A 72,089-nucleotide genomic window follows, 5' to 3' on the forward strand; every position below is an offset into this window, starting at 1 on the left:
CAAATACAGATCATTTACAAAAAAGTTATGTCCCATAGCGAGGTGGCTGGAGATGAGAACACAGGGAACCCGCCATACAGATGGCCAGGGACAGGCATGCGGGTGCTAAAACTCACATGGACAGTCAAGACAGGCGTACATTGGTAATATCAGATAGGAATAAAATGAACATATACCCTGCTATAAGTAAAAAAGTGATAGCAATAATGAACATAAATAGCATAGGTTTCCCACTAAACACAGGTTTTGATTTAAAAAAAAAGCATAAAAGCCATCCCACAAGCGGCAATGTGCACTCAAATAGGGATGGCCCTAACCTCTAGTATTAAAACTTTACCATGCGTCAAAGTGACATCAATGTGAATAAAGGCCGAGCAGTAGCAGGACTGGAAAATGGATACCCAGCAAAGGGGAAGCTTTATGTAAACATAAAGGTACCGTCACACTAGACGATATCGCTAGCGATTCGTGACGTTGCAGCGTCCTGGCTAGCGATATCGTCCAGTGTGACAGGCAGCAGCGATCAGGCCCCTGCTGTGATATCGCTGGTCGGGGAAGAAAGTCCAGAACTTTGTTTCGTCGCTGGATCTCCCGCTGACATCGCTGAATCGACGTGTGTGACACCGATTCAGCGATGTCTTCGCTGGTAACCAGGGTAAACATCGGGTTACTAAGCGCAGGGCCGCGCTTAGTAACCCGATGTTTACCCTGGTTACCATCGTTAAAGTAAAAAAAACAACCACTACATACTTACCTACCGCTGTCTATCCCCGGCGCTGTACTTCTCTGCTCTGGCTGTGAGCACAGCAGCCGGAAAGCAGAGCGGTGACGTCACCGCTCTGCTTTCCGGCTGCCCGGTGCTCACAGCCAGAGCAGAGAAGCAGAGCGCCGGGGACAGACAGCGGTAGGTAAGTATGTAGTGGTTGTTTTTTTTACTTTAACGATGGTAACCAGGGTAAACATCGGGTTACTAAGCGCGGCCCTGCGCTTAGTAACCCGATGTTTACCCTGGTTACCGGGGACCTCGGGATCGTTGGTCGCTGGAGAGCTGTCTGTGTGACAGCTCTCCAGCGACCAAACAGCGACGCTGCAGCGATCCGGATCGTTGTTGGTATCGCTGCAGCATCGCTTAGTGTGACGGTACCTTAATGTCCATCTCAAAGAAAAGAAGGCCACACCCTTATATACTAAGTGGAGAAACCTGAAATTTAACCGATAAAAATTAACTTGTATATAAGTTGGTATGCATGCAAAATATCAGAGCATGTGCACACTGACCATTAAACAGACAAAACCTAAGACAGAAACAAAATGAACATATACCATATTGTTAGTAAATAAGTAAAAGCAGATCATTTACAAAATATATCCTACAGCCATAGCCTATAACGGGATGGCTGAAGGTGAGAACACCTGGATCTCGCCATACAGATTGCCAGGGACAGGCTTGTGGGCGCTAACACTCAAATGAACAGTCAGGATAGGATTACACTAGCAATATACAGCAAATACAGCCAAAAAACACTCACACAAATCAAGCCAAATAAAGTCATCAAGTTTCAGAGCTCCCATAGAAATGAATATAGGTGCACATGCGCAGCCATCTTTTTATTTCTGTCAGTGTGTAATGGGGGCCGTTCTTGAGTTACATGTGGTTCACTCTGCCATCCAATTGACACCTCTGTTATGCAATCTTGGGTAGTTAATGATTGTCTTGTAACCAGAGACCAAATAATGGCCTCTGGGTATGCAAGCTACAGTGACCTGTCAGACCATGCCAGGAGCCACAAGCATGGTCTAATTGACATTTTGTAGGTGCAACATTGAAAGTATAATCCATTGCAGTCCTCCTGTACTGCACTGCATTGTATCAGTTATCAGAGTAATAAAGGTTCAAGTCCCATTAAAAGGTCTAAGTAAAGAAGTAAAAAAAACTGTAAAAATCTAAAAAAAAAAAAAAGCAAAATAAAGAACAGAAAATAAAATTGTATTATGCCAATAATATCTACTATATAAAGCTGAATGTGTGTGTGTGTGTGTGTGTGTGTATGTGTGTATGTCCGGGATTGGCATCTGCACCGTCGCAGCTACAGCCACAAAATTTTGCACAGTCACACGTCTGGATCCCGAGAGCGTCATAGGCTATGTTGTGAGGCGAAATTTTAACCCCGCGCGTTCCAATTCACCAAACAATTTTGCCCCTATCTACATAATGGGGAAAAAGTGAAAGGAAAAGTGTTGGAGGCGTCGCAGCTACAGAAACAAAATTTTGCACAGTCACACGTCTGGACCCTGAGAGCGTCATAGGCTTCGTTGTGAGGTGAAATTTTAACCCCGCGCGTTCCAATTCACCAAACAATTTTGCCCCTATCTACATAATGGGAAAAAATGAAAGGAAAAGTGTAGGAGGCAAATTGACAGCTGCCAGATGTGAACAAGGGGGACTTAAAGAATGAGAGCGATGGCGCCAAAGAGTATATACCGTACAGTTGCTAAGGTGGGGCCTCGACATGGGATACTCACCACACACGGGGATATGAACACACACAAAATGCGCCATACACTACCACGTGCTTGAACACATATACCACCCTCAGCACACATTTCACCACAAATACACCAACCTCGCCACATAAAAGTCAAAACACAAAAGTCGCCACTCAAAACTCGCCACGCGCAGAACTCGCCACATGCAAAAACTAGGCTCTTGCAAAACTCGCCCCAAGTGCAAAATTCTCCTCATGAAAAACTCGCCACATGCAAAACTTGCACACGCGGAAAAATTGCCACATGCACAAAAGTTGCAACACATGCAAAAGTTGCCTCACACAAAACTTGCACATACTCAAAAGGCACCACGCATAATACTCGCAACGCGCAAAACTCGCCATGCGCAAAACTTGCTGCACACAACTTGCTACACTAACCTGTCACATGCAACTCGACACACAAAAAGTTGCTACACGCATGTTGCTACACAAAACTCATCTCACAAAAGTCGCTACATGCATGTCGCCACACGCAACTCAACACACACAACTTGACAAACGAAACTCGCCCTAAAACACACACAAGTCTGGTATTATCCTTCAAAAATAAAAATCTGATTAATAAGCAGACAAACTACAACAATTGCACCATATAGGAAATACGGCAGCTGTCAATCACATGACCTGTCTATTATGTGTATGTGTGAGCTAATATATACTGCCAGGGGGAGGGCTTCCTGTTGGCTGGAGATTTATCAGGCTCCCAATTTATCTTACAAATACTGAGGTAAAAATACTGAGCAAATAACGTGTTAACGAGGTCTAATACAGGAGGAGATGACACACAGGTATATACTATATACAGGGGAGATGACACACAGATATATACTATATACAGGAGAGATGACACACAGGTATATACTATATAGAGGAGGAAATGACATATAGGTACATATATATACAGGAGGAGATGACATACAGGTATATACTATATACAGGAGGAGATGACATACAGGTATATGCTATATATAGAAGATGACATGCAGGTATATACTATATGCAGGAGGAGATGACACTCAGATATATACTATATACAGGGGAGATGACACACAGGTATATACTATATACAGGAGGAGATGACATACAGGTATATGCTATATATAGAAGATGACATGCAGGTATATACTATATGCAGGAGGAGATGACACTCAGATATATACTATATACAGGGGAGATGACACACAGGTATATACTATATACAGGAGATGACATACAGGTATATACTATATATAGAAGAAGATGACATTCAGGTATATACTATATATAGGGGAGATGACACACAGCAGGTATATACTATATACAGGGGAGATGACATACAGGTATATACTATATAAAGGAGATGACATACAGATGTATACTATATATAAGGGAGATGACAAACATGTATATACTGAGGTGATGAGGTGAAAATGAGAGGTGTGAGGTGAAAATGAAAAGGTGTGAGTGCAAAATGAGAGGAGTGAGGAAAAATAGTGGAGTGATCAGAAAATGACAGATGTGAGGTTGAAATGACAAGTGTTAGGGGGGAATGAGAAGAGTGAGGGGGAAAATAAGAGGTGTGAGGGAGAAAATGAGAGATGTGAGGGGGAAAATGAAAGATGTGATTGGGAAAATGAGAGGCGTGATGGGAAAATAAGAGAAGTGAGGTGCTATAACTAACCACAGATATTTACTATGCCCAGGCAACGCCGGGCTCTTCAGCTAGTAATAGTATATTTGTGTAAAAATAAAACAAGTACTCACATTAATTTTTGCCGAGTCCAGAATGACCTGATCTATAAAATGTTCACACTATTGAACCCTAGAGTGAACACTATAAAAAAATAATAAAAAACTCAGTAAAAACTGTTTTTTCATTATACAGCCAAACAAAACGTAAAATACGAGTTCAAAATGTTGTATTTATCGTACACAAAGTCAAAATCGCCACCCCACCCACAGATGAATTCCCAGACGGGTGTAGATTCTTCCAAAAAGGGGTCACTTGAGGGTGTCTCTGCTATTCTGGCACTTAGGGACCCTGCAAATGGAGTCATCAAACTATTCTAAGAAAATCTGCATTGCAAAAGTCAAACAGTGCTCCTTCCCTCCCGAGTCTCGCCATGTGGCCAAACAGTTCTATATAGTCGCATATGGGGTGTAGAAACATGTTCATGAGAAATTGTGAAGCAAATAATAGGACATTTTTTCCTATTTTGCCTTGTAAAATGAAAAGTCTGGAGCTAACAGAACATTTTAGTAGTAAAAATGTACCAATTATTGTTTGGTCACCACCCAATGGTATAAAATTCTGTGACACTCCGGTAGTGTAAATATGCTCACTGGATAACTAGATGTGTTCACTGAGGGGTGCAGTTTGTAAAACTTGTTGGTTTTTTTTTTTGTTTGGCAACAACACCTATAAACCATTCCAGAAAATTCTGCATTTCAATACAGTGCTGGTTCCCTTCTAGGCTTTAAACTTTGCCTGAAAAATAGTTTTCAATCACATAAGCGGTATTGGCGCACTTAGGAGTAATTGTGTAATACATTATTTGATCCATTTTCTCCTGAAAGCCCTTTTGAAATTTAAAAACTTGGGGCTAAAACATTATAGTGCAACATTGCTTCCAAGGTACCGCATATTTTGGTCAAATCTGCAATCAAAATGTCAAACAGCACTCATTTCCTTCCGAACTCTTCCGTGTGCCCAAACAGTAGTTTTCCCCCACACATGGAGTATCCTCAAACTCAGGATCAATTTCTCAACAAATTGGGTGGTCTATTTTCTCCTTTTACTGTTATGAAAATGAAAAATTTGGAGCTAAAGCAAAATTTTAGTGAAAAACAAGTAATTTTTCACTATTTTCTTTCACTTTGATATTATTCTTGTGAAACACCTGAAGGGTTAATAATTTTTAAATATCTTACAAGGTGCTGTTTTTAAAATGTGGTCTTGTTTAAGGGTTTCTAACATATAGGACAATCAGGGTCACTTTAAAAGTGAAGTGGTCCCTAAAAAAAATTAAGATTTGTAAATTTAGTTGGAAAAAAGAAAAATATTGCGCATTTGTAACCCTTCTAACTTGCTAACAGAAAAGAAAAATATTTAAAGAATGATGCTAACATAAAGTAGACACGTGGTTAATGTTATTTGTTAATCATATTGTGTAGAATGGCTTTTTCAGGGCATAAAAATTCAAAGTGTATAAATTTCTAATTTAACTACATTTTTGTCAAATTGTCGATATTTTAATAAAAACACGCTAATCATATTGACCTAAATTTACTACTATCATGAAGTACAATCTGTCATGAAAAAAAACATTCTCAAAACAATTTCAGAGTTTTTACTACATAAAGTCACACACACCAATCAATGGTCTGTGTGGAAAAAAAAACCACAGATTCATCGACTTGATGTAACATAAACAGTGGGCAGTCCTTGCACTCAAAACAATATGCCTAAGGCTTTACTGGCACTTCAGTACTTTTGATCAGTGTTTCATTAGTGTTTTTATGCTAAAACCAGGAGTGTATCCAAAACACAGAACAGGTGTCAATCTTTCAGTTATAGCTTTTCCCAGTAAGCTCCACTCCTAGTTTTAACATACAAACAGTGCTGCAAAATACTGATATGTGAATATATCCTTAGGGGAATTAGATTAGTGGCCAAACTGGAAACATGGTCTTGGGATCTGTAGCAAAACAGCTTGCCCACCAGTGACTGTAGATATTTGGAAAGTGAAGAAAATTCATGTCCTTTTCTGCCACTATCTCAATGTTGCATGCAGTTTTTTCACTATAGTGACATATTGAGGAATTATTTGGGGATTTCACTGTGAGTAATGGAAAACACCATGGTGTTGAGGTACAATACTTAAATGGGGCTACGCTGCAGCTCCCTGCACAGTCAGAAGGTTGGGGCATCTGTACAAGGAAAAACAGTGAAGAGGAGGCAGCGCTACAACAGAGCGATACTCCCATTACTATAAGAAATAGGTGGAGAAACATAAAGTTATGTCGCATACAAAATATATGCTATTATTTTATAAGATTGGAAAACGGGTTTAATTATTGTGGCGCCTTGCTATTTCCCTTAAATTAAGAGGATAATAATGAATTGTTATGCAATAGAGAATATATTAGTAGAATAAAAGTCTTTTGATAACAATTAGACATTTATTTAGAAGGGTTAAAAGATTGCTGAAAACTATACAGATAAGTACAAGAAAACCAAAACAAGAGGAAAAATCACATTAACCCCTTCATGACCGGGGGATTTTTCGTTTTTCCGTGTTCGTTTTTCGCTCCCCTCCTTCCCAGAGCCATAACTTTTTTATTTTTCCGTCAATTTGGCCATGTGAGGGCTTATTTTTTGCGGGACGAGTTGTACTTTTGAACGACATCATTGGTTTTAGCATGTCGTGTACTAGAAAACGGGAAAAAAATTCCAAGTGCGGTGAAATTGCAAAAAAAGTGCAATCCCACATTGGTTTTTTGTTTGGCTTTTTTGCTAGGTTCACTAAATGCTAAAAATGACCTGCCATTATGATTCTCCAGGTCATTACGAGTTCATAGACACCAAACATGACTAGGTTATTTTTTATCTAAGTGGTGAAAAAAAATTCCAAACTTTGCTAAAAAAAAAAAAAAAAAAAAAATTGCGCCATTTTCCGATACTCGTAGCGTCTCCATTTTTCGTGATCTGGGGTCGGTTGAGGGCTTATTTTTTGCGTGCCGAGATGACGTTTTTAATGATAGCATTTCGGTGCAGATACGTTCTTTTGATCGCCCGTTATTGCATTTTAATGCAATGTCGCGGCGACCAAAAAAACGTAATTCTGGCGTTTCGAGTTTTTTTCCCGCTACGCTGTTTAGCGATCAGGTTAATACTTTTTTTATTTGATAGATCGGGCAATTCTGAGCGCGGCGATACCAAATATGCGTAGATTTGATTTTTTTTTATTGATTTATTTTGATTGGGGCGAAAGGGGGGTGATTTAAACTTTTATGTTTTTTTTATTTTTTTCACATTTTTTTAAACTTTTTTTTTTAACTTTTGCCATGTTTCAATAGCCTCCATGGGAGGCTAGAAGCAAGCACAGCACGATCGGCTCTGCTACATAGCAGCGATCTGCTGATCGCTGCTATGTAGCAGAATTGCACGTGTGCTGTGAGCGCCGACCACAGGGTGGCGCTCACAGCGACGGGCAATCAATAACCATAGAGGTCTCAACCATAGAGGTCTCAAGGACCTCTATGGCTACAATGGAGACGCATCGCCGACCCCCGGACATGTGACGGGGGTCGGCGATGACGTCATTTCCGGCCGCCCGGCCGGAAGCGGTAGTTAAATGCCGCTGTCTGCATTTGACAGCGGCATTTAACTAGTTAATAGGTGCGGGCAGATCGCGATTCTGCCCGCGCCTATTAGGGGCACATGTCAGCTGTTCAAAACAGCTGACATGTCCCGGCTTTGGTGCGGGCTCACCGCGGAGCCCTGCATCAAAGCAGGGGAGCCGGCATCGGACGGTATAGTACGTCCGATGCCGGTAAGGGGTTAAGAAAACAATTTTCAGAGAACGATGCCTACGATGATATACGTTTTCCTACACAGACATGATGTGTATTTTATTAAGTATAGAGAGACGTCTGTCATCGCGTCCAGCATTCATGTGCATTGTTGCCAGTGAAAGAAACAAAAATGGAATTTCTTCCTCCTCAGTAATGTAGTGGGCTCTAAAGCTGACAGATTGATTAAAAAGCAGAGTCGAGCTGTCTGCATGTGCTGCACTGTCTCCCAGGTCAAATTCATCTTTACATTATTACTACAAAAATTACAAAAGAGAGTTCACAAAAATAGAAGACATAAAGTATGAGTTCTGTTAGATACCGTTCCTCAGAGTTAACGGAGAACCCAATATACAAGACAGTATGGAAATAGTCAGTTGACAGACTTTGGAGTGGCCTAGTCAAAGTCCAAACCTTAATCCAATTGAGATGCTGTGGCGTGACCTTAAAAATGCCGTTCATGCTCGGAAACCCTCCAATGTGGCTGAATTATAACAATTCTGCAAAGATGAATGTCAAAATTCCTCCAGAGCATTGGAAAAGACTCATTGCCAGTTATCGCAAACACTTGATTTCAGTTGTTGCTGTTAAGGGTGGCCCAACAAGTTATTAGGATTAGGGGGCAATCACTTTTTCACACAGGGCCCTGTAGGTTTGGATTTCTTTCTCCCTTCATTTAAAAACTGCATTTTGTGTTTACTTTTGTTATCTTTGTCTAATATTTCAATTTGTTTGCTTGAAACATTTAAGTGATACAAACATGCAAAAGAATAGAAAATCGGGAAGGGGGTAAACACCTTTTCTCACAACTCTAGGTAAATAGTCCTATATGTGCAGGTAAATAGCATTTGCACAATACCAAGCAAATACTGTGCAATGGCCGAATGCGCTATTACTCCAGACTTCCCCATACATTTAAAATCGTAGATGGCCTAAGAGTTTATATGTTCTCCATTGAGAGAATGGAATAATGCTCTGACACCTTTACCAGTGGGTTATTTAGCTGGAGCACAAAGTATATGATATTAGAATTAAAACTCAAAGATCCTTATGTGTTATGACCTGGTGGTTAGGAGCACCCGGAACAACCTGATGGTTAAACTCACATGGAACAAGCTCTGGGAAGTGGGAGCTCTGCCGACCGCAACCCCTAATCCTATCACACAACTAGAAATAGCCGTGGAGCGTACCTAACACGACCTAGACGCCTCTTCACAGCCTAAGAGCTAACTAGCCCTAAAGATAGAAAATAAAGCCTACCTTGCCTCAGAGAAATTCCCCAAAGGAAAAGGCAGCCCCCCACATATATTGACTGTGAGATAAGATGAAAGTCACAAACACAGAAATGAAACAGGTTTTAGCAAAGGGAGGCCAGACTTACTAAACAGACTGAGGATAGGAAAGGTATCTTTGCGGTCAGCACAAAACCCTACAAAAAGACCACGCAGAGTGTGCAAAAAGACCTCCGCACCGACTCACGGTGCGGAGATGCCACTCTGCATCCCAGAGCTTCCAGCTAGCAGGGCAAGATCATGATAGCCAGCTGGACAAGGAAACAATGAACAAATAAATAACTAGCAGGGACTTAGCTTCTGCTGGAGTGGACAGGGCACCAGAAAAATCCAAGAGCGAACTGAACCAGTACAAGAACATTGACAGCTGGCATGGAGTAACGATCTGAGTGGAGTTAAATAGAGCAGCCAGTCAAAGAATAACCTACGTCACCTGTGGAAGGAACCTCAGAAGCAGCAGCTCCACTCACAGCCACCAGAGGGAGTCCATGGACAGAACTCGCCGAAGTACCATTCATGACCACAGGAGGGAGTTCGATAACAGAATTCACAACAGTACCCCCCCTTGAGGAGGGGTCACCGAACCCTCACCAGAGCCCCCAGGCCGATCAGGACGAGCCAAATGAAAGGCACGAACCAGATCGGCAGCATGAACATCAGAGGCAAAAACCCAGGAATTATCTTCCTGACCATAACCCTTCCACTTGACCAGGTACTGGAGTTTCCGTCTCGAAATACAAGAATCCCAAATCTTCTCCACCACATACTCCAACTCCCCCTCGACCAACACAGGGGCAGGAGGATCAACGGAGGGAACCATAGGCGCCACGTATCTCCGCAATAACGACCTATGGAACACATTATGGATGGCAAAAGAAGCTGGAAGGGCCAAACGAAATGACACAGGATTGAGAACTTCAGAAATCTTATACGGACCAATGAAACGAGGCTTAAACTTAGGAGAGGAAACCTTCATAGAAACATGACGAGATGACAACCAAACCAAATCCCCAACACGAAGTCGGGGACCAACACAGCGCCGGCGGTTAGCGAAACGTTGAGCCTTCTCCTGGGACAATGTCAAATTGTCCACCACATGAGTCCAAATCTGCTGCAATCTGTCCACCATCGTATCCACACCAGGACAGTCCGAAGGCTCAACCTGCCCTGAAGAGAAACGAGGATGGAAACCAGAATTACAGAAAAAAGGCGAAACCAAAGTAGCCGAGCTGGTCCGATTATTAAGGGCGAACTCAGCCAAAGGCAAGAAGGACACCCAATCATCCTGATCAGCAGAAACAAAGCATCTCAGATATGTTTCCAAAGTCTGATTAGTTCGTTCGGTTTGGCCATTTGTCTGAGGATGGAAAGCCGAAGAAAAAGACAAATCAATGCCCATCTTAGCACAAAAGGACCGCCAAAACCTCGAAACAAACTGGGAACCTCTGTCCGAGATGATGTTCTCCGGAATGCCATGCAAACGAACCACATGCTGGAAAAACAATGGCACCAAATCAGAGGAGGAAGGCAATTTAGACAAGGGTACCAAATGGACCATCTTAGAGAAGCGATCACAAACCACCCAAATGACCGACATCCTTTGAGAGACAGGGAGATCTGAAATAAAATCCATGGAAATACGCGTCCAGGGCCTCTTCGGGACCGGCAAGGGCAAAAGCAACCCACTGGCACGAGAACAGCAGGGCTTAGCCCGAGCACAAGTCCCACAGGACTGCACAAAAGAACGCACATCCCGTGACAAAGAAGGCCACCAAAAGGATCTAGCCACCAAATCTCTGGTACCAAAGATTCCAGGATGACCCGCCAACACCGAACAATGAACCTCAGAGATAACTCTACTAGTCCATCTATCAGGGACAAACAGTTTCTCCGCTGGACAGCGGTCAGGTCTATCAGCCTGAAACTTCTGCAGCACGCGCCGCAAATCAGGGGAGATGGCAGACAAAATTACCCCCTCTTTGAGAATACCCGCCGGCTCAGGAACACCCGGAGAGTCAGGCACAAAACTCCTTGACAGGGCATCAGCCTTCACTTTCTTAGAGCCCGGAAGGTACAAAACCACAAAATCAAAACGGGAGAAAAACAGTGACCATCGAGCCTGTCTAGGATTCAACTGTTTGGCAGACTCGAGATAAGTCAAATTCTTGTGATCCGTCAAGACCACCACGCGATGCTTGGCTCCTTCAAGCCAATGTCGCCACTCCTCGAATGCCCACTTCATGGCCAACAACTCTCGATTGCCAACATCATAATTGCGCTCAGCAAGCGAGAATTTTCTAGAAAAGAAGGCACATGGTTTCATCACCGAGCCATCAGAACTTCTCTGCGACAAAACAGCCCCTGCTCCAATCTCAGAAGCATTAACCTCGACCTGAAACGGGAGCGAAACATCTGGCTGGCACAACACAGGGACAGAAGAAAAACGACGCTTCAACTCCTGAAAAGCCTCTACAGCCGCAGAGGACCAATTGACCACATCAGCACCCTTCTTGGTCAAATCAGTCAACGGTTTAGCAACACTAGAAAAATTAGCGATGAAGCGACGGTAAAAATTAGCAAAGCCCAGGAACTTCTGCAGGCTCTTCACAGATGTCGGCTGAGTCCAATCATAAATGGCCTGAACTTTAACAGGGTACATCTCGATAGTAGAAGGGGAAAAAATGAAACCCAAAAATGAAACCTTCTGAACCCCAAAGAGACATTTCGACCTCTTCACAAACAAGGAATTTGCACGAAGGACCTGGAACACCATTCTGACCTGCTTCACATGAGACTCCCAATCATCCGAAAAAACCAAAATATCATCCAAATATACAATCATGAATCTATCCAGGTACTCTCGGAAGATGTCATGCATAAAGGACTGAAACACAGATGGAGCATTAGAAAGCCCGAATGGCATAACCAGGTACTCAAAATGGCCCTCGGGCGTATTAAATGCTGTTTTCCATTTATCGCCCCGTTTAATTCGCACAAGATTATACGCCCCTCGAAGATCTATCTTGGTGAACCAACTAGCCTCCTTAATCCGAGCAAACAAATCAGACAGCAGCGGCAAAGGGTACTGAAATTTGACTGTGATCTTATTAAGAAGGCGGTAATCAATACAAGGTCTCAAAGAGCCATCCTTTTTGGCCACAAAAAAGAACCCTGCTCCCAACGGTGATGACGACGGGTGAATATGACCTTTCTCCAAGGATTCCTTTATATAACTCCGCATAGCGGCGTGCTCTGGCACAGATAAATTAAACAGTCGGCCCTTAGGAAACTTACTACCAGGAATCAAATTAATAGCACAATCGCAATCCCTATGAGGAGGTAAGGCACCGGATTTGGGCTCTTCAAATACATCCCGGTAATCTGACAAAAACTCAGGGACTTCAGAAGGAGTGGAAGGCGAAATTGACAGCAATGGAACATCACCATGTACCCCCTGACAACTCCAGCCGGACACAGACATAGATTTCCAATCCAATACTGGATTATGGACCTGTAGCCATGGCAACCCCAAAACGACCACATCATGCAGATTATGCAACACCAAAAAGCGAATATCCTCCTGATGTGCAGGAGCCATGCACATGGTCAATTGAGTCCAGTACTGAGGCTTATTCTTGGCCAAAGGCGTAGCATCAATTCCTCTCAATGGAATAGGTGTTATGCTAGGCAATTCAGTAACACAATGTACATAGCGATCAGAGCACATACAGTGATCTGACAATAACCCAAAATAATAGAACAAACTCTGAGACGTGGAAACTCTGTAGACCGCAATTCCTGATCCTCTCCAAACACAACTAGAGGCAGCTGTGGATTGCGCCTAAGGCTCCCTATGCAACTCGGCACAGCCTGAGAAACTAACTAGCCTGAAGATAGAAAAATAAGCCTACCTTGCCTCAGAGAAATACCCCAAAGGAAAAGGCAGCCCCCCACATATAATGACTGTGAGTAAGATGAAAAGACAAACGTAGGGATGAAATAGATTCAGCAAAGTGAGGCCCGAAATTCTAGACAGAACGAGGATAGGAAAGATAACTTTGCGGTCTACACAAAACCCTAAAGAAAACCACGCAAAGGGGGCAAAAAGACCCTCCGTACCGAACTAACGGCACGGAGGTACACCCTTTGCGTCCCAGAGCTTCCAGCAAAACAAATAGACAAGCTGGACAGAAAAAATAGCAACAAATAGCAAAGAAGCACTTATCTATGCAGAGCAGCAGGCCACAGGAATGATCCAGAGAAACACAAGTCCAACACTGGAACATTGACAGGAAGCATGGATCAAAGCATCAGGTGGAGTTAAGTAGAGAAACAGCTAACGACCTCACCAAATCACCTGAGGGAGGAAACTCAGAAGCTGCAGTACCACTTTCCTCCACAAACGGAAGCTCCCAGAGAGAATCAGCCGAAGTACCACTTGTGACCACAGGAGTGAACTCTGCCACAGAATTCACAACAGTACCCCCCCCTTGAGGAGGGGTCACCGAACCCTCACCAGAGCCTCCAGGCCGACCAGGATGAGCCACATGAAAGGCACGAACAAGATCGGGAGCATGGACATCAGAGGCAAAAACCCAGGAATTATCTTCCTGAGCATAACCCTTCCATTTAACCAGATACTGGAGTTTCCGTCTTGAAAGACGAGAATCCAAAATCTTCTCCACAATATACTCCAATTCCCCCTCCACCAAAACCGGGGCAGGAGGCTCAACAGATGGGACCATAGGTGCCACGTATCTCCGCAACAATGACCTATGGAATACGTTATGTATGGAAAAAGAATCTGGAAGGGTCAGACGAAAAGACACAGGATTAAGAACCTCAGAAATCCTATACGGACCAATAAAATGAGGTTTAAACTTAGGAGAGGAAACCTTCATAGGAATATGACGAGAAGATAACCAAACCAGATCCCCAACACGAAGTCGGGGACCCACACGGCGTCTGCGATTAGCGAAAAGTTGAGCCTTCTCCTGGGACAAGGTCAAATTGTCCACTACCTGAGTCCAAATCTGCTGCAACCTGTCCACCACAGTATCCACACCAGGACAGTCCGAAGACTCAACCTGTCCTGAAGAGAAACGAGGATGGAACCCAGAATTGCAGAAAAACGGCGAAACCAAGGTAGCCGAGCTGGCCCGATTATTAAGGGCGAACTCAGCCAAAGGCAAAAAGGACACCCAGTCATCCTGATCAGCAGAAACAAAGCATCTCAGATATGCTTCCAAGGTCTGATTGGTTCGTTCGGTCTGGCCATTAGTCTGAGGATGGAAAGCCGAGGAAAAAGACAAGTCAATGCCCATCCTACCACAAAAGGCTCGCCAAAACCTCGAAACAAACTGGGAACCTCTGTCAGAAACAATATTCTCTGGAATGCCATGCAAACGAACCACATGCTGGAAGAACAAAGGCACCAAATCAGAAGAGGAAGGCAATTTAGATAAGGGTACCAGATGGACCATCTTAGAAAAGCGATCACAGACCACCCAAATGACTGACATCTTTTGAGAAACGGGAAGGTCAGAAATAAAATCCATAGAGATATGTGTCCAAGGCCTCTTCGGGACCAGCAAGGGCAAAAGCAACCCACTGGCACGAGAACAGCAAGGCTTAGCCCGAGCACAAATCCCACAGGACTGCACAAAAGTACGCACATCCCGCGACAGAGAGGGCCACCAAAAGGATCTAGCCACTAACTCTCTGGTACCAAAGATTCCAGGATGACCAGCCAACACCGAACAATGAAGTTCAGAGATAACTCTATTCGTCCACCTATCAGGGACAAACAGTCTCTCCGCTGGGCAACGATCAGGTTTATTAGCCTGAAATTTTTGCAGCACCCGCCGCAAATCAGGGGAGATGGCAGACACAATTACTCCTTCCTTGAGGATACCCGCCGGCTCAGATAAACCCGGAGAGTCGGGCACAAAACTCCTAGACAGAGCATCCGCCTTCACATTTTTAGAGCCCGGAAGGTACGAAATCACAAAGTCAAAACGGGCAAAAAACAATGACCAACGAGCTTGTCTAGGATTCAAGCGCTTGGCAGACTCGAGATAAGTCAAGTTCTTATGATCAGTCAATACCACCACGCGATGCTTAGCTCCTTCAAGCCAATGACGCCACTCCTCGAATGCCCACTTCATGGCCAGCAACTCTCGGTTGCCCACATCATAATTTCGCTCAGCAGGCGAAAACTTCCTGGAAAAGAAAGCGCATGGTTTCATCACTGAGCAACCAGAACCTCTCTGTGACAAAACAGCCCCTGCTCCAATCTCAGAAGCATCAACCTCGACCTGGAACGGAAGAGAAACATCTGGTTGACACAACACAGGGACAGAAGAAAAACGACGCTTCAACTCTTGAAAAGCTTCCACAGCAGCAGAAGACCAATTGACCAAATCAGCACCCTTCTTGGTCAAATCGGTCAATGGTTTGGCAACACTAGAAAAATTGCAGATGAAGCGACGATAAAAATTAGCAAAGCCCAGAAACTTTTGCAGACTTTTCAGAGATGTCGGCTGAGTCCAATCATGGATGGCTTGGACCTTAACCGGATCCATCTCGATAGTAGAAGGGGAAAAGATGAACCCCAAAAATGAAACCTTCTGCACACCAAAGAGACACTTTGATCCCTTCACAAACAAAGAATTAGCACGCAGGACCTGAAAAACCGTTCTGACCTGCTTCACATGAGACTCCCAATCATCGGAGAAGATCAAAATGTCATCCAAGTACACAATCAGGAATTTATCCAGGTACTCACGGAAGATGTCATGCATAAAGGATTGAAACACTGATGGAGCATTGGCAAGTCCGAACGGCATCACTAGATACTCAAAATGACACTCGGGCGTATTAAATGCAGTTTTCCATTCATCGCCTTGCCTGATTCTCACCAGATTATACGCACCACGAAGATCTATCTTAGTGAACCAACTAGCCCCCTTAATCCGAGCAAAAAAATCAGATAACAATGGCAAGGGGTACTGAAATTTAACAGTGATCTTATTAAGAAGGCGGTAATCTATACACGGTCTCAGCGAACCATCCTTCTTGGCCACAAAAAAGAACCCTGCTCCCAATGGCGACGACGACGGGCGAATATGCCCCTTCTCCAGGGATTCCTTCACATAACTGCGCATAGCGGTGTGCTCAGGCACGGATAAATTAAACAGTCGACCTTTTGGGAATTTACTACCAGGAATCAAATTGATAGCACAATCACAATCCCTATGCGGAGGCAGGGCATCGGACTTGGGCTCATCAAATACATCCCGGTAATCAGACAAGAACTCTGGAACCTCAGAAGGGGTGGATGACGAAATTGACATAAATGGAACATCACCATGTACCCCCTGACAACCCCAGCTGGACACCAACATGGAATTCCAATCCAATACTGGATTATGGGCTTGTAGCCATGGCAACCCCAACACGACCACATCATGCAGATTATGCAACACCAGAAAGCGAATATCCTCCTGATGTGCAGGAGCCATGCACATGGTCAGCTGGGTCCAGTACTGAGGCTTATTCTTGGCCAAAGGTGTAGCATCAATTCCTCTCAATGGAATAGGACACTGCAAGGGCTCCAATAAAAACCCACAACGTTTAGCATAATCCACGTCCATCAAATTCAGGGCAGCGCCTGAATCCACAAACGCCATGACAGAATACGACGACAAGGAGCATATCAAGGTAACGGACAGAAGAAATTTTGACTGTACAGTACCAATGGCGGCAGACCTAGCGAACCGCTTAGTGCGCTTAGGACAATCAGAGATAGCATGAGCGGAATCACCACAGTAGAAACACAGCCCATTCAGACGTCTCTGTTCTTGCCGTTCAACTCTGGTCATAGTCCTATCGCACTGCATAGGCTCAGGTTTAATCTCAGGTAATACCGCCAAATGGTACACAGATTTACGCTCACGCAAGCGTCGACCGATCTGAATGGCCAAAGACATAGACTCATTCAAACTAGCGGGCATAGGAAATCCCACCATGACATCCTTAATGGCTTCAGAGAGACCCTTTCTGAAAATGGCTGCAAGCGCAGATTCATTCCATTGAGTGAGCACGGACCATTTTCTAAATTTCTGGCAATATAGCTCTATCTCATCCTGAGCCTGACAAAGAGCCAGCAAATTTTTTTCTGCCTGATCTACTGAATTAGGCTCATCGTACAGCAATCCAAGCGCCAGGAAAAACGCATTGATATCACTCAATGCAGGATCTCCTGACGCAAGAGAAAATGCCCAGTCCTGAGGGTCGCCACGCAAAAAAGAAATGACGATCCTAACCTGTTGCGCTGGGTCACCTGAGGAACGAGGTTTCAAAGCCAGAAACAGTTTACAATTATTCTTGAAACTCAGAAATTTAGTTCTATCTCCAAAAAACAAATCTGGAATAGGAATTCTCGGTTCTAACAAAGAATTCTGAACCACAAAATTTTGAATATCTTGAACTCTTGCCGTGAGCTGATCTACACATGAAGACAGACCTTTAATGTCCATTGTAACACCTGTGTCCTGAACCACCCAAATGTCTAGGGGAAAAAAAAGACAAATCACAGTGCAAAGGACAAAAAATGGTCTCAGAACTTCTTTTTTCCCTCTATTGAGAATCATTAGTACTTTTGGCTTCCTGTACTGTTATGCTAGGCAATTGAGTAACACAATGTACATAGCGATCAGAGCACATACAGTGATCTGACAATAACCCAAAATAATAGAACGAACTCTGAGACGTGGAAACTCTGTAGACCGCAATTCCTGATCCTCTCCAAACACAACTAGAGGCAGCTGTGGATTGCGCCTAAGGCTCCCTATGCAACTCGGCACAGCCTGAGAAACTAACTAGCCTGAAGATAGAAAAATAAGCCTACCTTGCCTCAGAGAAATACCCCAAAGGAAAAGGCAGCCCCCCACATATAATGACTGTGAGTAAGATGAAGAGACAAACGTAGGGATGAAATAGATTCAGCAAAGTGAGGCCTGAAATTCTAGACAGAACAAGGATAGGAAAGATAACTTTGCGGTCTACACAAAACCCTAAAGAAAACCACGCAAAGGGGGCAAAAAGACCCTCCGTACCGAACTAACGGCACGGAGGTACACCCTTTGCGTCCCAGAGCTTCCAGCAAAACAAATAGACAAGCTGGACAGAAAAAATAGCAACAAATAGCAAAGAAGCACTTATCTATGCAGAGCAGCAGGCCACAGGAATGATCCAGAGAAACACAAGTCCAACACTGGAACATTGACAGGAAGCATGGATCACAGCATCAGGTGGAGTTAAGTAGAGAAGCAGCTAACGACCTCACCAGATCACCTGAGGGAGGAAACTCAGAAGCTGCAGTACCACTTTCCTCCACAAACGGAAGCTCCCAGAGAGAATCAGCCGAAGTACCACTTGTGACCACAGGAGTGAACTCTGCCACAGAATTCACAACAAATAGGATACTGCAAGGGCTCCAAGAAAAAACCACAGCGCCAGGCAAACTCTAAGTCCATCAAATTCAGGGCAGCGCCTGAATCCACAAATGCCATAACAGAATAGGACGACAGAGAGCAAATCAGAGTGACGGACAAAAGAAATTTAGACTGTACCGTACTAATGATGGCAGACCTAGCGAACCGCTTAGTGCGCTTAGGACAATCGGAGATCGCATGAGTGGAATCACCACAGTAAAAACACAGCCCATTCCGACGTCTGTGTTCTTGCTGTTCAGCTCTAGTCAAAGTCCTATCACACTGCATAGGCTCAGGCCTATGCTCAGAGAATACCGCCAAATGGTGCACAGCTTTGCGCTCACGCAAGCGCCGATCGATCTGAATGGCCAAGGACATAGACTCATTCAGACCAGCAGGCGTGGGAAATCCCACCATGACATCCTTAAGGGCTTCAGAAAGACCCTTTCTGAAAATTGCCGCCAGGGCACACTCATTCCACCGAGTAAGCACAGACCACTTTCTAAACTTCTGACAGCACACCTGACCCTGACACAAAGCCAGCAAGATTTTCTCTGCCTGATCCACTGAATTTGGTTCATCATAAAGCAATCCAAGCGCCAGAAAAAACGCATCTACATCACGCAATGCAGGATCTCCTGGCGCAAGAGAAAATGCCCAGTCTTGAGGGTCACCACGCAACAAAGAAATAGTGATTTTTACTTGTTGAACGGGGTCACCAGAGGAGCGGGGTTTCAAAGCTAGAAACAGTTTACAATTATTTTTGAAATTCAGGAACTTAGATCTATCCCCAGAAAACAAATCAGGAATTGGAATTCTAGGCTCTAACATCGGATTCTGAACCACAAAATCTTAAATGTTTTGTACCCTTGCAGTGAGATGATCCACACAAGAGGACAGACCTTGAATGTCCATATCTACACCTGTGTCCTGAACCACCCAGAGGCTTAGGGGAAAAGAAAGACAAAAAACACTGCAGAGAAAAAAAAATGGTCTCAGAACTTCTCTTATCCCTCCATTGAGATGCATTAATACTTTGGGCCAGCTGTACTGTTATGACCTGGTGGTTAGGAGCACCCGGAACAACCTGATGGTTAAACTCACACGGAACAAGCTCTGGGAAGTGGGAGCTCTGCCGACCGCAACCCCTAATCCTATCACACAACTAGAAATAGCCGTGGAGCGTACCTAACACGACCTAGACGCCTCTTCACAGCCTAAGAGCTAACTAGCCCTAAAGATAGAAAATAAAGCCTACTTTGCCTCAGAAAAATTCCCCAAAGGAAAAGGCAGCCCCCCACATATATTGACTGTGAGATAAGATGAAAGTCACAAACACAGAAATGAAACAGGTTTTAGCAAAGGGAGGCCAGACTTACTAAACAGACTGAGGATAGGAAAGGTATCTTTGCGGTCAGCACAAAACCCTACAAAAAGACCACGCAGAGTGTGCAAAAAGACCTCCGCACCGACTCACGGTGCGGAGGTGCCACTCTGCATCCCAGAGCTTCCAGCTAGCAGGGCAAGATCATGATAGCCAGCTGGACAAGGAAACAATGAACACATAAATAACTAGCAGGGACTTAGCTTCTGCTGGAGTAGACAGGTCACCAGAAAAATCCAAGAGCGAACTGAACCAGTACAAGAACATTGACAGCTGGCATGGAGTAACGATCTGAGTGGAGTTAAATAGAGCAGCCAGCCAAAGAATAACCTACGTCACCTGTGGAAGGAACCTCAGAAGCAGCAGCTCCACTCACAGCCACCAGAGGGAGTCCATGGACAGAACTCGCCGAAGTACCATTCATGACCACAGGAGGGAGTTCGATAACAGAATTCGCAACACTTATGTCTCCTTGATCCTTATCTCTTCCTGATCCTTATCTTTCCATGACAACATCTGTTAAAGCCCCCGTCACACTAAGCAAGATCGCTAGCGAGATCGCTGCTGAGTCACAAATTTTGTGACGCAACAGCGACCTCAGTAGCGATATCGCTATGTATGAATCGTAGCAGCGACCAGGCCCCTGCTGTGAGATCGCTGGTCGTGTCAGAATGGCCTGGACCTTTTTTTGATCGTTGAGGTCCGGCTGGGTAGCACACATCGCTGTGTTTGACACCGTACCAACGACCTTGTTGACGACTCAGACACCAACACATGGGCGTGCATTTGCGTTGCCTTTTCCGCACCCCTCCGCTCCGATTGGTGGTCGCTACTGCGTTCTGATTGGTGGAGATGCCTTCAATAGAAGGCGACACAGTAGCGCTTCCATCCTTTGTTCCTGACCGCGTGGTGGTTTGCAGATCGTTGTAGAGTTCTCCGGCCTGCAACTCCTCTTCGATATATCTATTATCAACGGTTCTTCCGACACCTATATTTTGTGCATGGTAGGTATCGTTTGGGGTCTCAAATGCGTTTTCATTTTTCCTTAATTTTTAGGGCACCTACTAATTATCTGCTATCATTGCTATGGAGGGAGGGAGGGTTTGGCTGCTATCTGTGTACATATACTTTTGCACGGGCTGCCATTTTAGGGGGTCTTGTGCGTGCACACCCATACAGCATGTTTTCTGTCATGTACGCTAACAAAAGGGAGTGCATTTATTTTTTTATTTTTTTTTTTAATAACTTTCTTATCTTTTTATTTTATTTGTTTCAGTTTGCAGCATCATGAACAATGCGCAGTGTGCTGTTGTGTTTGCTGCATTGCTGGTTGAGGAAGCTCGGCTTAAAGATGAGGCACGGATGCTAGAGAGGCATTCCAAACGAAAGCGTCGCATGTGGACCAGAGAGTGGCTGCAGAAGAGGTCTGATTTGTCCCACATGCAACTTGTGAGAGAGCTTCAGGAGAAGAATCCTCATGATTTCCGCAACTATCTGCGGATGTCAGAGGAATCCTTCAAACATTTACTGGAAATAATTACTCCAATGATTCAACGGAAGGATACAGCGATGCGTGCTGCCATCCCGGCAGATAAAAGATTGGCAGTCACGCTGCGATTCCTGGCCACCGGGCGCTCGCTGCAAGACTTGCATTTTTCTTCAGCCATTTCAAGGACTCTGCTCAGTGTTCTAATTCCAGAGACATGTAATGCGATTTTCCACAGTCTACGTAGCTACATGCAGTTTCCCAACACGGAGGAGGAATGGAAAAAGATTGCCTCCGATTTTGAGCAGCTTTGGCAGTTCCCTAACTGTGGTGGGGCTTTGGACGGGAAACATGTCCAGATCACTCAACCACCGAACAGCGGAACCTATTTCTTTAATTATAAGGGCTATTTCAGCATCATCCTGATGGCCCTTGTTAACGCGAATTACGAATTTATAAATGTAGATGTTGGCATGAACGGAAGGGTTTCAGATGGTGGCGTTTTAGAGCACATACTCTTTGGAGAGCGTTTGAACAACTGTGACCTTCACTTGACTCCCAACTCTGAGACCAGAGGCAACCTTAATTTTGTTTTTGTTGGAGATGAGGCCTTCCCGCTTCATCCCAATCTTATCAAACCGTTCCCCCAAAAAAGTCTAACAGAGGAAAGAAGAATTTTCAATTACCGCTTGTCAAGGGCACGTCGGGTTGTAGAAAATGCCTTCGGTATCATGGCCAATCGCTTCAGAGTTTTCCACACGCCTATTAACATGAAGCTTGAATCGATAGACTCCGTAGTTTTGGCTTGTTGCGTGCTTCACAACTTCCTTCGCCGTCGCGATGCATTGGCGTACAGTCCACCTGGCTTCATGGACTCTGTGGGCCTAGTAAATGGGGAAGTGCAGCTCGGTGAATGGCGCACAAATGATCCCGCAATTGCAGGCCTTCAACCATTGTTACCTGGCAGAAACACCCACGATGCGAAGACCTGCCGAGACAACTACTGCCAATATTTTAACGGTCCTGGTGCTGTTACTTGGCAGCATCAGAACTTATAGTGGGCTACTACTGACATTTATACACTGTTTTAGTTATTGTAATGATTTGTCTAATAAACTGTGTGTTTTACTTTGCAAAAGCTTTGTTTCTCATTCTTTCAGTAGTAAGGGCCGTATATACATACGTGTACTCATATGTATACAGATACATCCATATACACATACATAGAAATCTACACAGATATACAGATACCTACATATACACATACATACTCACAGACATACCAATATAAATACCTATCTTAAAATAATTATATATCCAGACATAAAACCACCAACACTCCAGTCTTCCTGTGCAACCGGAGACGCTGTATTGATAATGCGTCACTGTTCAAATGCAGCAGCGTCTTCGGTCAGACCTGGAGATTAGAATTCAGCCCGCTACCTTCACGCATGCAGTAGCGTCCTGTAATAAACCGCTGGAGACGTTGATGCGTCGTAGGCGTGGTTTACGTCATTGATGCGTTGTGGGCGGGTTTAACGACATTGATGTGGCCTTGCTTGTTACAAGAGGCGGCAAAATCGCGGCCAGGAGACGAGCAACACCATGGGGCGACGCAGAAGTGCGCTACTTAGTTGCAGAGGTGGATGCTAGGGATTATGAGTGTCATGAGTGCTCTGAATATCCAGTCCTCCACAAGCAGGCTGTGCTGCGGAGGATCAGTCGGGGCCTAGCCCAGAGATTTGGGGTGCAGCGCTCCAGTACACAGATCCGGAAGAAGCTGGCGGATCTGCGGTACAGGTCCAGTGACCGGATTGCCAACACAGAGCCTGCCCCATCGTGGTGAGTGGCGTTAAGATAGGTTAGCAAGAGACAATAAAAAAACAATAACCTGACATATTCCAATGATAATGAGGGCTCCTGGCTACGGCGTAAATGCAGTTTTCTGGCTCCGCTCAGTGCGCCTCGTACACACCCGGCTCCGCTCAGTGCGCCTCGTACACACCCGGCTCCGCTCAGTGCGCCTCGTACACACCCGGCTCCGCTCCGCGCGCCTCGTACACACCCGGCTCCGCTCCGCGCGCCTCGTACACACCCGGCTCCGCTCCGCGCGCCTCGTACACATGCGGCTCCACTCAGTGCGCCTCATACACACCCGGCTCCGCTCAGTGCGCCTCGTACACACCCGGCTCTGCTCAGTGCGCCTCGTACACACCCGGCTCTGCTGCGCGCACCTCGTACACATGCGGCTCCGCTCAGTGCACCTCGTACACACCCGGCTCTGCGCGCCTCGTACACACCCGGCTCCGCGCGCCTCGTACACACCCGGCTCCGCTCCGCGCGCCTCGTACACACCCGGCTTCGCTCAGTGCGCCTCGTACACACCCGGCTCCGCTCAGTGCGCCTCGTACACACCCGGCTCCGCTCCGCGCTTCGTACACATGCGGCTCTGCTCCATCCACACTGTAAACCCCTCCTTACCACCCACACATAAACTTTACCCTCATCCATCACCATGACAACCAGCACAGCACAGGCCTGCATACAATGAGGCCCCTGATCATATGACCCCAATTACGGCCCTGTATATAGCGGCACATTAGTTACAACAGTAATTACAGTGCAGCACCTCAGGTATGTAATAATTTATTTTTTCTCCAGCACCTGCAGACCCGGAGCCTCAGCCGGAGTCACCTACAGGCTCGCCAGCATCACTCCGTGATATGGGTGCAGCCCTGTCTCCCGGTAATTCTTGCACATAAAAAAGGTCCATACAACTTGTAAGGATAGGGCTGTCGTGTACTATCAAGTGTTGTATCTTTCCCTAGCCGGTGATGCCAGAGGATCCGAGTGGTCCCTTAGCTCGTCATCACCCGAGCAAACCGGAAACCGTAAGTGTTAAATTACAAACACGTACCTGATAGTTAGATGCATGTACAAAATAAGTTAAGTTTTAAAATTCCCTCCATAGAAATCCCTACATTAGAGGACCTCCTGGCTTCACACAGAAGGATGATGGCGGCACAGCGGACACTGACTGATGCAGTCAAACAGCTGGAGTGATGCTGGCAAGTTTTGTGGCTGCCCAACAGCAGAGCGGCAGCCACTAATTTTTTTGTTGTTGTTGTTATATTTCAGTTTTTTGTTGGTGTTATCTTTATTTTCGTTATAAAACTAAATTAGAGTCTATATCCCCTGATGTGTACGCTTTGTTAAAAACAACAAACATGTTTCATCACTCACACTCATTATATGTATGCATCTGTATACATGCACCCAGCCCATTACCCCGCCTACTAGACCTGCAAATAACTATATGCTGAATTCAGTAAAGCAGGCTGCAAGTTTGAATCAAAAAACATTTTTATATGTAACAAATTTTAAAATTAATAAACATTTTAAATTAACTCTTTCATTAACAATAACTTAACTATTTAACTATTAAACTTAAACCCTAAAAGTAAAATGGCACTAAAGTTCTTCATACTGGTTTTCTGCATGCAAAAATCCTTGGCTGGGCGGAGAAGATAATTGGGCAAGGAAAGAATGTGAAAACCTGGGATATTGTGGTGGAGGGGCAAGCGGCAGGTTTTGATGTGGTATAATTCGATGCACTGGTGTGCTACGCATTGCCTCTGGCATTTGGGTCATTGACTACCGTGAACAACGATCACGTTCCATCCAACTGTGTACAGTTGACGTTTCATCCAGTTGACCGGCTGCCGCTTTACTTAAAGTCTCAAAAATGACCCTTTCGGCGTGGATCCTCTGTGTGTCCTCCAGCTTCCCAAGACGATCAGCGGCGAAGTTGGCAAAGCTGTCCACGCTTGTGTTGCTCTGCTGGCTTAACATTTGCTTTGCCAAACAGACTAAAGGTACCGTCACACTTAGCGACGCTGCAGCGATACCGACAACGATCCGGATCGCTGCAGCGTCGCTGTTTGGTCGCTGGAGAGCTGTCACACAGACAGCTCTCCAGCGACCAACGATGCTGGTAACCAGGGTAAACATCGGGTAACTAAGCGCAGGGCAGCGCTTAGTAACCCGATGTTTACCCTGGTTACCATCCTAAAAGTAAAAAAAAACAAACGCTACATACTTACCTACAGCGGTCTGTCCTCCAGCGCTGTGCTCTGCTCTCCTCCTGTACTGTCTGTGAGCACAGCGGCCGGAAAGCAGAGCGGTGACGTCACCGCTCTGCTTTCCGGCTGACTGACGCTCACAGTCAGTACAGGAGGAGAGCAGAGCACAGCGCTGGAGGACAGACCGCTGTAGGTAAGTATGTAGCGTTTGTTTTTTTTTACTTTTAGGATGGTAACCAGGGTAAACATCGGGTTACTAAGCGCGGCCCTGCGCTTAGTTACCCGATGTTTACCCTGGTTACCAGTGAAGACATCGCTGAATCGGTGTCACACACGCCGATTCAGCGATGTCTGCGGGGAGTCCAGCGACCAAATAAAGTTCTGGACTTTCTTCCCCGACCAGCGACAGCACAGCAGGGGCCTGATCGCTGCTGCCTGTCACACTGGACGATATCGCGAGGACGCTGCAACGTCACGGATCACTAGCGATATCGTCTAGTGTGACGGTACCTTAACTCTGTCGATGGCAACAAGGTGTCCTTTCTTCTGCGTACATTGTTTATTCGCCGTGGTACAGAAGCTGAGTTGGGGGTTGAGGGTGCAGGGTCTTCACTCGACCCCTCAGTAGCCTCCGCCATGCTCGGTTCATCACCCAGCATGTCGTCACTGGTTGCGGATGACAGATCATGCCGATCTTGCTGCAGGAACAGAAAATTAGAATTAAGGGGAGGAACTAGTAGTACAGGATAGGAATTGTCATTCAACGGTATGAGCACTGTGTGGGGCAAAAATAGTAAAGGATTGTACTTATCTGAAGTGGAAGGGATAACTTTTATAAACTGCAGAATAAAGCATGTAAAAACCTAGTTACTATTTTTTATTCTACTATGGCATGAGAGACCAAGTTTTAATGCTTTTTACAGGGAATCAAGCAAAGAAGGTACTTACATCTCCAACAGGGGTGTCAGTCGGGATCACAGGGTCTTGATCCAGGGTCTGCTGCATCGAAGATACCATTGTGCGCGGCAGCTCCTGGCAGGGGTGGATTAAGGGTAGCCAGGGCCCCGCGCTGTTCAGACACTGTGGGCCCCCCGGGTCATGTGACGGGGGTCATGTGACGGGGGTCATGTGACGGGGGTCATGTGCCTTACCCGAGCCAGATTATTCCAGAAAAATGGCCGGGCCCTACTCTACTGTAACATATTAAATATTTGTTAAAATCTGCAATACAATTTAGGTATATTTTGACCAATAATATCACATACAAGGAACAAATACCACCGCACCATGACCAGACCACAAATTACAACCACAGTGATCGAATAATATCACATACAAGGAACAAATACCACCGCACCATGACCAGACCACAAATTACAACCACAGTGATCGAATAATATCACATACAAGGAACAAATACCACCGCACCATGTCAAGACCACATATTACCATTTGGTGACCAAATAGCACATACAAGGGACAAATACCACAACACCATTTCCAGACCACATATTACCACCACATAGTGACTGAATACTACAATACTGATCAGTAATAAAAAAGAAAACAAAAAACAAACAAACACAATACTATAACACTATAAGTGCCAGTATTCACAGGAGATCTGTACTTAGTATGCAGTGTCTGTGTAGAGGTAATACAGTGATCACTGGTGACATAGTACACAGGAGCTCTGTACATAGTATACAGTGTATAGTGTCAGTGTATAGGTAACACTGACTCACCAGTGACGTCTCTAGGTGAAGTCCTTCATCTTTCATCCAGCAAAGACCGCCATCATTTTTTCTAGCCAGGACTCGTTTCTGCAGGAAATAACACAGTTATCTCGAGCTCCGCTTGCAGAACACATTACTTAATTTTTCACAACTTCTACATTACAACACGAAGAAAAAAAGGCGACAGTGTCACTCTGCACAGTAACAGGACCGCCCCCCCATTTAAAACAGTATATTCAAAAAAATAAAATAAATACATCACTGCAGTAATAATATCCCTTAATTAGCCCCTATGGTAATAATATTCCCCACCCTGGCCCCGTGTGTCTCATTCCTGGCTCCAGCCATATGTTCTCCCATCCTGCACTCATGACTATCCATTCTACACCATATGATCTCCCCATCCTGCCCCATCTGTCTCCATCGTATCCATCCTGCCCCATGATCCAATCCTGCCCCGTGTCTCCAATCATGCCACGTGTCTACATTCTGCCCATGCCTCCAGTCCTGCCCCCAGTGTGTCCAGCAATCTGCCCCAGTGTGTCCAGCATATTACCCCCAGTGTGTCCAGCAATCTGCCCCAGTATGTCCAGCATATTGCTCCAGTGTGTCCAGCATTGCCCCCAGTGTGTCCAGCAATCTGTCCCAGTGTCTCCAGTATTGCCCCCAGTGTGTCCAGCAATCTGCCACAGTATGTCCAGCATTGCCCCCAGACAGCGTCCAGCAATCTGCCCCAGTGTATCCAGCATATTACCCCCAGTGTGTCCAGCATATTACCCCCAGTGTGTCCAGCATATTACCCCCAGTGTGTCCAGCATATTACCCCCAGTGTGTCCAGCAATCTGCCCCAGTGTGTCCAGCATATTACCCCCAGTGTGTCCAGCAATTTGCCCCAGTATGTCCAGCATATTGCCCCAGTGTGTCCAGCATTGCCCCCAGTGTGTCCAGCAATCTGCCCCAGTGTCCAGCATTGCCCCCAGACAGTGTGTCCAGCAATCTGCCCCAGTGTGTCCAGCAATCTGCCCCAGTGTGTCCAGCAATCTGTCCCAGTGTCTGACTCCAGCATATTGCCCCCAGTGTGTCCAGCAATGTGCCCCAGTGTCCAGCATTGCCCCCAGACAGTGTCCAGCAATCTGCCCCAGTGTGTCCAGCAATCTGCCCCAGTGTGTCCAGCATATTACCCCGTGTGTCCAGCATATTACCCCCAGTGTGTCCAGCATATTACCCCCAGTGTGTCCAGCATATTACCCCCAGTGTGTCCAGCATATTACCCCCAGTGTGTCCAGCAATCTGCCACAGTATGTCCAGCATTGCCCCAGACAGTGTCCAGCAATCTGCCCCAGTGTGTTCAGCATATTACCCCCGTGTGCTCAGCATATTACCCCCAGTGTGTCCAGCATATTACCCCCAGTGTGTCCAGCATATTATCCCCAGTGTGTCCAGCATATTGCCCCCAGTGTGTCCAGCATATTGCCCCAGTGTGTCCAGCATTGCCCCCAGAAAGTGTGTCCAGCAATCTGCCCCAGTGTCTCCAGTATTGCCCCAGTGTCTCCAGCAATCTGCCCCAGTGTCTCCAGTATTGCCCCCAGTGTGTCCTCCAGCAATCTGCCCCAGTGTCTCCAGTATTGCCCCCAGTGTGTCCTCCAGCAATCTGCCCCAGTGTCTCCAGTATTGCCCCCAGTGTGTCCTCCAGCAATCTGCCCCAGTGTCTCCAGTATTGCCCCCAGTGTGTCCTCCAGCATTGCCCCAGTGTGTCCTCCAGCATTGCCCCAGTGTGTCCTCCAGCATTGCCCCCCAGTGTGTCCACCGTAACCGTTAGCTTATCAAAAAAAAAAAAACAGTCTCCTCACCTGTCCGCGCTCCAGGCGGCGAGCTCCTTCCAGCAGCGCACACTCGCCGGCGACTGACAATGACGTCAGATGCCGGCGACGTGTGCGCTGCGGCCGACATCAGCTGCCAGCCTCCAATTGGCTGGCGGCTGTTGTTGTTAACTATTGATGTGCGGGCGCGCGCCTGCAGATCAATAGGAAACCGCCGCAGCGCCGGAAGGGGCCCGGTGAGCAGAGGAGAAGGGGCCCAATGCGGGCCCCCTCTCTCTGCCCACCGGATCCGGGGGCACATACATGCCGGCCCGGCGGTGGGCATTCAATCACAGACGATTAGTGGAGGGTCAATCTGTGCGGCAGCCCAGGGCCCCCCCAGACCACTGGGCCCTGGGCTACCGCCCATATTGACCCTCTGATAATCCGCCCCTGGCTCCTGGTCACGGGTGAAGCCAAGCAAGTCATAGTACCATAACGAGGGCACATAAACCTCATCTGTGGCGGCACCAGACTTTATTGACTTCACCACCTTGTTCAGCTCTTTTTTATACACTGTGCGTAGGCCCTGGATCTTTTTCCGAACAACGCTCTCATCCACCTTCTCGCAGGGGTTATGCTGCTTAAAAAGAGCAACAAGTTTTCCATATGCCTCCCTTTTTTATTTCTGTTACTGTACCCAGCATATTTAATCTGCCAAAGGCAGGGCAGGGACCGATACATCTCAATCAATTCACGGACAAATTCCTGGCTATTGTAAGACATCTGAAAGAAAGAATAGCATACAGTGAGCATATACGGAACATTTTAAAAAGAGTTATTAAGTTTGAACCACACTACCGTGTGCACACGAGACCGCCTAAAATGGGTCCGTGTGCGAAAGTATATGTACACAGATAGCAGCCAAGCCCTCCCTCCCTCCAGAGCAATGATAGCAGATAATTAGTAGGTGCCCTATAAATTAAGGAAAAATGAAAACGCATTTGAGACCCCAAACGATACCTACCGTGCACAAAATATAGGTGTCAGAAGAACCGTTGATAATAGATATATCGAAGAGGAGTCGCAGGCCGGAGAACTCTACAACGATCTGCAAACCACCACGCGATCAGGAACAAAGGACGGAAGGGCTAATGTGTCGCCTCATAAGGCAAGGCCGCCAACCAATCAGAACGCAGTAGCGACCACCAATCGGAACTGAATGGGCGCGGAAAAGGCAACGCAAATGCACGCCTGTGTGACTACAACGTCACACAGGACGTCCCTCATCGAGGTCTGAATCGTCATAATAGCTGCCATGTGACAGGGTCACAACGTCGTTGGGAAGATCTCACTGTTTGACATCTCACCAGCGACCACATAGCGACGCAGTAACGATCCCGGACAGGTCGTATCGTTGTCGGGATCGCTTTAGCGTCGCTTAGTGTGACGGGGCCTTAAGAGTTGTGAGGCCTCCATACACACAAGATTGCTAGTCAATTTTAAGTCAGAATCTTGGAAACTCAGAGAAAAATAAGACAACAACGCTTTTAAAATCAAAACTCCTATTTTTAATGTTAAAGACTAATTTTAATGGTAAAAGAAACAGATTACTAAATTTGGTCACGTGAAGGTCCGATAATGAGAAAGCAATTAGTACTATACCTTGCCCAAGTGTACTGCAAGTTAAAGGGAATCTGTCAGCAGGTTTTTACCACCTATACCAAGAGTAGAAAAATATGGAGACGGTGACCCTGACTCCAGTGATGTGTTACTGGGCTGCTTGCTGAAGTTTTGAAAAAATCACAGTTTTATCAGAAGGAGATTATCACTAGAGGACTATTGAACCTTCTGCATAATCATGAGCTATGTATAACCCTGCCCCCACCACTGATTGGCAGCTTTCTGCCTATGCACCGTGTACATACACAGAAAGTTTGTGCTTGGCATTATGCCAAGCTCAGCATTCAGAAAATTGCAACAAACAACACATTGTTGGAATTACCGTCTCTTTTCTTACATCATGCTGTTCTCAGATGGGGTAGCAAAAATCGGGATTCCCTATACTGAAGTCTGCCTTGTTACTTTACTCACTACCTTTAATACTCTCTGGCTTTAGATACTTGACAGTTTTTATTAGAACATATTTTACAGCTCTCAGGAATATGCTGTAATCTTAACTATACAACATAATGAACAATCCTGAGCCAGCGGCAAACCTACCGACATGCTTATATATAGCAACTCTCTGTTTAGCAATATGGTTTTCATGAATTTACAGAATAAGATTTTCCAATAGCACAGTTACATGTATTGTTCTTGCCTAGCACTAACAGAAAGCTGGAAAATAGAGTATGGCAGTGATAGGGCATTTTGATAAGCTCCTCTTCACTCTACTGACTGTTATATGAATGGAGGGACATTCATCGCTGCTACAGTAATAGGTCAGTAGACAAAGGAGCAGGACATCTAACTTTTCCTGCCACACCATCTGCTAGGAGGAGAACAGAAAACTGACTGGAACTGTAGGGAACAATACCATCTGTTTCTGTCAACAAAGGGCCACGTGTATCTGCACTAGGGACTGCCATGGCTGCTAAACTTACAGCAGGGGAAGGCTATTACATATTCCAAAATAGAAGGCTACTGAAAATAGCAATACACTTCTATAAAGTAGCAATAGATGTTTAAATGGTTCCCCAGAAGAGCGCATGGATACTGAATGCTAGGACATGCCCCGGTAAGTCTACGTTCACATTAGCGTCATGTCGCCGTTGCGTCGGCGACGCAGCGGTGACGCACGGAAAAACGCGCGCATTTTGCGACGCGTGCGTCGTTTTTGACGAAAATCGGATGCACAGAAAATGCTACATGTAGCGTTTTCTTGCGTCCGACGCTAGCGTCGGAAACGACGCACGTGGCGAAAAACGCCACCAAAACAACGCACGCGTCCCCTATGTTAAACATAGGGGCGCGTCGCCGCTGCGTCGCCGACGCAACAGCGGCGCAACGCTAATGTGAACGTAGCCTAATAGTTCTTTATACAAAGGGGCAGATAAATTCTCCATATCCCGCATCACGTCGTTTTCTGTCTATGGTGTACAGGTTACACATGATCATAGCAATTAACATTAAAAGGGAAATTATGTCATTCAATAAGGAGTCTAAAGCATTACCTAATAAGCATTGTATTGTCACTATTAGCTAAATAATACTATTTGCAGCCAGTTTTAGGGGCAAGTAGAATTTTTTGTTTTTGTCTTCCAGCCAAAGCCTTTTTGTTACATCTACATAAACATGTTACTTATTTTGTAATGTGCAATATTACCAAGTACGTTTGAAGTTTGCAGCTTTATAGTTTCTTTTTTTTTTCTGCAGTCTCAGCAGCAGTCTTTAACGTTAATACTTTTAAAGTATTTTTTCACCCCTGACTGACCAAATTTTTTTCCAAATCTGACCAGTGTCACTTTATGGCCGGGGTCACATTTGCGAGTGCAATGTGAGAAACTCGCGCATCAATTCCCAGCACTGCCCCGGCACTCGGGACTGGAGTGTGCGGTTGCATGTATTTCTATGCAGCTGAACGCTCCGGTCTCAAGTGCTGGTAGCAGTGACAGGTAGTGATGAGTGAATATATTCGCTACTTGAGATTCCTCCAGCATGCTCGGGGGTCCTCCGAGTATTTTTTAGTGCTCGGAGATTTAGTTTTTCTTGCTGCAGCTGAATGATTTACATCTGCTAGCCAGCTTGATTACATGTGGGGATTCCCTAGCAACCAGGCAACCCCCACATGTACTTATGCTGGCTAACAGATGTAAATCATTCAGCTGCGGCAAGAAAAACTAAATCTCTGAGCATGCCCAAAATACTCGGAGGACCCCCTAGCATGCTCTGAAATTTCGAGTAACGAGCATACTCGCTCATCACTATTCGTGACACTTTATACTTTATGTTAATAGTAAATTTAAGTTGATATCTTTGCATTTACTTATAAAAAGATCAGATATTTGACAAAAATGTAAAAAAAAATTAACAATTTTCCAACTTTAAATGTTTATACCTTTAGAGGGAGTCTGTCACCTCTTTTTTTCATTTGAGTTAAAAATATGGTTCAGTTGTGCATGAGCTCTGCATTACAGCAGTACCTTTCATTTCCCCCGATTCCCCACCTTTGCTGAGAAAATACCTTTGTAATCTCTCTGTTTTCCTATGTAAATTACCCCGGTCCGGTCCGATGGGCGGGGCCTATTTGCCGTCTCTCCCCCTTCCTCAGTGTTCTCGACGTAACGAGATCTGTGAATAGCACAGATCCCGAACAGTTTCCGCGCGTGCGCATTGAATTGGCCTCTAGCGCCTGCACAGTATGCTTTGCCCAACTGTGGGCAAAGCATAAAATCACTATTGCGCATGCACCTGCATTTTTCATTACGTTCTATGCCCTCTTGCCTGGCAAGACTTCCGGGGCACAGAACGCAATGTAAACTGCCGGCGCATGCGCAATAATGATTTTTATGCTTTGCCCACTGTTGGGCAAAACATACTGTGCACGCACGAGAGGCCACTTCAATGCACTGGAGCAGGAAAACAACGCCAATGCAGGAAAGAAAAATTAATGCGTAGAGCAAGGCAGGAGGTGGGGAGAACCGGCGAATAGGCCCCACCCATCGGACCGGACCGGGGTAATTTACATAGGAGAGAGATTACAAAGGTATTTTCTCAGCAAAGGTGGGGAATCGGGGGATATGAAAGGTACTGCTGTAATGCAGAGCTCATGCACAATTAAACCATATTTTTATCTCAAATCAAAAAAAGGGGTGACAGACTTCCTTTAATTCAGACAGTCAAACCACGCAAAATAGTTAATAGTGAACCTTTACCCCATGGCTGCTTTACATCAGCACCATCTGTAAAAAAAAATTTTTATTCTGTTAGGATGTTAGAAGGTTAAAAACGGTAGCAGCAATGTTTCATTTTTTTTTTCAAGGAAACTTACAAAACTTATTTTTTTAGGGACCTAATCAATTTTGAAGTGACTTTGGGGGGACTTATATATTGAAAAAAACAATATATCAACATATTCAAAACTGCTGTCAGGTGGTTTATTGAATTAATGCAAAAAGGAATGACAGAAATGAAAAAATATATTTTTACCATCAAAATGTCGCTAACTTCTGAACAGGAACAGGTCACAATAGCGGATGGACTCTTAAGCCAATATTTGGCCGTGAATTGCCAAGGTAAACATCAGAACCACACGATCATGATCTGAAGGTACCGATTAAGTTAAAGATGGAGCCCCCCACACTCTGTTGACCAACTAGATGCCGTAGTCACTTTTGACAGCAGCATCTAAGCAGTTAAATGGCCATGGTTATTGCCAACATCGATCGATCATTGCAATGCTGATGCAACAAGGAGTTAGCTATTGTGTACAGCTCAGAGCCATGGCATCTTAACCCATCGAGGGCTGTTACTCTCTTATACATTAGGTCAGTAAAAAATGTATTTGTGATCACTAAAACGTTAAAGGAGTTGTTCAATGAAAAACAGTTATCACTTATCCAAGGTACAGGTGAGAACTTATTGATCAGTGGGGGACTGACGGCTGAGACCTGCACCATTGACAGAACAGGGAATTTTTATCTCAGCAGGGACATTTTTATCCTCATTACAAAATGGTTCAGTAGGTTGGATGATTGACTTTGTCTCTATTCATTCCCTAGGAGGATGCCTAAAAAAGCTGGGTGCATCGCTAGGCAGCCCCATAGCGAGATGTATGGAGCAGCAGCAGAACAAGCTCACCGCCACTCCATTCTAATGGAGGTAAGAAAATCCCTGCTCTGACGATTGGTGAGGGTCCCAGCAATTGGACCCTCATCGATTAACAAGTTATCACCAATCCTGTACATAGGTGATAACTTGTTTTCATTAGACAACCCCTCTTTTTACAGAAATAGACTAGCATATCTCTGTGTGACAGTATAACATGGGGAAAGTTTATTATTACTGTCCTAAACATAGTGAAAAATGTTCTTTACATGTACTGATGCAAACTCTAAAAAAACAGTAAAATTCCAAGTGGTGAGGTAGCAAAACTCAAAAAAATGCCAAAGGGGCGGTGAACACTTTTGCAAAACACTGTAAGCAATATATATAGTCTGATACATTTTAAATGTGACTGCAAAGTTTTACACATAATATAATAACATTAATATTTTATCACATATATTTGTACTCATAAATGATGCATCGTTTCTAGGACCGCTTGATAAATTTACAATGCCACTCGACCTAAGGTTCAAGGCTCAGTAATGTGTTTATTAGTTTAAGTATTATTGCTATGCCATGTAATGTGTATGTAAGCAAAGGAGGACAAGAAGCAACGCATTGGAAAATGCAAAACAGGATTAAGTATGAAAGCGCCAGATTTCTCCTATCTCTTTCGTTTTAGTTTTGTATTATGTCATTAGATCAGAACACACTGCCTTGCTTTGTGTCTTTTCAGCCATGTTTATGGAGGGAGGGGTACAAAAGTAACCCTGGTTCACTCTTTCTCCCCATCTCCCCCAATGCGCCACCTGACCAAAAGCATTCTCTAGAATGGAGCTTCATTACAAAGATCGCTTGTACTAAGTGTGCGTCTGGGCAATATACATGCCAGTAATCCCCATCCTTTTCAATGCTTTTATACTTTTTTACAATGGAGCACAGTGCATTTCTACAATATTATCATTGACTGCCTTGGGGCATATGACATACATCTATCAAAAGAGTGTTTGTGTGACTCTAAGGATGGGTGCTGTATTTAACATATCACTGAGTGAAATATAAACCCGCAATGTCTGCTGTCCTGAGAATGTTCAAGAGTTCAGTGATGAAGTCGGTGCATCATGAACAGCTCCCTTGTTAAGTGTTTTGCCTTAGAGCTAATGAGACTTAACACAGATTACAAGTTGATCGCTAAAAGGTTTACATTGTGTCAAGAAAAAGAACAGTGAATTTACATAAGGATATATACTTTTTACAATGTCCTAATACCAACATCAATTAAAGCTGGGGTTGAGATGCATATCCCTTCAGACACATATTCCGAAAATTCACTATTGAAACTAGTTTTTTCAGTTCCCCATCAATAGGGGCTACCAGCCTCAAATCTAAAAGGACTAATGTCGAGGGAAGTAAGGTTCAGGAAGCCTTGGAGGTGTCCAACAGTAATACATCTCTAACCTTTCACAACATTAAAATGTGCATCTTCGAACACGATAATTGGGTATTAGCATTATAGGTTAAACGATTACGTGCCCAACAATTATTGTATGTCTTCCTTTGGCACACAGGATTCCAGTTCTCTTTTAATTGTTACCCTCTTAAAAACAGTAGGGATGATCTTATACTACCTAAAATGCTCACTACATCCCTAGATGAATTTCGCAAGAAGTGTAGTTTCCAAAATGGAGTCACTTGTGGGGGTTTCTGCTGTTTTTCCATCTCAGTGGCTCTTCAAATGTGACATAGCATCCACAATCTGTTCCAGCCAAAATTGAGTTCCAGAATTCAGTTGACGCTCCTTCCCTTCCAAACCCTGCCGTGTGCCCAAGCAGTAGTTTTCCATTATATATTCACATATGGGCTATCGGCATACTAAGGAGAAATGGCACAACTGATTTTTGGGTCCATTTTCTTCTGTTACCCTTGTGCAGAGGAAAAATGTGTAGCTCAACATTATAAAATTCTGTAAAGCACCTTGGGGGTTCAAGATACTCACCACACCTCTAGATATGTTCCTTGAGGGGTGTAACTTTGGAAATGGGGCCAAACAATAGTTTTGCACCAAATATGGGGTATCGTTATACTCAGGAGAAATAAATTGTGTGGTCCATTTTGAACATGCAAAATTTGGGACTAAATCCATATTTTTGTGGGAAACAGTAAAGTTTTAATTTTTTTCCTTCCACATTGCTTTAATTCCCGTGAAGCCCCTAAAGGGCTAATAAACTTCTTAAATGTGGGTTTGAGGGGTGCAGTGTTAAGAATTGTGTCACTTTGGGTATTTTCTGCCACATAGGCCCCTCAAACTCACTTCAAATGGAATGGGGTCGTTAAAAAAATTGGCTTTATAAATGTTGTTGGAAAAACGAGAAATTGCTGATAAACTTTACACCCTTCTAACTTCCTAATAAAAAAATTACGTTTAAAAAATGATGCTGACGTACAGTGGGTATGTAAAGTATTCAGACCCCTTTACATTTTTCACTCTTTCTTTCATTGCAGCCATTTGGTAAATTCAAAAAAGTTCATGTACACTCTGCTCCCCATCTTGACTGAAAAAAACAGAAATGTAGAAATGTTTGCAAATTTATTAAAATAGAAAAACTGAAATATCACATGGTCATAAGTATTCAGACCCTTTGCTCAGTGTTGAATAGAAGCACCCTTTTGAGCTAGTACAGCCATCAGTCTTCTTGGGAATGATGCAACAAGTTTTTCACACCTGGATTTGGGAATCCTCTGCCATTCTTTCTTGCAGATCCTCTCCAGTTCCGTCAGGTTGGATGGTGAACGTTGGTGGACAGTCATTTTCAGGTCTCTCCAGAGATGGTCAATTGGGTTTAGGTCAGAGCTCTGGCTGGGCCAGTCAAGAATGGTCACAGAGTCAAGAATGCATCCCCCCATGGTCCATACAGTATAATGCATCCCCTCTGGTCCTCACAGCATAATGCATCCTCACATGGTTTATACAGCATAGTGCATCCCCCTTGGTCCATACAGTATAATGCATCTCCCTGGTCCTTACAGCATAATGCATCCCCACATGGTTCATACAGCATAGTGCATCCCCATTGGTCCATACAGTATAATGTATCCCCTCTGGTTCTCAAAGCATAATGCATCCACTCATCCACTCATGGTCCATACAGTATAATGCATCCCCCATGGCCTGTACAGTATGATACATCCCTCCCATGGTCCTCAATGCAGATTTATCACCACACAACTTGCCTTTTGAAAAGTCGCACATCTTGGTGTACAGAACGCCATTTAGTGATATATGTTTGGGGAGGAAGCTTCAGCTGATGCTCCTTCCTCTAGCTTGCTTTCATCTGTATCAGCACTCGGCAGATGCCGATACAGTTGAACTTGCTGGAGGAGCCCTGTGTCAGCACTTGAACCCCCCCCCCCCCCCGACTCACGAGCCCCATAGCAGCAGAGCAGGGAGATCGTCGATACAGTTAAAAGTAGCATAGCTCCGGGTGGGCCCCCTCAGAGTGGGGGAGCCCGGGGTGGCTGCACCCTCTGCCCCCAGTAGCTACACTATTGGGTTAGGGATAACTGTAGATCTCATGGCTTGCACACAAGCTCTATTCAGATGCCAAAGAAAGGTCATAGCTACAATGCAAAGAATTTTCCTTGTAATGTTCCCGCTATGATAGATATTAGCAAAAAAGTAGCAAGTCAGTCTCTGTGGAAGTTTCAGCAAGGTTTTAAAGTTTGTCCAAGAAGATGAAGACATTCCTTACATTAATTTTTTGCTTGTGGAACATCAACATAGGATTTGCCAGACCATACACAATATCAGCTATTGTGGTCAGATTAGATTTTACATTATCATTCCAGTTTTCCCCACTGACACTTATTGCCAAATGGTGCCCGAGGTATCTGTAAGTGAGGACTAATTGTCAACTGACATTCATCCTTCACTTGTATTTTTTACAGAAACATGTTTGTCAGTACAAGTTCTCTGGGAGGAGAGTTTTGTGCACATCACTTTTTTGAGTAGTACAAAACAAAAATGCTTTAAAGTTGACACAAGGATAATATACTTTATTGACATCTACTCCCAAATCATGTATTTCAGAGATTTACATGAAAACCTCAGTGTAAGCGCTCAGCGTAGTATGTATGATAAATGTGAGCCAAGCCTTACTACAATGTTTGGGAGGCAGAATAAACAAATCAACAGCAGGTGAAGAATTGGTTTTATTTATTTTTAAGCTGTTTCTCATGGGATATAAGTAATTAGACCAATTTATTCATCGGGTTGGTGCGATTACAGCAATACCAGATTTATATAGTTTTCTTATGCTTGGGTGCTGTCATACAAACTAAAAATTTTTTTTATTGCATTGCCATATTTGAGAGCTATAATATTTTTTGCCAACAGAGTCATGTGAGGGTTTGTTTTTGTCTGACGAGTTGACATATTTATCGGTACCATTTTTGGGCACATAGCATTTTTTATTGCTTTCTATTCTGATTTTTAGAAGGTAGAATGAACAAAAACCAGAAAATCAGGAATCATTTTTTTTATTTTTTTCTGCCATTCATCATATGGTCAAAGTGATAACACAGCTTTATTCTTCAGGTCAATACAATTCAAGCGATACCAGATTTATAATTTATGTTTTTGCGCTTTACACAAAAATTTTTTTTTATAGAAAAAAATTGTTTTTTACATTGCTGCATTCTGTGAGCTATTTTTTATTTCTCCACTGATGGAGCTTTATGGCAGCTTATTTTTTGTGGGACAAGACAATATTTTCAGCAATACCATTTTTATTTCTACTTGATTGCGTTTTATTCCACTTTTTGTTCAGCAGTATAATGAAAAAGCATAGGTTTCACCAAATTTTTTACAGTGTTCACAGAAGGGGTTAACTAGCGTGATAGTTTTATCAATAGGGTTGCTTCAGATGCGGCGATACCAAATATGTGTACTTTTTTTTCTCATTATTTTATATTATTAAAAATATTTTTACAATTTTTTTTACTTAGTCAATCTATGGAACTTTAACTTTTATAACTCTAATCACTGGTAAAATTTGAGGGCGTGCATCGAAAGGGATGGCCTCCCAAATGTTGTGATCGATATCAATCGCGGTATTTAGAGGGTTAAACATCCAGTGAAGTGCAAGAAAGGATCCTGGCAGAGACAGCTGGAGCTCGGCTATCACTTAAGCCAAGATCCCTGTGGCATAGCGCCTATGCGACGCTTGATCGCCATGACATGCCCATACATCAAGGGTAGGAAGCCCCTACCCGATCATGATGTATGGGTACATCAAAGGTTGTGTAGTGGTTAAAGGGATGTCACCAAATGCTATTAACCTGAGGATATTGGGTTAATCTGCAGGTTAATAGTGATCTAAAGCTGTTTGGCTACCGTACAGAATGCACGACTACCATGATGAAATTAATTATACTCCTCCCAGCAGCCTCCCACTTTCAGAAAGGGCTCAAGCATGAGACAGAATAAATCAGACAAGTGCTAACCATAGTTTTGACAGATGGAACTCATACCAGTGTTATTCTATGGGACTGTGTACATGTCCGAGTGGTCTGAAGACCAAAACTGCAGTATGCAGTATTTGCCATAGAGAACTGGATGACACTCGCCCATTCATGTCTATGGGTATATGAGAAAAATTGGACCACAGAATGGAGAACAGAAAGAGAAGATGAGAACTGATGAGGATTTGGGAACAAAATTGTTGAATAATATCAACAATCTCAAGGCTAAAAGTCTATCAACAAAGCAGTATAGTCCGGATGGTGGATAAGCAGCCACAATCAAGTTCCAAAGAAATTCAAACTGTACTGAAGACTCAGGGTGAATCAGTGTGAGCGCAAACTATCCATCATCATTTCAATGAAATTAATCGCTATGACAGAAGACCCAGGAGGACCTCTACTGACAAAGAAACATAAAAAAGCTAAACTGCAGTTTGCTAACGTGAGTATGCCAAAATCCTCTGGGAAAGCGTCTTGTGGACAGATAAACCAAACTACAACTTTTTGGTAAAGCACATCATTCTACTGTTTTCCGTAAACAGAATGAGGCCTACAAAAAAAAGAACACAGTACCCACAGTCAAATATGTTGGAGGCTCAAAGATGTTTTGGGGTTGTTTTGCTGCCTCTGACACTGGGTGCCTTGAAAGTATGCAAGGCATCATGAAATCTGAACATTACCAAAGGATTTTGGGTCGCAATGTAGTGCTCAGTGTCAGAAAGGTGAGTTTGCGTTCTAGATGGGTCATCTAGCAGGACAGTGACCCCAAACATACTTCAAGAAGCACCCAGAAATCGATGAAAGCAAAGTTGGATCTAACTCCCATGGGACACCTGAGGAGAGATCTTACAATTTCTGTTGGGAGAAGGCACCCTTCAAATATGAGAGACCTGGAGCAGTTTGCAAAAGAAATGTGATCCAAAATTCCAGTTGAGAGTTGTAAGCTTGTTGATGGTTATAATAAGTGACTGATTGCAGTTATTTATTCCAAGGGGTTTGCAACCAAATATTAAGTTGAGGGGGTCAACAATTTTTTTCGGTCATTTTTTGTGGTTTTGTGTGAAATTATGTCCAATTTGCATTTTTGTCAATTTATTGTGTTGTTCCAATACACAAAAAGGAAATAAACCTGTGTATAACAAAACATGCTCACCGAGCCCCACTCCATACAGCCAACCAATTCCAGCCCTGTGCTGATGAGGGCCTAAAGCCCGAAACACGTGTCCACAGGTAGGAATTGGTTGGCTGTGTAAATTTAGAAACTAATCCGCAGCATTGCACGCTTGGCGGTTCCAAGCGCTGTGGATTAGACAGGGGTGGAAAGAGATGATTTGCATAGCTCCGCCTACTGCAAAGGATTCTGGGTAAACCTGCTATTCTTTGTATTATGCTGCTTGCAAGTACTTTCCGTTTCAGGAAAGCATCCACCATGTATAACAAAACATGTGTAATTGCAATTATTTTCTGGAAGAAATACCTCATTTTCTGGAACTATTTCAAGGATGCCACCACTTTCAACCATGACTATAGATTCTACAGTCTACAGGTGTATGTCGGCCTCCCAGCTCATTATCTATCAATTCTAATATGTATGGGGGCTTTTATGTAGGTGCTTATTTCTTTGGAACACAATCTTTGAGCATCTTTGTTAAATGCTTATTTGCCACATCCATAGATTTTCAGGGAGTGTCTGGTCAACAAACATTAGATCCGACAGATTCATTTAGCTTTAGATTAAACCTAATTATATTTAAGTCTAGATTTTCCAGAGGGGGGTGGCTACATAACAAAATGCCTGGAGTTAGCAGAAGAATATGAAGTTCTTTACACAATGGGGCACATTTATCCATGGGTTGAGACATTATTTAGATAAATCTCTTGTGTGTTTTTGCATCTGTGATAAAAAGGCATATTATTTCTTTTATGAAAGTATTGCAGAGTTTTGCATAATGACTACGCAATTTTGTAATTTACTCATAATTCCTCCCTGTCTTCAAGATCTCTGATTGTAATCATTGAATGGGAACCTTCCTGATTTCCAAGTCACGATATGCTCCCACATGTTCAGCTCAGATATAGACCAGTTCTCAGAGATCTCTCTGATAAGAGATTATGCACTTTCATGATCATTACATGACTATAAACGATTTTCCTTTTAGGGGCGTAAGCAATGAAGGTTCCCATTCCCTAACAGAAAGCTGTGATCTTGAATCCGTGAGAAATGCGTCAATTTATATTAGATAAAACTGCAACATTTTTATTGTATAGTTAATAAACTTTATTTGGAGAAAAGGGAATAGCTCTTTAGAGACCCAGTGATAGATCTTTGGTAATGTGTAAGCAAGCCACAAGTATGAGCAACTTCCTGTAGTTGGAGCTGCGACAGCTGTAGATGCATCCTCTGTTGACAGAATATCTAGGGGAAAAAAACAACTTATACACTACATCAGAGACGTAAGAGTCACATATATTCCATTTTAGAATGCAGTAACGGAACTGCACGCAGAAGAAAAAATAAACCAGCGCAATTCTCCTTCTGACAAGACAGGTTCCGTAAAGTAGCTAGCCAACGCTCTCTCCTGTACCGTGAGAGGCAGCTGTGACATCCTCAGGCTTGTGTCCATGTGGCTTTCTCTGACCCACCCCAGGTCAGGATTAATGACTTCCCTGCTCTCTGGCCTGACACTAGGTGAATGTGTGGCTTCTCTGGCAATGTGCCCTGATCTGGGAGGTCAGCCTCAGGTAACCAACAATGGGATCTGGCACTATGTAACAAGTGGTCAGACAACACTGGCTTTGTCTTCCTGGGAAACATAGGACTGTTGTTACATGTCAGCCACCGCACTGAGTTATAAGTGACTGGACATGATACAAGAATAGAGAATATCATTATTCTGTAGATTGTCTGAAGTCACACAAAAATCAATGGATCTCCCTGCAATGTTTATCCTATCAGCAGTGGTAATGGTGTCGTCTAGCTATGCCTGACAAATCCCAACTTGCTGATAGCATGACCCATCTCTACACCATAGCAAACCATTTCCCCTGCGACCTTGCATTTATATGCACAAAGACATGAATACATCCCATCCCCCGCCAGTAGACACCCTCTATGCAGCACCCACTCTTTCTATGATACACCTCCCAGCAGACAGCCCACACAGGAGTGGGGAGGAGGGGAGACATTGCTGTACTCTCAAAACAGCTTTCCTCTCCTTTCTACCCAGCAACACAAAACCAAGACTATCCTTACTCCTCCATGTTGCTTGAGGGCTGCGCCCTATTGTCCTCCTCATTTTCCCCTTAACCTACCATCCCTCCTCCTCTGCCCCTCCTTTTCTATTCCCTCCCTTCACACCCCAGCTCCATCTGCTCTCCCCCCCCTTCTTTCGGTGTCAGAAAAAAAAATGCACACATTTGGAATCTTTGCCCCGCTGTTGCCATGGAAACGAGCCCAGCATACAGACTTGTGAAAAAAAGAGGAGAGATGGGCACCTCTGAGAGTCTACGTCCTAGCTCTCCGCCCAGAGGACGTGTAATAATAGAGCTCTTCTCACTTTGTAAATAGGAACTAGACGCGGCAAGAAATGGACGATTCCATCTATATATTCTGTATCCATACAGTCCACTCTCAGCGCTCCAATAGTAGACGTGGCGGGTAAGGCTTACGCTGTGCGCTTATCACATGCAGCAGTTAGAGGCACCAGGTGAAGGACCAGTGACCAGTCAGTCTGATTATTGTCACTACATTCACACGCAGCAGATTTGTAGACATTTCTGTGACTCAATCACTTCCATTCCTTGGATTTCTGCAAGTCTATTCAGATTAAGGCAGTCGTATATGACTATACTCTAAGGCTAAGCATACAGAACGCGTGGAATCTGGCAGAAAATCCATGACGATTGTGCAGCATTTCTTACATACAGACACACTGAAGAGGTGAGACCTACGTGGGAATCGGGGCATTTCTGCTACATCATGGGAGACATTTATAAAACTAATGCTTTGTTGCCCATAGAAACCAAATCACAGCTTTCATTTCTTATTGTAAAAAATAAAAGCTGCACTGTGATTGGTTGTCATGGGCAACAAAGACAATTTTCATAAATCTGCCCCAATGAACATCCTGCAGACTTTAAGGCAGTGGTCCCCAACTCCAGGCCTCGAGGGCCGCCAACAGTGCAGGTTTTCAGGATTTCCTTAGTATTATAACATAGTAACATAGTTAGCAAGGCCGAAAAAAGACATTTGTCCATCCAGTTCAGCCTATATTCCATCATAATAAATCCCCAGATCTACGTCCTTCTACAGAACCTAATAATTGTATGATACAATATTGTTCTGCTCCACCAGGAAGACATCCAGGCCTCTCTTGAACCCCTCGACTGAGTTCGCCATCACCACCTCCTCAGGCAAGCAATTCCAGATTCTCACCGCACTAACAGTAAAGAATCCTCTTCTATGTCGGTGGAAAAACCTTCTCTCCTCCAGACGCAAAGAATGCCCCCTTGTGCCCGTCACCTTCCTTGGTATAAACAGATCCTCAGCGAGATATTTGTATTGTCCCCTTAATTGCACAGGGGTTGGAATCATCACCTGTGCAGATGATCACATTACTACCGATGCAATACTAAAGAAATCCTGAAAACCTGCACTGTTGGCGGCCCTCGAGGCCTGGAGTTGGGGACCCCTGCTTTAAGGGTATGTTCACAATGGGCGTTTTTGCTGCTTTTTTATGCTAATTTTCATCTGTTTTTTACCAGCAAAGCCTATGAGATTTCAGAAATCCCATGCACACACATTGGGTTTTTTGTCATCAGGATTTTGTGCTTTGCAGCGATTTTTTAACATAAAGCATGTCACTTCTTTCCGCGTTTTCCACCCATTGACTTGAATGGATGGTGAAAAAGCGCTGCAAATATGCAGGTTGACTTTTTTGCAGCGTATTTGCTGTAGAAAAGTCAAGGATAGCAGGACATGACATCACACTCGACTCTGCTACATCTAGATGGCAGGCTGCATGATGCGTCTATACAGCCTGTCACCCAGCACAGCGGACCCGAACCCCTTTCACTTGAATGGGGGGCCCTACAACACAATGTTTGACACGCTGTCATATGCTTCTGATCGGCAGTGAAATCATCAGAGAGCCACAGTTCCCATGCTATCAAAAGACAGCGTGAGCGCTTAGCTGTGATTGGAGGTATAAAGTTTGGTGTCAGCTGATGGGACAACTTCTCCCATCATCCGACACCTGCTGCTAACAGTGAGAGCAGGAGCGGATGATTGGAGTATTCATCTGCCGCTCCTGCGCTGTAAATAATTAAAAAACCTGCATGGGTTATCCCCTATTTTTTATAACAAGCCAGGCAAAACTCACAGCTGGGGGCGCTGCAACCCTCAGCAAGGCTAGTTATCAAGAATAGAGGGGTCCCCACACAGTATTTTTTAATTATTTAAATAATTTTAACCCCTTTCTGCCATCAGACGTACTATTGCGTCCATGGGGGGTGGGCCCTACTTCCCAAGGACGCAATAGTACGTCATATGCGATCGGCAGCGCTCACGGGGGGAGCGGCGCCGATCGCGGCCGGGTGTCAGCTGCCTATCGCAGCTGACATCCGGCACTATGTGCCAGGAGCGGTCACGGACCGCCCCCGGCACATTAACCCCCGGCACACCGCGATCAAAGATGATCGCGATGTGCCGGCGGTGCAGGGAAGCACCGCGCAGGGAGGGGGCTCCCTGCGGGCTTCCCTGAGACCCCCGCAGCAACGCGATGTAATCGCGTTGCTGCGAGGGTCTTGCCGCCCTCCCTCCCTGCTCCAGGTCCCGGATCCAAGATGGCCGCGGATCCGGGTCCTGCAGGGAGGGAGGTGGCTTCACAAAGCCTGCTCAGAGCAGGCACTGTGAAGCCTGCACTGCTGCATGTCAGATCAGTGATCTGACAGAGTGCTGTGCACACTGTCAGATCACTGATCTGTGATGTCCCCCCCTGGGACAAAGTAAAAAAGTAAAAAAAAAAAATTCCAAATGTGTAAAAAAAATTAAAAAAAAATATTCCTAAATAATGAAAAAAAAAAAAAAATATTCCCATAAATACATTTCTTCATCTAAATAAAAAAAAAAAAAACAATAAAAGTACACATATTTAGTATCGCCGCGTCCGTATCGACTCGCCCTATAAAACTGGCACACTAGTTAACCCCTTCAGTAAACACCGTAAGAAAAAAAAAAAAAAAACGAGGCAAAAAACGACGCTTTATTATCATACCGCCGAACAAAAAGTGGAATAACACGTGATCAAAAAGACAGATATAAATAACCATGGTACCGCTGAAAGCGTCATCTTGTCCCGCAAAAAACGAGCCACCATACAGCATCATCAGCAAAAAAATGAAAAAGTTATAGTCCTGAGAATAAAGCGATGCCAAAATAATTATTTTTTCTATAAAATAGTTTTTATCGTATAAAAGCGCCAAAACATAAAAAAATGATATAAATGAGGTGTCGCTGTAATCGTACTGACCCGAAGAATAAAACTGCTTTATCAATTTTACCAAACGCGGAACGGTATAAACGCCTCCCCCAAAAGAAATTCATGAATAGCTGGTTTTTGGTCATTCTGTCTCACAAAAATCGGAATAAAAAGCGATCAAAAAATGTCACGTGCCCGAAAATGTTACCAATAAAAACGTCAACTCGTCGCGCAAAAAACAAGACCTCACATGACTGTGTGGACCAAAATATGGAAAAATTATAGCTCTCAAAATGTGGTAACGCAAAAAATATTTTTTGCAATAAAAAGCGTCTTTCAGTGTGTGACGGCTGCCAATCATAAAAATCCGCTAAAAAACCCGCTATAAAAGTAAATCAAAAAAAAAATGTATTTATTTCCATTTTCCCATTAGGGCTAGGGTTAGGGCTAGGGTTAGGGCTAGTGTTAGGGTTAGGGCTAGGGTTAGGGTTAGGGCTAGGGTTAGGGCTAGGGTTAGGGTTAGGGCTAGGGTTAGGGTTAGGGCTAGGGTTAGGGCTAGGGTTAGGGCTAGGGTTAGGGCTAGGGTTAGGGCTAGGGCTAGGGTTAGGGTTGGGGCTAGGGTTAGGGCTAGGGTTAGGGCTACAGTTAGGGTTGGGGCTAAAGTTACAGTTAGGGTTTAGATTACATCTACAGTTGGGAATAGGGTTGGGATTAGGGTTAGGGGTGTGTCAGGGTTAGAGGTGTGGTTAGGGTTACCGTTGGAATTAGGGTTAGGGGAGTGTTTGGATTAGGGTTTCAGTTATAATTGGGGGGTTTCCACTGTTTAGGCACATCAGGGGCTCTCCAAAAGCGACATGGCGTCCGATCTCAATTCCAGCCAATTCTGCGTTGAAAAAGTAAAACAGTGCTTCTTTCCTTCCGAGCTCACCCGTGTGCCCAAACAGGGGTTTAACCCAACATATGGGGTATCAGCGTACTCAGGACAAATAGGACAACAACTGTTGGGGTCCAATTTCTCCTGTTACCCTTGGGAAAATACAAAACTGGGGGCTAAAAAATAATTTTTGTGGGAAAAAAAAGATTTTTTATTTTTACGGCTCTGCGTTATAAACTGTAGTGAAACACTTGGGGTTCAAAGTTCTCACAACACATCTAGATAAGTTCCCGGGGGGGTCTAGTTTCCAATATGGGGTCACTTGTGGGGGGTTTCTACTGTTTAGGTACATTAGGGGCTCTGCAAACGCAATGTGACGCCTGCAGACCATTCCATCTAAGTCTGCATTCAAATGGCACTCCTTCCCTTCCGAGCCCTCCCATGCGCCCAAACAGTGGTTTCCCCCCACATATGGGGTATCAGCGCACTCAGGACAAATTGGACAACACATTTTTGGGTCCAATTTCTCCTGTTACCCTCGGGAAAATACAAAACTGGGGGCTAAAAAATAATTTTTGTGGGAAAAAATTTTTGTTTTATTTTTACGGCTCTCCATTATAAACCTCTGTGAAGCCCTTGGTGGGTCAAAGCGCTCACCACACATCTAGATAAGTTCCTTAGGGGGTCTACTTTCCAAAATGGTGTCACTTGTGGGGGGTTTCTACTGTTTAGGTACATTAGGGGCTCTGCAAACGCAATGTGACGCCTGCAGACCATTCCATCTAAGTCTGCATTCAAATGGCACTCCTTCCCTTCCGAGCCCTCCCATGCGCCCAAACAGTGGTTTCCCCCCACATATGGGGTATCAGCGCACTCAGGACAAATTGGACAACACATTTTTGGGTCCAATTTCTCCTGTTACCCTCGGGAAAATACAAAACTGGGGGCTAAAAAATAATTTTTGTGGGAAAAAATTTTTGTTTTATTTTTACGGCTCTCCATTATAAACCTCTGTGAAGCCCTTGGTGGGTCAAAGCGCTCACCACACATCTAGATAAGTTCCTTAGGGGGTCTACTTTCCAAAATGGTGTCACTTGTGGGGGGTTTCTACTGTTTAGGTACATTAGGGGCTCTGCAAACGCAATGTGACGCCTGCAGACCATTCCATCTAAGTCTGCATTCAAATGGCACTCCTTCCCTTCCGAGCCCTCCCATGCGCCCAAACAGTGGTTTCCCCCCACATATGGGGTATCAGCGCACTCAGGACAAATTGGACAACACATTTTTGGGTCCAATTTCTCCTGTTACCCTCGGGAAAATACAAAACTGGGGGCTAAAAAATAATTTTTGTGGGAAAAAATTTTTGTTTTATTTTTACGGCTCTCCATTATAAACCTCTGTGAAGCCCTTGGTGGGTCAAAGCGCTCACCACACATCTAGATAAGTTCCTTAGGGGGTCTACTTTCCAAAATGGTGTCACTTGTGAGTGGTTTCTACTATTTAGGTACATTAGGGGCTCTGCAAACGCAACATGGCGTCTCATCTCAATTCCTGTCAATTTTGCATTGAAAAGTCAAACGGCGCTCCTTCCTTTCCGAGCTCTCCCATCCGCCCAAACAGTGGTTTACCCCCACATATGGGGTATCAGCGCACTCAGGACAAATTGTACAACAACTTTTGGGGTCCAATTTCTTCTCTTACCCTTGGAAAAATAAAAAATTGGGGGCGAAAAGATAATTTTTGTGAAAAAATATGATTTTTTTATTTTTACGGTTCTGCATTATAAACTTCTGTGAAGCACTGGGTGGGTCAAAGTGCTCACCACACCTCTAGATAAGTTCCTTAGGGGGTCTACTTTCCAAAATGGTGTCACTTGTGGGGGGTTTCAATGTTTAGGCACATCAGTGGCTTTCCAAACGCAACATGGCATCCCATCTCAATTCCTGTCAATTTTGCATTGAAAAGTCAAACGGCGCTCCTTCCCTTCCGAGCTCTCCCATCCGCCCAAACAGTGGTTTACCCCCACATATGGGATATCAGCTTACTCAGGACAAATTGTACAACAACTATTGGGGTCCAATTTCTTCTCTTACCCTTGGAAAAATAAAAAATTGGGGGCGAAAAGATAATTTTTGTGAAAAAATATGATTTTTTATTTTTACGGTTCTACATTATAAACTTCTGTGAAGCACTTGGTGGGTGAAAGAGCTCACCACACCTCTAGATAAGTTCCTTAGGGGGTCTACTTTCCAAAATGGTGTCACTTGTGGGGGGTTTCAATGTTTAGGCACATCAGGGGCTCTCCAAACGAAACATGGCGTCCCATCTCAATTCCAGTCAATTTTGCATTGAAAAGTCAAATGGCGCTCCTTCGCTTCCGAGCTGTGCCATGCGCCCAAACAGTGGTTTAACCCCACATGTGGGGTATTGGCGTACTCAGGACAAATTGTACAACAATGATTGCGGTCCATTTTCTCCTGTTACCCTTGGTAAAATAAAACAAATTGGAGCTGAATTAAATTTTTTGTGAAAAAAAGTTAAATGTTCATTTTTATTTAAACATTCAAAAAATTCCTGTGAAGCACCAGAAGGGTTAATAAACTTCTTGAATGTGGTTTTAAGCACCTTGAGGGGTGTAGTTTTTAGAATGGTGTCACACTTGGGTATTTTCTATCATATAGACCCCTCAAAATGACTTCAAATGAGATGTGGTCCCTAAAAAAAAATGGTGTTGTAGAAATGAGAAATTGCTGGTCAACTTTTCACCCTTATAACTCCCTAACAAAAAAAAATTTTGGTTCCAAAATTGTGCTGATGTAAAGTAGACATGTGGGAAATGTTACTTATTAAGTATTTTGTGTGACATATCTCTGTGATTTAATTGCATAAAAATTCAAAGTTGGAAAATTGCGAAATTTTCATAATTTTCGCCAAATTTCCGTTTTTTTCACAAATAAACGCAGGTACTATCAAAGAATTTTTACCATTGTCATGAAGTACAATATGTCACGAGAAAACAATGTCAGATTCACTGGGATCCGTTGAAGCGTTCCAGAGTTATAACCTCATAAAGGGACAGTGGTCAGAATTGTAAAAATTGGCCCGGTCATTAACGTGCAAACCACCCTTGGGGGTAAAGGGGTTAAAAAATGGTGTGGGGTCCCCTCCATTTTTACAATGAGCCTGGAGGCTGATATCTTCAGTCTGGTAAGGGGCCATGGATATTGCCCCCCTCAGCCTAAAAATAGCAGCCCGCAGCTGCCCAGAGAAGGGACATCTATTAGATGCGCCAATTCTGGCACTATGCCTGGCTCTTCCCACTTTAGATGTGGCAAGTGAGGTGATAGTTGGGGGGGAGGGGTTGATGTCACCTTAGTATTGTCTGGTGACATCAAGCCCTGAGGTTAGTAATGGAGAGGCGTCAATAAGACTCCCCACATTACTAACCCCATAGTCACATTTTAAGAAAACCCAGAATAAAGCCCTTTAATTGAAAAAAAGACACAGACTCCCTTAATAATCTCAATTAAACCATACTTACGACCTCGCCTAAGCCCTCGATCTCCTGTAATAAACCAAAAATAATAAAACAACAATATCCCTCACCTATCCATCGTTCTGTCCCATGCCGTGACTCTGGGAATATGCTGCAAGAGCGATGTGCTGTCAACAAGGAAACCAAAAGATCATCCCCCCGAAGAACGCGTATTTGGCTCAATCGTCAGGTGATCAGCAGTCTGTGTACACTGACCTATACCTAGGAATGCTCATTCGTGTTATCATAAAGTGTAAATGCACCTTGGGTCTCATGAAAAAATGGTACTGGTGTTATCAATGTTTTGCATCAGTGTGTCATCAGTGTGTCCATTTTTACCATCCATGTGTCATCAATAAATAAATATAAAAGCTTCACCTATCCTTTGGAATGTTAAATGCATACAGCACATGTACAGCACAGTGATGCCATCCGTGTGCTGTATGGTCTTTTCACAGACCCATAGACTGGTATTGGCCCTTGTCATCCGTGCTGCCAGAAATGTATCAGTGTGTAAAACCACGAACACGTGAATACCCCAATAGAATATAATGAGTACTTGTATCCATGAATAAATGCATAGAACTAGTATATGCAACACAGATGTCTGAATGAGGCCTTAAAGGGACTCTGTCACCTGAATTTGGCGGGACTGGTTTTGGGTCATATGGGCGGAGTTTTCGGGTGTTTGATTCACCCTTTCCTTACCCGCTGGCTGCAATATTGGATTGAAGTTCATTCTCTGTCCTCCATAGTACACGCCTGCGCAAAGCAATCTTGCCTTGTGCAGGCATGTACTACGGAGGACAGAGAATGAACTTCAATCCAATATTGCAGCCAGCATGCAGACAGCGGGTAAGGAAAGGGTGAATCAAACACCCGAAAACTCCGCCCATATGACCCAAAACCTGTCCCGCCAAATTCAGGTGACAGGTTCCCTTTAAATATACATCTGTGGAGCCAGATCTATGGTATCAGGCAGAAGTGCTGTCAGGATTGAAACATGGTAGATTTTTGGCCAGATATATCTAAAGTGCATGGTGTTAGGTGAAATGGGAATCATGCAACAGAATTATTATACACCTACGTACACATTTCTATCTTATAACCTATGTTAAGCCCACCATACACATTTGTTGGTTGTCGGATAAATCATTCAGTTGGAAGCCATCTTGGCTGGCTCTCACATACCAAGGAGTTGAGCACTCCTGTGCTCTCGATGAGAGCCATCACCAGACATGTCTGCAGGAGAAAGCTTATCTCCAGCTCAAAATCGGACATACTGGATTAATATGCAAGAAAAGAAGCTGCGGAGACACCATCACGTGTTTCTCGACGCAAGCAGTGAATAGCCAGGCCTTTCCCCGGGAAGGAACAACCACGGGAAGGGCAGCATCCTAAGAAGGAAAGCCACCTATGCCAAGCATGGTATCCATCCACAGACAGCTGTTTCGGGGTTTTTGCCCCTCATCAGTGTGGAGTAGGAATCTGGCTATTAGGAGCAGTGCCTAGTAAAAAGGCTATAAAGGCACAGATGATTAGCCTCGGGGAGACCAAAACATCCAACACCGCGGAGACACCATCACGTGTTTCTCAACGCAGTGATTCCAGAACACTGCCCCCATCCCTTATGGGAAATATGCAGATGCAAGAAAAGAAGCTGCGGAGACACCATCACGTGTTTCTCGACGCAAGCAGTGAATAGCCAGGCCTTTCCCCGGGAAGGAACAACCACGGGAAGGGCAGCATCCTAAGAAGGAAAGCCACCTATGCCAAGCATGGTATCCATCCACAGACAGCTGTTTCGGGGTTTTTGCCCCTCATCAGTGTGGAGTAGGAATCTGGCTATTAGGAGCAGTGCCTAGTTCTTTTCTTGCATCTGCATGCCTTTATATACTGGATTAATATGTCCACCGACAATACATTTTCCAAAGCTTCCATACACATTAGTGTCAGGCCATGTGCACACATTCAGTATTTGTTGAGTTTTATTCCTCAGTATTTGTAAGCCAAAACGAGAAGTGGAAAAATCAGAGGAAAAGTCCACTACTCAAAAAAATACAGGGAACACTACAATACCACAGATATCACTGAATTAAATATTCCACTTGAAAATGTATGCATTACATAGTGAAATGCATTGAAAACAATAAAACATAAAAATTATTCAATGTATATCAAAATGAATATCCCATGGAGGTCTGGATTTGGAATGATATTCAAAGTCAAAGTGGAAAATCAAAATTACAGGCTGATCCAACTTCAGTGGAAATGCCTCAAGACAAGGAAATAACGTGCAGCAGTGTGTTTGGCCTTTGCATTATTATATGACTGGATTGGCCGCTGTGGATTCGCAGCAGTTTTCCAACAGTACCATGTAAACCTATGGAAAACAAAATCCGCAGTGTACATGCAGTGGAAAATTCCATGCGGAAACGCTGCAGTTTATTTTCCGCAGCATGTCAATTGTTTGTGTGGATTCCACAACGGTTTACACCTGCTTCTCAATAGGAATATGCAGGTGTAAAACCGCAGGTGGAATCCGCACAAAAAACGCTATAAAAAGGAACAGAAACATCCGCACAGAAATCCGAAACGTGGGCACATAGCCTAAAGCATTAGACAACTCCTGTACAGCCTGTGGCGTAACGTGGCGTTGGAGGATGGAATGAGACATGAACTCCCAGATATGCTCAATCGGATTCAGGTCTGGGGAACGGGTGGGCCAGTCCATAGCTTCAATGCCTTCATCTTGCAGGAACTGCTGACACACTCCAGCCACATGAGGCCTAGCATAGCCATGCATCATAAGGAACCCAGGGCCCACTGCACCTGAATATGGTCTCACAAGGGGCCTGAGGATCTCATCCCGGTACCTAATGGCAGTCAGGGTACCTCTGGCGAGCACATGGAGGGCTGTGCGGCCCTCCGAAAAAATGCCTACCCACACACTGACTCACAGCCAAACCGGTAATGCTGGATGATGTTGTAGGCAGCAGAACGTTCTCCATGGTGTCTCCAGACTCTATCACGTCTGTCACATGTGCTCAGTGTGAACCTGCTCTAATCCGTGAAGAGCACAGGGGGCCAATGTTGAATCTGCCAGTTTTGGTGTTCTCTGGCAAATGCCAATCGCCCTGCACGGTGTGGGGCTGTCAGCATATCGCTCACTTGTGAACATTGGGCCCTCATACCTCCCTCATGGAGTGTTTCTGACAGTTTGAGCAAACACATGGATATTAGTGACCTGCTGGAGGTCATTTTGTTGGGCTCTAGCGCTGCTCCTCCTTGCACAATTGACGAGATAGCGGTCCTGCTGCTGGGTTGTTTCCCTCCTACAGCTCCGTGGAGCCGCATATTCATTACTGTAAATGAGCGGCCCCACGTGACCGCTCATACAGTAGAAGGTGCGGCCAGGACAGGAAGCAGCGCCAGCCAGCGAGGGAGCCGGGTGAGTATTTTAACAACAGCGGGGGGGGGGGGGGGTGGGGGGGGGGGGGGGGGGAGGGGGGGGGGAAGGGAAGTAAGCACATGGAGCTTTATTTTAAACACGATTATTCGTATCTTCTCTACAGCAAACGCTGCTGCAGGGAAGATATGAATTGCGGCTTCAGCACCAGATGCTGGTGCGTGTGGTACCCAGCACGGTGCGTGTGGTACCCAGTGGGCACACGGGCGGCACACGTGTGCCGCACGTGTGCCACACTGATGTGCCACAGAAACGCACCAGCACACGGATAATTCCGGTACTGATTTTTCCGATACCGGAATTATCTGGACGTGTGAGACTGCCCTTAGAAAGGTTTGTAGGATGTTTTTAAATGCTGATGCAATTAACGTGCACTTTTTAAAAAATGTGTACCGTCACGACACTAATAAATGGTGGGACTCTGACTGCTTTTTGTTCTAGATAGAGAAATTACACCAATAGTCACTAGAGAAAAACCTAATGATTAAGTGTGTAATTAGCATTCACTATTTTTTAATTGGTACATGCAAATAATTTTTTGTGGATTTTAGGCTCAGTTCTGACTAGGAGGCTGCCCCTCTCTTTTCACATAGGCGCCATGTCTGACATATGTTAGATGGACAACTATTAAATATTATTGACTAGGGCTTGTTCGCATGTCCAATTTTCTCGTACGAGTGCCATCTGCGGTTTTCCCCGATAGAACTCGTGCCTATGATATTCTGCGGTGCTGATTACATGTCCGATTATTTTTCTCGGTCCAAGTGATCCTCATATTAAAGTATTGATTGTACTCGGGAGAAAAATTGATAGTACTCGGGAGGAAAAACTGATAGTACTCTGGAAAAAAACTGATAGTACTCGGGAGGAAAACTGATAGTACTAGGGAATAAAACTGATAGTACTCGGGAGTAAAATTGATAGTACTTGGGAGAAAAACGGATAGCACGCAGGAGAAAAAATGATAGTACTTGGGAGAAAAACTGATAGTACTCAGGAATAAAATTGATAGTACTCGGGAGAAAAACTGATAGTACTCGGGAATAAAATGGATAGTACTTGGGAGAAAAATTGATAGTACTTGAGAGAAAAATTAATAGTACTCAGAAGAAAAACTGATAGTACTCGGGAAGAAAGCTGATAGTACTCGGGAGGAAAATTGATAGTACTTGGGAGAAAAACTGATAGCACGCAGAAGAAAAAATGATAGTACTCGGGAATAAAACTGATAGTACACGGGAATAAAACTGATGGTACTCGAGAATAAAATTTATAGTATTCGGGAGGAAAAACTGATAATACTCTGGAAAAAAACTCATAGTATGCAGGAGAAAAATTGATAGTACTCGGGAGGAAAACTGATAGTACTCGAAAATAAAATTGATAGTACTCGGGAGGAAAACTGATAGTACTCAGGAGAAAAACTGATAGTACTTGGGAGAAAAACAGATAGTACTCGGGAGGAAAACTGATAGTACTCAGGAATAAAATTGATAGTACTCGGGAGGAAAACTGATAGTACTCGGGAATAAAATTGATAATAGTTGGGAGGAAAACTGATAGTACTCGGGAATAAAATTGATAATAGTCGGGAGGAAAACTGATAGTACTCGGGAATAAAATTGATAGTACTCAGGAGGAAAACTGATAGTACTCGGGAATAAAATTGATAATAGTCGGGAGGAAAACTGATAGTACTCGGGAATAAAATGGATAATAGTCGGGAGCAAAACTGATAGTACTTGGGAATAAAACTGATAGTACTTGGGAGAAAAACGGAGGTCCAATGTGTTTTTCAGCATTTTAAGGCTAGGTTCACATAGCGAGTTTATTCTTTTTTCCTCAAAAACCACTGCAAATATTCTTTTAATAAAGTTCCTATTCTATATCCTATTCACATAAGGATTTTTTATCTTTTTTTCTGACAAGGTTTTTTTTTTTTTTAAAAAAAACGCCCTACGATACAAAAGAAGTGTGCGCAAAATTTTTAAAGGTACTCTGATTGTAAAAGCTGACTGACCAAATAATGATGGAAATCTGATGCAAAACGCTGACAAAATTGATTTGTTTCTTGGACACATTACAATTCATTAAAGGGGTCTTCTGATAAAAGTCTGCAGACTTCTGAATCATGAGACGCTGTCAGGATAAACAGATAGGAGAAAACGGTTGTCCACAAGTGACCACAAGTACATGATGTGCACATGTCACATTCGGGCTAGACTCGACTTCCCTCAATACCAGTGAATTGACAGAAGCTGAGAATGCATCTAGTCGGCACATGACCGTAAGTGTGCAAATCGTATACTTCCGTTCACCAGCAATACTGGTGAATTCTGACAGCGTGAGAATCAAACGCTGTCAGGATTCAGAAGCCTGCCATCACATAAAGTCACTGCAGACTTTTATCAGACACCCGGACCAATTAGGCTACTTTCACACATCAGACTTCTTGTTTCAGGCAATTTTTTTTTTTTTTTTTAAGCCGGATCCGTTTTTTCCCCATGCAGTTGTATTAGCGCCGGATGGTGCCTGATGGCCAGACATTTCATCCGTTTTTTTTACGGATCCGTCCAAATAGTCATTTCCGGCGGACGGAGAAAACGTCCACTGCAACTTTTTTTGTCATCCGGTTTTCAGAGCATTTTCCATGCAAATCACGCAGATTTTACGTTTTTTCCGTTCTGGTGTCTCAATCTCTCTCGAACTGGGAAGTCAAAAAATCCATGCGCATTACAGAAGACTGGATCCAGCTAAAAAATGGATCCGGCGCATCAGTTTTTCACAATTTACGTCGGATCCGTTTTTTTTAAATTAGCCGGATTTAGCCTGAAAACAAAAAACTGATGTGTGAAACTAGCCTTATAAGACTGCCGTCACACTAGCAGTATTTGGTCAGTACCAAAACCAGGAGTGGGTGATAAATCCAGAAGTGGTGCAGATGTTTCTATTATACTTTTCCTCTATTTGTTCCACTCCTGGTTTTGGCTACAAATACTGAGGTAAAATACTGACCAAATACTGATAGTGTGACGGCAGCCTAATACATAAGCAGGTTATTCGATGCGCTCCAGGATTTCTAACATATTGCATGTGTGAAACTTATTTGCTATACAGTCTATGTGGAAACTCATATGTTTTTATCAGGAAAAAATGGCGAGTTAATCAGGAGGAAATCGCTTCAGGAAATGATGGTCAACTCACTGCGCTTGCTAGTTTTGGAAACCTGAAGTGGTTAAAAGATGCTGAACGCATGAACACGGTGGTGTATACTAGAGAAATAAATAAGGAGTTTTCCGAGTGTCTTATGAGCCTGTTTTCCGAACCGTCTGAAGGAAATGTGTGCCCATACTGTACTGCTGCTTATTATCAGCCATCTTGGGGCAGTGAGGGGATATTGATTGTGACCTATCTTCTCCATCTACAGGAGCTGTATTCCCTCCACACATCCATCTACAGACAGCTTTCCTTGTTCTGTGTACTATCCCCGCCATTGGTGATATTTGTGGGGGATATCTGCAGTCAGACCCTCAGTCAGTGGCAGTGAGTGTTACACGGTGAGTGTTACACGGTGTCAGTCAGCTGCTGGATGGCGGGAAAGCTCCGTGCAGCTGCCTCATTGCCTTCACACGACTGTGTCAGGGAGAAGATGGCTCAGTCCACATGGCAGCCGTGGACCGTGTCACAACGTCTACTTCTCCATAGAACATGTCAAACGTGAAGGATGAGATTGCTTTCCACGGCACGCCCACAGTTCACCACTTCTGTGTCTGGACCCTTCCCACCCCCCACCGTGGGGTCTAAACAAAGAGCAAACAATGGGCACTCACACTGCCATTATTATTCCGGGCACCCCTCCCCCAGCGATATCTGTGACTGCACAAACACGTCTCCCCCCTCAGGAAAAAGCGACATGGCCCCGGAGAGCTGCAGCAGGGAGAGAGTTAAGAGCGACCACCATAATGAGGACCAGACGAGGACAGCTCTTGGGTCACATCTGATCCTCACACATACACGGTCCCTGTTAACCCCTGCATCGCTGCCAGGCAGGAAAGCACGCACAACCTCCGGTGGGTGGCTTAATTGGACAACGGCATTTCATTCCACCCGGAGGATGCCGGCCATAAATAACGATAACTGAGCACACATGTGGCCGGCACACCGAGTGCGAGCCTTCACAATCACCAATTAAAGGGGAAGGCGAGAGAGGCGGCAGCTGCCCTCAGGTATAAATGGCTGCGGCCGACAGTGTGGGGCGCTGGAGCAGTGGCGGGCCCGACAGGCGGAGAGCAGCAGTGAGTATGAGGGCTGCTGGCAGTTGCCCCCCATTTCAGCAAGGAGTGAGGGGGCAGCAGTAAGTATAGGGGCTACTGGTAGTCTCCCCCCCACAGTTCAGCAGTGGGTATGGGAGCTACTGGCAGCCCCCCACTTCAGCAGCAGTGAGTTGGGGGGCTGCAGGCAGTGGGTGTCTGGGCTACTGGCTTGGGGTAAGGGGCAGTGGGTATGGGGCTGTAGGCAGTTGCCCCCCATTTTAGCAATGAGTGTGGGGGCAGCAGTAAGTATAGGGGCTACTGGTAGTTTCCCTCACACTTCAGCAGTAGTGAGTTGGGGGGGAGGGGGTGCTGGCTGTATGGTGGATGGGGGGCTACTGGCAGTGGGTATGGGGTGCTGGCAGTATGGTGGATGGGGGGCTACTGGCAGTATGGGGGGCTGCAGGGAGGGGGTATGGGGTGCTGGCAGTATGGAGGGCTACTGGCAGTGGGTATGGGGGTGCTGGCAGTATAGGGTGCTGGCAGTATGGTGGATGGGGGGCTACTGGCAGTGGGTATGGGGGGGCTGCAGGGAGGGGGTATGGGGTGCTGGCAGTATGGTGGATGGGGGGCTACTGACAGTGGGTATGGGGTGCTGGCAGTATGGTGGATGGGGGGCTACTGGCAGTGGGTATGGGGGGCTGCAGGGAGGGGGTATGGGGTGCTGGCAGTATGGTGGATGGGGGGCTACTGACAGTGGGTATGGGGGTGCTGGCAGTATGGTGTATGGGGGGCTGCAGGGAGGGGGTATGGGGGGCTGCAGTATGGTGGATGAGGGGCTACTGGCAGTGGGTATGGGGGCTGGCAGTATAGGGTGCTGGCAGTATGGTGGATGGGGGGGCTACTGGCAGTGGGTATGGGGGTGCTGGCAGGATGGGGGGCTGCTGGCAGTGGGTATGGGGGTGCTGGCAGTATAGGGTGCTGGCAGTATGGTGGGTATGGGTGTGCTGGCAGTGCCCCCACTGCAGAGCTCTGCTGTGTCTCAGAGCCCGGTTTCGGCTGCCTGCCTTGCGCTGCTGGCTGCATTGTTCTGCCCCGCTCCCAGGCCCCGCCCCGGCCTTTGTGCGGGCGCGCTGTGATTGGCGGGCGCGGGGCTGGGCTGCCGTCATGCCTTGGGAAGCCCATTCATCTGAGCACTTGGGCGTTGGACTCCGCATCTTATTAGCGGCGGGGAGATTTCTCCATTTTCCTGTTGTACCGAGCATTGGATCCAGCCTGGGCTTGTGCCGGGGAGCGCACCGGCCACTCTCCTTGGGCACCCCGCTATCTGCCTGCTCTCTCCTCCCTCCTGTTGCACAGGAGCGCCGCTGTCTGTCTCTGTGGCCGGGAGCCCGCATCTCTTTGTCTGTGCTCGCAGCCTGTCTCTGCCGGTGACCGCTACCTTTCTTGTTGGATACAGACAGCCATGGGAGGCCAGATCTCTAAGTCCGGAGCCAAAGGCGAAGCCGCCACCGTGGAGAAGCCCGGGGAGCCGGTGGCCGCCTCTCCTTCCAAGACGAACGGCCAGGTGAGAGGCAGCATCATGGAGGGGAGACTAGGCAGCGATCGTGCTCCCCCGTACCGGGGGCTCTCCCATACCGGGGGCTCGTGTATGATGGATGCCGCCCGGGCTGTGTGACCGTCCAGATGACATTTAACTGGGATGCATGGGAGGGGTCTGCAGACGCCATTGTGTGGATGGAGGGTTAGAGTAAGCCCCCTCCTTTCAGCACCGCTTTTTTCCTCTCCCCTCTTGTATGAGAGGGAAAGCTCCGGCTTTGTCTCCTTGCTGGAGCTGCTGCTAGGAGGAAGGCGTGATCTGGGCGCTAATGTGCTCGCTGCCTGCCGGGCTCCCGGGAGCATAGTGCCTCTGCTGGTGGAGGCGCAGCGCCCTCTGGTGGCCGCATGCTGGAACTGCAGGCGTTGGGGAGAATGGAGGGAGGCGCGCGGCTCTTAAGGCAAGCCATAGGTGTGGGGAATGGGGATGTATTGGTGTTATGATGACTCCTTAGATCTACAAGCCATAGGTGTGGGGACAGGTAGCTGTGGGGATGTATTGGTGGTATGATGACTCCTTAGATCTACAAGCCATAGGTGTGGGGACAGGTAGCTGTGGGGACGTATTGGTGGTATGATGACTCCTTAGATCTACAAGCCATAGGTGTGGGGACAGGTAGCTGTGGGGATGTATTGGTGTTATGATGACTCCTTAGATCTACAAGCCATAGGTGTGGGGACAGGTAGCTGTGGGGACGTATTGGTGGTATGATGACTCCTTAGATCTACAAGCCATAGGTGTGGGGACAGGTAGCTGTGGGGATGTATTGGTGTTATGATGACTCCTTAGATCTACAAGCCATAGGTGTGGGGACAGGTAGCTGTGGAGATGTATTGGTGGTATGATGACTCCTTAGATCTACAAGCCATAGGTGTGGGGACAGGTAGCTGTGGGGATGTATTGGTGGTATGATGACTCCTTAGATCTACAAGCCGTAGCTGTGGGGATGTATTGGTGGTATGACTCCATAGATATACAAGCCATAAGTGTGGGGATGTATTGGTGTTATGACTCGTAGATATAGCATGTATAACCAGTGGAACGTTACACTAGCAAATTCTGAAATGTTTAATCTTTGAGTTTTAATGTAATGTAACCACTGGTAATTCCTCAACAGGAAAATGGACACGTGAAGGCCAATGGCGATGCATCTCCTGCAGCAGCTGAGGCAGAAAAGGAAGAAGTCCAGGCTAATGGCAGTGCCCCCGCTGAGGAGACTGTCAAAGAGGAGGCTGCAGCAGCAGCTGAGGCTGTTCCAGAAAAGGAGGCTGCCGCATCCGCTGAGGGAGAGAGCACCGAACCAGCGTCTCCAGCTGAGGGCGAGGCCTCCACCAAAACAGAAGAAGCTGGGTCTACTTCTACACCCTCCACCAGCAATGAAACCCCCAAGAAGAAAAAGAAGCGCTTCTCCTTTAAAAAGTCATTTAAGCTGAGTGGCTTTTCTTTCAAAAAGAACAAAAAGGAGAACAATGAAGGAGCGGAGGGCGAAGGTGCAGCCGCATCCAATGAGGCAGCAAAGGAGGACGCTCCTGCAGCTGCTCCTGAGGCCACCAATGAAGAGGCAAAGCCAGCCCAAGAAGAGGCTCCTGCTGCCAGCAGCCCAGAGGAGAAGAAAGAAGAGGCTGCCGCAGCATCGCCTGAGCCCCAGGAAACTAAACCTGAAGAGCCTGCACCAGAAAAGCCCACAGAGGAGGTAAAGCCTGCCGAGGAGCCAAAGCCTGAGGAAAAGCCTGCAGAAGAGGCCCCCACCACTGTCGCTGCTCCATCTACTGAACCAGAGGCACCAAAAGCTGAAGAGCCAGCAGCTCCAACACAGGAAGCTACATCCGAATCCAGTCCAGCAGCCGAGTCGGCAGAGTAAAAAGATGGCCGTTTTGAGATAATCAAAGAACTTTTTTTTTTGTTTTTTCCCTCCCCTTCTGTTTGTTGGAGTGGTGCCAGGTACTGGTTTTGGAGAACTTGTCTACAACCAGGGATTGATTTCAAGATTTTTTTTTTTTTTTTTTTCCCTCCTTACAGATCCCATCTCAAATCATTCTGTTACCACCATTCCAACGGGCTGGGTAGAGTTTACAGCAGTCACCGGCCTTACTCCTTTTTCGCATCAGTATTAATGTTTCGCGTACTTTGCATCTTTTATTGAAAATGTATACTTTTTTTTTCAATATATGGACATACCCATACATGAAGGAGATGGGTGGGTCAATATAGGGGGATATCAAATGAAGTGATGGGGGCCACAGTGAGTTAGGTGGTGCACACATTGCCAAGAGAATGTGCCACACAGATTGGGGTCAGGTTTCTGTTTCTCTGTTTTTGTTTCTTTAGTCTTCTTACATTTTTCTTTTCCTCCTTTCATTTTAAGAGACATAATGATGTATTTTGTGAGGGCAGCCTTCTACAAGGTATACAACACTAAAGGTTTTGACTAAGATGGCAAGCAAAATAACTAAAAAAAAAAATCAATACCCAGATCATAGTTTTAGTAATTCATTTAAACCATAGGAACTTTTCACTTCTCTCATGTTAGCTGTATCAGTCGGTGATTAAGTAGAACTACGAGTTGTATAGGCTTATTGTTTATTGCTGGTTTTTGACCTTAATAAAATGTAATTATGTATTACCAGCAGGGTGTTTTTAACTGTGACTATTGTATAAAAAGAATCTTGATATCCAAAAGCACATGAAGTTTGCAACTCTTTCCACCCTGGCCATTTTTGTAAAACTGCAGTCATATTGGACCTTTTAACCACAAATTTTAAACTCAACAAAGCTGTGATAAGTGGAATGGTTACTGTTTCTACTGTGGTATGTCTTTGATTACAGCGAGGCAATGCTTTCTTTTCCAGTTGTCATTAAGGAAAACTTCAGATGCAATGGTTTTTGTGTAGCATCTTGTCTTTCATGTTTTGTAAATACTGGAGAAGCTTTGACCAATTTGACTTAGAGATGGAATGTAACTTTGCTTACAAAATTGCTATTAAACTCTTGCTTAAGGTGTTCTAATTTTCTGTGAGCACACTAAAAGCGAAAAATAAATGTGAATAAAATGTATATGTTTTGTGTTTCTTTGACATAGACTTAACACTAATGGCTTGTTTCAGTCATGGCATTTGCTTCTTGCTAACCTGCATGCCACCCACTTCATTGTGCTTGCTGAGTGTCCATTGCAGTGGGGGGTTCTCGGCCCTACTACCACTGTCTTTTAACTAGCCTTCTGGTTTTTGGCACCATATTGCCTAAACACATGGTGATGAGAGCTCCAATGGGCTTCTTTTTAGGTTTACCTGTACTCCAAAGCTATAATGGCTATTGGGATTGATCTATAAAATGAACCACTGACTCTAGACAAAGTGCTCAATTAAAATCCTCCTCCTCACAAGCATAATGGCCCTTTGTTTAACCCAATGAAGTGCATTTACATTTAACCCACCACAATGCCTTGCACCCTGTAGAAGGCTGCGACGTGCTCCAGGGCACACAGGCCTAGTTTCTTCTCTATGCTTGGCCCAAATTCGGAGTATGGTGTTTGATTAAGGTATACATGGATTTTTTTTTTTTTCTTTGTACATTAATGCCTTTCTTCAAGCTTTTACCTGCAGGAGGTGTGTGGTAAGATTGTATTCACACCTCACTTTAAATGTGAAGATGGGTTTTTGCAACACATCATGCAATCATTATGGGAGTTCCTGGTAACTTTTTTTTTTCTTCTGTATTTATATCAAACAAAAATTTGGGGAACCTAAGATTCAGTCTCCACTACGATTACACAATGTTACCTTTTGTGTTGGGGTGTTCATTCAGTGATGTGGATTTATGACCAATCCCATTGAGTTACTGACGTAACAATGGTTCCTACTCCTCCTAACATTTCTTTTTGGGTGTAAACTTGTTGGTGAACTTGTCACTTTTGTTATGTGAGCAGACAACCTGCTGTAGCCAATGACACCTTCACTTTAGAGCAGGTTTTATTAAATGTATGGTACTGTAATTGTTTATCTAGTACTCAATCTATATGCAAAATATCCTTTGTCCCATAATGTTAGTAAATGCCAAGTACAGTGCATTTTAATGTGATTAGTTTTGCTTACTCTTGTATCAATTATATATCAGATTGAAATGCTATGGAAGTGGCATGTACCAGAACAGAGGATAAACCATCTGTTGGGTTTGGCGGCAGGCATAGTAGACCTGTGCCTAGATTTGGCTGAAGCTGACATTTAGTTTCAGCCCTTTTATAACAGTGACATCATGCTTTTTATACAAACTTTCTGTAGCAAGTTTAGACTTATGAGTTGTATTCTGCTCTTTGAGGACTGCAAAAGCTACAGCATGGTTGTATGCCTACAGTCTCGACTGACAATTCTGTCCCTGTTTACATTTTATATACCAGTTTATAAAATGCATACTTTTCAGGTCTGAACAGGATATAATGTCATGTTGTCCTATCTCTTTTCTCATGTAATCTGTTTACCACAAACTACCAATAAATGGACAACGAGTAGATGAGTCTATAGTTATTTATACTATGCCTTCATTTACACAGATGTGTATGCATTATGCACAATGCTACTGCTTTTATGAAGTGATTGTATCCTCTACATGCCTAACTGCTAATGTGTACAGTGCCAGAAGATGGGTTACAGGACAATATGCACATAAGGCTGTTCATCCGTTCCAGGTAGGGTCTATGAGGCTATGGAGTTCCAGTCAGACTTGTGTCTGGTCTGTACTTGGATGTGTAAATCAGGCCTTACTTGGAGTTCATAAGTTAGTACTGATGGCAGGAAATAGTCAGTTTACAGGTCACCAAATAGATGCCCCCTGTTGAGGCAGAAGGTTTTTTTTTTTTCTTTTCTCAATTAAGATTGGCAGATAAACCAGTTTGGCATGGTGTTAATAGCTAATTAAAAAAAGGCAGTTTGACAACAGGCCAGGTTCTTGGTATTTGAGATATCTGACTATCCACTAGAATGCTATACATCATTCTTGTTCCTAAGTAGGACGCTATATAACGAGTCTTTTCATAGGTCAACTGATGAATGGCTGTATTTTCAACAAATATCCACATTATGAATAGATTCTCTAGTTATCCTATTGTGTACATGATTAGCTCGCTCATAAATACTTATATTTTTTTTTTTATATAGCGCTAACCTATGCCACAGTGTTTTAGTTTGCACACGTTATCACTGTCCCCAATGGGAAAATTGGACTGTGAGCCTCAACAGTGTCTTTGGAATGTGGGAGGAAACCCACGCAAACACGGGGAGAACATACAAACTCCTTGCAGATGTTGTGAGTTATATACTTCCACCATTTGTGTGAACTACCACTCTTAAATTTACATTACAATCGTAGAATGTTAGGAGTTGGTAGGGACCTCTAGGGTCATAGTATCAACCCCCTGCTCAATGCAGGATTTGCTAAACATCTCGGACAGATGTCTGTCCAGCCTCTGTTTGAAGACTTCCATTGAAAGAACTCGCCAACTCCTCGTGGCAGCCTGTTCCACTCAATGATCACCCGCACTGTCAAAGGTTAGAAGAAAAAAACCTATCTTCTCCCTTCAGTTTCTTTCCATTGCTTCTGGTGTTTCCATGTGCAAATAAGGATGATCTCTCTACACTGGCATCCTTCAGATATTTGTAGACCGATATTAAGTCTGGAAATCCTGAAAACATGACCTGTTGTCCTACTGTTGTAGGACATAGTTTACAATCCACTCATCATGGTGTTTTTTTTTTTTTCTTTATGTGGTGCCGGTACTGGACACAGTAATCTAGATGAGGTGTAGTTGGGTATAATTACTTCACATGTTCTAGACTATGCTTCCCAATACATCCTAGAACTTTTTTTTGCTGCTGATTCATGTGCAGTCTGTGATCTATTCCTATGCCTGGGTCTTTTTAACACATGCTGTTTGTCAATTCTAATCTTCTTCCCATTCTGTAGATGTCATTTTTCTTGTGCATATGTAGAATATTATTAGTCACTGTCCCTTGTTCAAGCTCATCTAGATCCTTCGGAATCATTAGTATTAGTTATCCCTCCTACCTTTGCATCATCTGCATATTAGAAGGTTGAATTTTAGGTAGACTAAACTGTGCTGTAGACCTAAACATTGTTGTTTTTTTTCCTCACTTTGAAAACTGGCATCAAGTTCTAAAGTGCTAGTTTGGATGAAAAAAAGATTTTGTAATTTTTTTTAAAATTTGGGTAGTAGCCTAAAGGGGCATTTACACGGCAAGATAATTGTGAACAAGCGAAGTTTCATGATTACCTTAGCTTGTTGAGCAGCAGCCTGTTTACAGGGAAACTGCTTGTTAATCAGGTGAAATGATCATTTGTGCAGCATAAAAGATCCTTCTTGGTGATCATACTGAGTAAAGGACTTCTGCTGCTGGCAGCCTATGTGAACTGAACGATCTAGTATAGATTGTGTACTTTGGTCTGCTTGTGTATTAGCAATGTCCAAATCAGTATTCAAACTATCATTGATTGGTAAAAGATTACTGATAGGTTGCCGTTTTGTGACATCGGTCTCTGTAAAAGGACCCTAATGAGGACAATAAAATTGGATTACAAAAAAAGCAGAATTTGTCAGTTATGAAAGCTACATCCCTCCCCCCCCCCACCCCCAATATTCATAGATTAGAGAATGAAATAGTTGGTGTAACCCATACTGCATATATTCTAAATAGCTGTGCCAATATGTGTATTGCACTGTTAGTTAAGACCAGATATGTAAACACTTTATTGGTGGATCAGTTTTGGGTTTCGTCATATAACTATGGAGGCCAATACCTGGCTGAGTTTGATTTAACAGGGATATCCATCGATTACTTCCCCCGCCCCCCCCCCCCCCCCCCCAGTTTTCCATTACTTTGAATGTTAAATGGAATTGAAAACTCCACCTTGTCCCACCTGTATAGTGGTATGTCTCTTGGAAGAAGGTGAAAAAGGTAATGCAAAAATTTTAAAACTGTAAAATTGTCAGATCATTAAAGTGAAGTGTCCCTCTTCCCTGCTGCTGCTAAGATCTTCATCAGCTCAGTACAAGCTGCAGCTTGTCAATCAAGGTAAGTGTGAGCTCTCACTCTTTAGTAGGCTTGACTCCTCCAATCCTCATCCTTTACATATACATTTATGATATAATCCCACTACCTTGTTGACAAACAAGACTATTGGCTTCTCCGCATAGCAGGACTGAAGAAGAGGACAAGCAAATTTGGGAAACAACAACTTGTATTTCCATTCTTGCAGTTGTCTTGAGTGCATCCATGAATAAACCCTGTTCATGTATATTTTAATAATCTTGCCATAACAACCTAAAACCAGAGTGAGGCATCAGGTAGTGGATGTATTTACAAGAATTTGATTGAAAAGTTAAGAGAACAATTTTGACTTTGACCAGAAAAGGGAAGAGTACAGGTCTACTTTCAAATGGGAGATCAATATGTTTTAATATGGAAACTCATTTTACCTTTCTACCCAGTTAATTATTTTCTCTGCTACCTGTAGAAATAAGTCTCTTACCTGTATGAATCATCCTTCTCTTCAACTACATAGAGCTTAGGAGTCAGCTAGTCAATTTTTGAATCACATGATGTAATGGAAAAGAGAAAAATTAGCTGGGTGTAAGAGCAAAATGAGCATTGGTAAGTAAACTGCTATATAATATGATTGCAATATTTTTAAAGGATATAAATTTTGATGAGCTTGCTTTAAGTAACTTTGTTCAACTGTTGTGGTGTAAATTAGGAATCATTTGTTAGGCTGCCTTAAGCATGTCCCCTCTTTCTAAACACCACCCACTTTTTACACCTTCTCCAGTTCTTTTCTTTTTAAAAACAGAATTATATCAGAAACTTTTATTAGCTCCAATGTTTTTTTTTTTTCTATTTTCATCTGAAATATTTTTTTTCTCTGTAATATTAACTGAAAAAGATAAATACTGATTCCAGATTTTGAATAGATAAATATTTCCTTGGTCTCCTACTGCGGCACATAATGGGTTAACTTAGAACCTCTGATGGAACATAAGAGCTGTTAATTAGCAATATATTTATTTAAGTAACATAAAAATTAGCCTCCCTCACACACAATAAAGGAGTAAGAAAATACCAGTCCAGGTATTTTTAAAGTAGAATACATTTATAGGTCCGGGGCTATCGTTAGTGCAGTTTTTATGAGCAATGCTTAATTGGTCTCACAGTCTTGCTCATGTGTCACTTCTAGTATCTACATATGTTCATGTATTACTGTGGGCTGTTCCAGGGCCATGGTGTGTCTTCAGGGTAGTGATGTACATGATAGGTTAACTCTACTCTGTGCAGTACCAAGAGCTGGAGTGGGTGTTAGGTGTGCCGCCTATTAATTTCAACTGTCCTCCTTAGCGATCAGGTGCCCTCTTGCCAGGCAGCAGTTCTAGCTTATGTAGGAAATATGTTTCTACCTTTAGGGAAAGCTCTTTGTTTATCTTGTTTTGTCTAATTTATGTAAATTCTTATAGATGTCCACTTCCCAGAAAAGGGAGGGGAAACTTGGGCACAGATCATGCTCAGTTATGTCGGCAGCAGCCACTTCTGGAGGAATATGAACAAGATGTGTGGTATAGTTATCTTCTGCTGATGCTCATTCACTGCAAGACTCAGAATTCCTGGGCTGGTTTAAAATCGATGTCAAAATTTGAACTGGATATAATGAAAAGTGTAAAAAGATTTTCCTCAGATTTGATTCCTTGAGATATGCAACGAAAGTATTAAGTGCATAAACATCAGCCATAGAACAAAGTTTATTTGTGTTGTCTTCAAAATACCACTTTGTCACATTGGAATCGTAATCAAGTAGTTCTGGACAAATTCATGGTGCTTTCCAGATATCAATATCATTAACATTAGATATGCAGGAATTATCTGGACTAAGAAGTTATTCAATGTACTATGAGCCAAAGGGAGGTAGTCAAGGTTATTCTTAACCTCTCAGTACAAATGAATGCACTGCCACAAACTCAAGGAGCTGGAGGTGGAACTGTTAACACCTGCTACAGCTTAATTCTTACCCTAGACTTTGTTGAACATCACCTACTTCTGCCTATTTTGATGGAGACCCCAAAGCCTGCCTGATCTTTGGGAACCAATGAACAGTACATTTTAAGCTGTCAGTGTTTGTTTTTTTTTGTTTTGTTTTCTGACCAGTCGAAAGAGGCATATCATTTTTTTTCTTTATCTGAAGATGTTTGGGCTTCTGCTGCACCATTAATGGGATAATTCTATTATCTACACTCCTTCCTTTCTGCCTTCTATAGACGTGGTTCGTCAAACGCTTGTGTCGTTGCTCCTCTTTGGACAAGGAATTTTCTCTGTGGATGTTATGTCAGCCAGTTCCATACCCATTCTGCTGAATTGGCCTGGAACAATGATCATTGCTATCTATTATGCTGACCTGTCTAGTGGGATCAAAGTCAAACTTGCTGATAGGGATTTGCTTTCTTCTCTTCATGATCTACTTTTCCTTATCAACCTAGTGGACTTGCAGTTTAAGGAAATGTTGAGACAAACTTCAAGATTCCTGTTTCCACCATTCCAGAGCTTCAAAATTTCCTAAAGAGGCCAGACCAGGACCCATCCAAATTGTCTGGAAAAAAAATTGTTTTCAGCTGATAGATCCGTTGCATTACTGAAGAACTTTATTTATATTGTGGCGAGGGGGCGCATCCTAACAACTGTTCAAACTCAAGGCCAAACCTGAAAGTTTCAAACTCTAGGCGAAAGATCGCCATGGGGTTAACTCCTCCACTAAGGATAAACTGGTCTTGCCTATGTTTATTTTCTTCAGTTCTTCTGCATTCACAGGTAAAGCTTTTTTTTATTCTGGAGATGCAGAGCATTGTTGTACTTTTCTGTCTATTCAAAAGGCTGAATATTTTTGTTTCTTTGTGGACCCTTTTTTAATGGAAATCTTTGTGAATGGCTCTGCAATTCCTGGTGGTTGAACATAATTCCAGATTGAGAACATGGGCCTTAACTGAGATTTCAATGGATTTGGTTTCATCTTCTGGAGACACAAGGGTACACTACTTTCTGGGTTGCAGTGTACAGTTTTCTCCCAAGATAATCTAATTTTGTTCCACTACCAGGACTTTCTGCCTCAGGGTTGGCCAAAGTGTTTTTCAAATAAACTTTCCTGTTCTACAGTCTCCCAGCAGTGTCTGACCATGGTGTGCAATTTGTTTCCAGGTTCTAGAGGGCACTCAGCAGAAATTTAAAAATCTTCTTAGATTTCTCTGCTTATTACACCCAATTTCATTGGCAATCAGGGAATCATCAGTCCATGAAACAATATCAAATGATTTTCTCCCAATATCCCAAAAGATAATTTGCTGAATTTTCTTTCAATTCAGTTTGAGTCTTATGAAAAATTTCCCTTTGTCACAATATACGGTAAAGAATCTTTTAATTTTCTATTAATTGTGTCTAAAACTTCACTTCCTGCCTTGAACAGCATCACTGAGGATATTCATAATATCTGGACTGAGGTGCAATTTACTTTGGCAGCTGGTACACAAGTTGGAGTGCAAATAAACATTGTCAGCCTGTTCCCAACATCTCTCCTGGCGATACAATTTGACTTTCCACAAAAACTATTGATTTCAAAACTCATTGCAAGAAACTGTTTCCTAAGTTCATTGGTCCTTTCCAAATTATTTAGCAAATTAATCCTGTCACTTTCTGCTTGAGGCTACCTCCTATGTTTAAAATTTCCAAACACTTGCACTTTTCCAGGATCTTTGTGCTTACAATAAACATGGATGACGGACCTCAGTAGGGACTTGCTTTTTTTGTGGATTGAGTGAGCCTTTTGTTGGGAGCAAACATTTTGCATCACATTTATCCTTCGCTCTATGCTGAGCACTTGTATAAAGATTTCCATCGAAATCTCCAAATGACACGATTCAAATGGAACTCCTGAGAGATCCAATCACTATAATGAGGCAGCAGCGTTACTCTGGACTCTGTCTGGCCTCTATACAGCGGTGCCCTTCTTTTCAGAAGTGCACAAAACTGAAAAGATGCTTTTATGCACACAGTGTCTCCATCTGCTTCATTATATTGAATCTTCGGCTGGAGGTTCCATCTGGTTCACATAATTCAGAGATTTACATGGAAATAAATCAATAGCAGGACCAGAATGAGTTTTATTTATTTTGATGCCG

General features: G+C 44.1%; 2 protein-coding genes across 2 annotated transcripts; both read left to right on the plus strand.

Moving 5' to 3' along the window:
* Positions 1 to 21,562: 21,562 nt before the first annotated feature.
* LOC138637730 (uncharacterized) lies at positions 21,563 to 22,819 on the plus strand. The gene has a single exon (XM_069726642.1). It carries the CDS (start codon positions 21,563 to 21,565, stop codon positions 22,817 to 22,819), a length of 1,257 nt encoding a protein of 418 aa, XP_069582743.1.
* Positions 22,820 to 60,298: 37,479 nt separating this feature from the next.
* On the plus strand, positions 60,299 to 65,375 carry MARCKS (myristoylated alanine rich protein kinase C substrate). Its single transcript, XM_069726157.1, has 2 exons — positions 60,299 to 60,841; positions 61,989 to 65,375. The coding sequence occupies exons 1-2, from the start codon at positions 60,740 to 60,742 to the stop codon at positions 62,730 to 62,732; spliced, it is 846 nt and encodes a 281-aa protein (XP_069582258.1). The 5' UTR covers positions 60,299 to 60,739; the 3' UTR covers positions 62,733 to 65,375.
* The last annotated feature ends 6,714 nt before the right edge of the window (positions 65,376 to 72,089 follow it).

This window comes from Ranitomeya imitator, chromosome 5, assembly GCF_032444005.1.
Source record: "Ranitomeya imitator isolate aRanImi1 chromosome 5, aRanImi1.pri, whole genome shotgun sequence".
NCBI lineage: Eukaryota > Metazoa > Chordata > Amphibia > Anura > Dendrobatidae > Ranitomeya > Ranitomeya imitator.

Excerpts from the sequence above, each read along its gene's own strand:
- LOC138637730 (XM_069726642.1), top strand. The coding sequence starts at position 21,563 with ATGAACAATGCGCAGTGTGCTGTTGTGTTTGCTGCATTGCTGGTTGAG.
- MARCKS (XM_069726157.1), top strand. The coding sequence starts at position 60,740 with ATGGGAGGCCAGATCTCTAAGTCCGGAGCCAAAGGCGAAGCCGCCACC. Across the intron at positions 60,842-61,988 it reads CTTCCAAGACGAACGGCCAG|GAAAATGGACACGTGAAGGC; the intron begins GTGAGAGGCAGC and ends ATTCCTCAACAG.